This window comes from Adiantum capillus-veneris, chromosome 14 (assembly GCF_014529385.1).
Source record: "Adiantum capillus-veneris isolate H3 chromosome 14, ASM1452938v2, whole genome shotgun sequence".
Classification (NCBI taxonomy): domain Eukaryota; kingdom Viridiplantae; phylum Streptophyta; class Polypodiopsida; order Polypodiales; family Pteridaceae; genus Adiantum; species Adiantum capillus-veneris.
Window position 1 is genome coordinate 98,040,817 of NC_140944.1, and position 72,089 is coordinate 98,112,905.

Here is a 72,089-nt window from a genome sequence, read left to right on the forward strand (position 1 = left end):
AGTTTGATGCATTATGCACATTGCTGTTGCAAGAGTCACTTTCTAGAAAAAACAGGACTAGGCAGCGTGCAGTTGAACAGGCTTTTATTGCTTCTCAAAGAAAGGGTGGTAACAGTAATGCAGCCACTTCTTATGGTTCTGCTGCGAGTGGCAAAAATTCTGTTCCTAATGCTTCTACTGGCAGCACTTCGTCTGGAAATTCTGGTGATAAGGGCAAAAAGAAGATGCGTTGCCATTATTGTAAAGCCAATGATCACTTGATCAAGTCGTGTCCTAAGTTGAAGGCCAAAGAGGCTAAGAAGAAAGAGGGTGGTTCCACTGCAAATGCTGGTTCCACTACAAATGCAGCCATTGTTGAGTCTTCTGTGAAAGGAGATTTTGATGCTGATGTTGATGCAGAATGGGCTTTTAGCGCAGAGTGCACTTACAATCCTGCTGTCCATGATGCATGCTTGTCAGTTGCTGCAGATTCACATGTGTGGTATTTCGACAGTGGTGCTACAAAGCACATTACCTCACATCGTGAATTGTTTACCTCTCTCGAGTCTGTGCCTCATGGGAATTCAGTCACTTGTGCCAACAACGCCTCTTATCCAGTTCAGGGAGTTGGAAAGATTGTGCTCACTGCTGCTAATGGCAGTTCCTTCACACTTGTTGATGCACTTTATGTACCTGGGATCAAGAAGAATCTATTGTCTGTATCCGCACTTGCTAGACTTGGACTTGTAGTCAAATTTGTGGATGACAGATGTACAGTTCATGATCTCAGTTTTGGTGATGAAATTGTTGCATCTGGGCTTTTGTGCCGTGGGCTGTATAAGCTCACTTTGTATGACAAGTGTGGACAAAATTTTGCAAATGCTGTTGCAGATTCAAGGGCTATTTCAGATGCAAAACTTTGGCATGCACGTTTTGGTCATCTGAATTTTGCCAGTTTGCTGCGTTTGCAGAAATCTGATATGGTTGCTTCTTTGCCGCCTCTTGAAGCACCTATCAAACATGTTTGTGAAGGCTGTATTCTGGGTAAAATGCAGCGTTCTAAGTTTCCAAAGGATGGTTCAGTTAGGGCCACATGCAGGTTGCAGCTTGTGCATAGTGACGTTTGTGGGCCCATGCAAACTCCGTCCTTGGGCAATTACCTGTACTTCGTGACTTTCATTGATGATTACTCCAGGCATGCGTGGGTATTTCCGCTTAAAGCGAAGTCCGAAGTTTTTATGTGCTTCAAACAATTTTTGGCTATGGCTGAAAATGTCTCAAAATGTACTATGGGCACCCTCCGTTCCGATCGAGGGGGGGAGTATATGTCTCATGAATTTAATGCATTTCTGGCTAGTCGTGGGATAAAACACCAATGTACAGTGCCTTATACACCTCAGCAAAATGGTGTTGCTGAGAGGAAAAACAGGTCACTAACGGAAATGGCACGATGTATGGTCAAAAGTCAAGCTTTGCCGCATTCTTTTTGGCTTGAGGCCATCATGTGTGCCACTTATGTACTTAACAGGTGTCCTACGAAAGCTTTGCAGTCTATTACTCCATATGAAGCATGGCATGATAGAAAACCTTCTATTGAGCACATGCGTGTTTTTGGCTGTTTGGCATATGCTTTGGTGCCACAAGTGCAGCGCAGAAAATTGGATGATAAGGCTGTCAAATGTATTTTTGTTGGTTATAGTGCTGAAAGCAAAGGTTACAGGTTGTATCATCCGCAAACAAAACGTATTTTGGTTTCACGGGATGTAGTGTTTGTGGAAGATTCTGTTCAACCCTTGCTGTCATGTACTAGAGACAGTAATGTAAGCTCACAGGACATTTATGACACTTTGTTGCCTCTTTTCAGTGGTGGAAATACGAATGTAAGTTCCAATGAGGCAAATGTACAGCCTATGGGGGTTTCTGAAAATGTTTTAGAACAGCCTATTACTGATGCAGATGTACATGATGTACTTGATGAGGAAAGGGCTGAAAATGAGCAGGCTAGAGGTATGCCAAAATGGCTGGTGCACACTTTGCGTGACAGTAAATTGGATGCACCTTTATCTAGTCGTACTCGTTCAGGCTCTCGCCATGCATCTTATGCATCAGATTGTTATGCTTTGGCTGTGTCTAGTTTACATGATGTTGAGGAGCCTCTGTCTTTTGATGAAGCACAGAATTCAGAAAATTGGATTGCTGCCATGAAATCAGAATATGATGCACTTATAGAGAATGACACATGGACTTTATGTGATTTGCCTCCTGGCAAAAAGGCCATTGGTACGAAGTGGGTTTACAAGTTGAAACGCAAGCCGGATGGTGAGATCGATCGCCATAAGGCTCGACTTGTTGCAAAGGGTTATGCACAACAAAAAGGCATAGATTATGAAGAGACTTTTGCTCCCACTTGTCGTATGACTACTGTGCGTTTTCTATGTGCATTGGCAGCTCATTTTGGTTGGGATGTACATCAATCAGACATTGTTACTGCTTTCTTGAATGGTGACATATTTGAGGAAGTTTATGTAACGCAGCCTCGCGGTTTTGTCATAAAAGGACAAGAGGACAAAGTGTGCAAATGTAAGAAGGCTTTGTATGGGTTGAAGCAATCTCCTCGTGCTTGGTATGAGAAAGCTGACACTCATTTGGTTAAACGAGGCTTTCGTAACAGTCCAACAGAAAGCACATTGTATGTAAAGCGTGAGGATGATGTATTTCTCATTGTGGTTCTTTATGTTGATGATTTGCTGATCACTGGACCAAATGAGAGACATATTGCTGAATTTAAGGCTGATTTGAATGCTACTTTCAAGATGAAAGATTTGGGGCTGTTGCATCATTACTTGGGTATACAGTTTAAGCAGTGTGATGGTGGTATTGCCTTGTGTCAGAAAAGTTACATAGAGACATTGCTATGTAAGTTTGGACTTGAGGATTGCAAACCTATTGCCACTCCCATGGAAACAGGTTTGAAGTTGAGTCTACATGATGCTGGCGATCCTGCTGATGTCACTCTTTACCAAACTGCTGTTGGCTGCCTCATTTATGTATGCAACACGAGGCCAGATATTCAGTTTGCAGTCTCGCAGGTCAGCAGATTTATGCATAGCCCAGGGTCTAAGCATTGGCAGGCTGTCAAGAGGATTTTCCGCTACCTTAGTGGCACTTTACATCTTGGCTTGTTTTATCCCAAGGGGGGATCATTGCCGCCAGACTTACATGCTTTTTCGGACTCAGATTGGGCTGGTTGTTTTGACACGCGAGTGTCCACAAGTGGTTTTTGTTTCATGCTTGGCAGTTCATGTATATCATGGTTGAGCAAGAAGCAACCTACTGTGGCCACTTCGAGTTGTGAGGCTGAGTACAGGGCAGTCTTCACAGCTACGGTTGAGTGTGTATGGCTCAGACGCCTTATGGCTGACTTGGGTGTTGGACAGGACACTGCCAACACTATCTACACTGACAGTCAGAGCGCATTGGCAGTTGCGAGGAACCCAGTTTTTCATGCTCGCACAAAGCACATTGAGGTGCATTACCACTATGTCAGGGAGAGGCTCTCAGCAGGAGAGATCAGCTTGGCTTATGTGCCAACACAGGACAACCTTGCAGATCTTTTCACAAAGGCATTGTCTCGTGAGAAGCTTGAAGCTTTCCGCAAAGCTTTGGGCTTACTCCCCTTTGTGGACTGATCCTGTCCTCAGGGCATGGCACTTCCCTTTACTCATGTGCCAGCTCTCGTTCACCGCATCACTCCAGGGGGGATTTGTTACCATATACATGTGGTAGTGATGTGTGTGAACACACTAGGACGGCCGGGGCATTTTTTCCCTCTTTAGGAGGTTTTTTCCCCCGTGCATTGGATATACGCCCATCACTCTAGGGCTATCTATCTTTCCATTGCACACTAAGGAATACACTCTCTATTGTGTGCCTTGAGCTTCCTTCGTCTTCTCCAAGCTGTGTGTGTTTCTCTGCAACCCTAATTCCAACATCAAGCTCCATGTACTCATCACCTGTTTCTTTTGTTTGTTTTCTTTCCAAGTAATCTTTGTACATATTTTGTTCGTTAAAAATTACATCCCTACTCTTTAAGATTTTACCATCTTCAGGATTCCATAGGCGATACCCAAAGTCACCTTCTCCATAGCCAATGAAGAAACACTTTTTGGACTTTGCATCTAGCTTTGATCTTAGGCTTCTATCAATGTGCATGCAAGCCTCACACCCAAACACTTTGAGAAATGCATAATTCACTGGTTTACCTGTCCATGCCTCTTCTGGAACTCCCCCATCCAATGTTGTTGAGGGTGACCGATTGATTAAGTACATAGACGTACTTAAAGCTTCCGCCCAAAGCTCAAGCGGTAGGCCTGCATGTAGCCGCATGCTTCGTGCTCGCTCCATGATTGTCGTGTTCATCCTTTCCAAAATTCCATTTTGTTGAGGTGTCCTTGGGGTTGTCCTTTGCCTCCGAATGCCATTGCTAGCACAAAAGCTTTCAAAAGCTTGGCTGCAATATTCGCCTCCATTGTCGGATCTGAGGCATTTAACCTTGGTACCTGTTTCATTCTCCACAAAGGCTTTCCACCTTTGAAATATGGAAAGTACATCAGATTTATTCTTCATGACATAAACCCATGTTTTTCTAGTCGCATCATCTATGAATGTTACATAGTACAATGAGTCACCAAGTGATGGTGTACTTGCAGGACCCCAAACATCAGAATGAACCAACTCAAGTTTTTTATTTTTTCTTTCATTTCTTGATTTTTTAAATTTTACCCTCTTTTGTTTACCATAAACACAATCTTCACAAAACTCTAACTCCACTTCTTTCAAACCTGGTAGAAGCTTCTTTGTTTGAAGGATTTGCATTCCTTTGGCACTCATATGCCCAAGTCGGTAGTGCCACACTGCACTGTCAACTTCTATAGTTGCTGCACAAGCTGAAGGTTGCGTGCTAACAGTACACAAGTAAAGTGTACCGACCTTTTCTCCCTTGGCAACCACCAAAGATCCCTTTGAGATCTTCCACCGTTTGTTCCGAATGCAATATTGTGACCTTCATCGTCCAATTGTCCTGTAGAGATCAAATTTTTGCGAAGAGAAGGAACATGCCTAACATCTTTAAGCTTCCATTCATTTCCATTAGCAGTTTTGACAAAAATTGTACCTTTCTCGACAATCTCACAAGCTTCATCATCTCCCAAGTATACATACCCAAAATTACCTTTGGTGTAATCTTGGAAATGTTGTTTGTGTGGTGTCGCATGGAATGAATCCCCGGAATCTACTATCCAGGAATTAGACACATTGTCTAATGAGAGAATTAGAGCATCTTGCTTTACTTTACCTGCAACATTGGCCTCCGATGTTGGCTTGTTGTCTTGAGACTCTGACTCCTTCTTCTTCTTGGACCAACAATCCTTCTTGACGTGGCCCTTCTTGCCGCAGTTCCAACATTCAAGAACTGAATTTGTGCGTGACTTGCTTCGTCTTGAGCGATCACGACCCTTTTGGTTTTTGAACCTCTCCTTAGGCCTTCCTCTTGTTTCCACTGACAATGCAGCACTTGATGATTCTCCTGTTCTTCTCCTTTGTATTTCCTCACTTAGGAGAACACCCACAACATCATCAAACTTAAGAGTATTTGTGCCAGAAATAGAATTACTTACAGCCATCACAAGGCTGTCCCAACTATCCGGTAGAGATGATAGTATAAGGAGAGCTCGCACTTCATCATCGAAATTGATTTTCACCAATCGAAGTTGACTTATGTTTGTGTTAAAGTCATTTAGGTGTTCTGCAACTGAACCATTCTCTGCCATATTTAGATTGAACAAGCGCTTCATAAGAAATACCTTATTGGATGCCAATGGTTTCTCGTAGAAGTCGTCTAGTGACTTCATCAAGTCCTCCGTGGTCTTCATCTCTGAAACATTGAAGGCCACCGTTGATGCCAAGCTTAATCAGATTGTTCCCAGTGCCTTTCGATCAAGGACAATCCTTGCTTCATCTGCCATCGTTGCAGGCTTCTTTGCAAGACCGCCTAGTGGCAAATAGAGGTCCTTCTGGTAGAGATAGTCTTCAATGTGCATCTTTCAATGTTGGTAGTTTTTGCCGTTGAACTTCTCAATCTTGAGCTTCCCTTCCTCCGCCATAACTCCCACTCAATTTAAGGAATCCTTTCCTTGAGATAATTTAGCTACCAGTTGTTAGGAAATAAGACGTAGCTAAATAGATAATTGAGTAGATTACTTAATGGAGAGAGACAAATTTACATATATACGTGGTTCACCCAATGTGGGCTACATCCACGGGAAAGTAGCCACTCAATGGCTTTAGTACTTCAAAACAAGAAGTAGTTTACAAAGGGATTATACCCTTAATGGAGCTCCCGCCTTGCTTCACTCTCACCACTTCACACTCACCTTGTTGCATCAACTTCACACTCTCAAATGTGTGTAGAAATGGTCTCCTTTTATAGGCCAAAAGGGCTGCCCTCTCTCATGAGAGGCAGCCATGTGTAGCTGCCCTTGTGTTGATAAGTCCAAATCGGACCCTTCAATCCACCCATGTGTGGCCGCCCTTGAGAAGACAAGTTCGCTTTTAAATTCGGCCACCGGCCACCGGCCATTGACTACCGGCCATTGACTACCGGCCACCAGTCAACCGACGGTTGTTTTCCGACCACTTTCCGGCCGCCGTTCGGCCATAATATTTCTACGAAAAGGAATATTCCGGTGAAGAAAAAAAAATTCTCGGGGGCTTCCGCCCCTGAGGCCCCTAAAGTTGCCTGTGATTCTTGGTCGTGAAAATTTTGGTTTCTGTTGAGTGATTTTCCTTCACGCATGATGACTTCTCCTCATAATGGGGGCCTTACAAATGTGCGCTTTTACCACAGAAAAATACAAGGGTAAATCAGGCTCCATACTTAACACGAACATATTTAGGATGCACGGCATCCATCTCTCTCCCTGTCTCCTACGTGCGGCAAATGCCACTGCCCCTAGCCATCTATCGAGCTCGCTATGCATGGCCTTTTTACTTCAATTGTTCACATAGCATCTTCCAAGATTCACTTAAAACGAAATGGTAAAAAGATTGTAGCATATACTCGGTCCACATTTGAAAGAACACATTAAGATCCGAGACGTGCCCGGGCCAGTGGGAGGAGGAGTATTATGCACAGAGTCGCACCCAAGTGCGAGTTGACGTAGAGAAGAGCAAGTCAACAGCGACAACATGCATGTTTTGCTAGGATTGGCTCACGTACTCCTATGTTCAAGGACAAAGCAAATCCCCCTTAACCCTCGCTTAATCCCTCCCATTTTTGAAATGCTAGGGGGGTTACTCGCAACATTCGAATTTCCTGCCAGCCTTTTTTGAGTTTCTGTGTATAGGAAACATCCTCCCCTTCGGGTATGACCCGGCTCTAATTTGTGGCGAGGATTCACATGGAATCTTTGAATCCCAAAGCAAGACTGCGGAGCCGTTGCCATCACACCCTCTTGCCTGCAATTGCGCCTCCGATCTCGCACCATTCACCCCTCACTGTCTCCTCCCTCGCCGTCATGCATGCAATCCCGTTCTCTGTCTGAAAGCCGGAAACGGCAATGAAGACATTGCCATAGATGGCCACGCGTTCATTGCCTGCTATCTCTCTCTTCGAATCCTGTGAGGCGAGCCACACACGGGGGGCACTTCTTCAGCCTCCTCCATTCACTCCTTCCTCCCTCTCTCTGGTTGCCTCTACCCCTCTGTGCTCCACCCGCTGCATTGTCTTTCGCATCGTTGCAGACAAATGAGAGAGAGAGAGAGAGAGAGAGAGAGACAGAGGTTTTTTAGATGCATGCAAAATTTTACTTTGACTGATTTGGTGCTTTACCGACCCGCAGTCCTGCAGACCAGCGCAACAGAGAGAAAGAGGCAGCATAGAAAAATCAAGCTCTCTCTTGTAATGAGCACTCTGCCTATATTCTCCACATCACTATCCATCACTTCACGTGCCTTCCGAGCTCTGCACACAAAGGAAGGAAAAAAAGAGAGAGAGAGAGAGAGAGAGAGAGAGATTCCCTGCCCCTTTGTAGAGGAGTGCGCATGCAAATGTGCGCGCAACGTGCCCCCTCATCGACGACGCAATGAAGCCTCCAGCCCTCATCGAGACCTCGACACCCCAGGCTCTCTCTCTCTTTCTCTCTCGCTCTCGCTCTCGCTCTCGTGCCTATGCACTTTTCCTCTTCCAAATAGGTGGACCTACATAAATCTCTCAAAAATTTGACACTGGGCCACGTGCCTTGTCCCTTCTTTTTGGGGTGCTAAGCGAAGGCCTTAGTGTTGGGCTAGGCTAGGCGGACTTTGACGGGTGTCGCTGAAAAACCGTATATTTTCTACAGAACCAATCCACATTTTCTTGACTGGAGCCGCAGGCATAGGCAAAACTTTAATTTCATCCTTCTTTTGATTGTTTAAGGGCTTCTACGTTTCTATAATCACAGATCACATTCCAACCCAACAACTACAAAAGCTTTACTAATGGCATACACAGGCAAGGCTGCTTTTAACATTGTTGGAACCACTATCCACTCGGCCCTCCACTTGCCACTGCTCACATCATCTAACACTTATGGCTGCTTTATCGAGACCTACAGTTAGACGTTTTTTATGAAGTCTCCTTGATTGGAACCAACAACTTCGCTATGGCAAACTTTCGTCTGCGCACAATAAAAAACAACTACGACCTTCCATTAGGTGGTGTTGATGTTGTCTTGTGTGGCGATCTTTTCCAAGCTAGTCCAGTATGCGACTCTTAGATTTTTTCGACAAAACCTCAGTTGCTTGAAGCTATCTCACCCTCTTTCTAGCATGACCGCATAAAGTGCTATGAGTTAACAATCACCATGAGACAAACTAATAAGATATTCATCAGCATACTCAACAGAATACACATTTCAAAACACACCAATGAAGACATTTTGTTCCTCAATATGCATTACATGCGCACAATACCTCATCCAGCCATGGTGTCCCACCTTTACTATGGAAACAAAGATAAAGACCTGCACAAACAACATATTTTCAGCACTGCCATAGGGACACCACTACTTATTGAAGCACAAGACACAAGGGAAAAAACTTGTAGCAAAACTATTCAAATACCAATAGATCCAAAGTTGACAGCAGGTCTTCACAAAAAACTTCACTTAAAACCAGGTCTTATTGTGGAACTTTGTGCTGGAAATATTGACATTCTAGATGGCTTAGTCAATGGACACAACGGTATATTCAAAGCAGTAACACACAACTCCATGACACAAACCATCTGGATTCACTTTCAAACCACTAAAGTAGGCCAAAAACTAAATATGAAAACCAACAACTATACATTACATCAATAGATAGACAATGGATACCAATCCAAAAAATAGCACGTGAGTTTTAAATAGAAAAAAACTAGACACTATTACTAGAACAGAATTCCCAATTCAACCTACAGCCGCTAGGACCATACACCGTGCACAAGTCTTGACATTGGACACCTTGGCTTTCGATCCAACCAACATTCGAAGTCACGGCCTTGTGTACATTGCTCTCTCTTGCGTAAGAGATCCCAAAAAACCTTTATCTCCTGACAGAATTAACTTCCAACCATATTAAAGTAAAACAAATAGTTCTAGTTGAACTACACCGCCTCAAAACACATGCCACTTGGCAACCTTCACATCTTGACCTCCACTCTTTGCCCGACAGTCACTTAATAATACAATCTATTAACATTGCGTCCCTTAAGAAACACTACAACAACCTTATTCATGATAATAACTTAATGGCCTCCCACATCCTTTGTCTCCAAGAAACAAAGCTACAGCATGCTAACACAGTGGCCATACACGCTTACACACACGCACACACTCAAACAACTGGCCCTATGGGAGTATCCCTCTTCACATCAAAGAAAAACATACATCTACAAAACCACAACATCATTTCCATGAATGAAATAGAATGCATTACAACACTCCTCAATACACCACATGGTCCACCAATAACCCTGATAAGATTGTACCACAGACCCTCAAATCCACTTCCCTTGCTCCTGCAAACATTGACCACACTACTCACACCTCACCTCCAACACACCCCTCGGTGACTTCAACATCAATGCTAACTACCAAACCCCTAAATACCTTTCTGTTTCTAACCTTCTCTGCACACACAACATGACACAACATATAACCCACAGCACAATAATCTACGATTCAACTTTGGACCACATTTGGACTACAAATTCCTTCACTGACATAACAACAGGCACTAGCTTCTCATTTTGGTCAGACCACTCCATTATTTACTTACTGCTTCCACTAAAGTCCAAAAACACATTCCAATGCCCCCCTCTTCCTGCTTCCTAAAAGCACCTTCACAAATCCTTCCATTGGTGGCAGGCCCTCATGATGCCCTCACCTTGTTTCTCTCATGGCCAAAGATAGCATTTGAATAGATTCGCTTTAATCAAACCAAATTTTTTTTGACCCCACCAAATTACTCGAACGAGAAAAGGTAACACTTCATACTTTTCCATAAGCTAAAATTTGAAGCATTTGTTGATATTTGAACTAAAAGCCATGAAATTTTATTGCTTTTTTCAAGACAATCCTAATTACTGTGCAAGATTTTGCAATTTTAGCCAATAAAAAAATACACGAAACCGTACTTTTTTGCAAAGATTATGAGCCAAATAGGACTTTACATAAACATTTTAACATTCTAGAGGAGAAATGAAAGGGATACTTTAATACTCTATTGTAGGTTAAATATGATGCATTTTTTGGTATGTGGACACGGAGCTATAAATTTTTTATTGATTTCCTTCAAGGTCAAGTGAAAATCTAGCCAAGACTTTGCAATTCTAGCCATTTATGAAGACTATATCACTACTTTCTTTTCGCACGTAACATCAAGTGGTGTCCCAATATAGTAGAGCAGTTTGTGTGGGAAGGGATGGATCGGATAGGGTAGAAATGGAGGAGGGCAATAGAGAGGGGGATGGTGATATGCTTGAATTTACATCTTAGAACAATAGGTTAGTGCGGTCTATTTCAAAAAACCTGGGTTAGAAGCTTTTTCAAATTAAACCTCTTGCCACCTATGAATCAATATGGATCTCTATTTATTTTAATTGATAATATAAAATCATTTGAAACTTTGACAAAACCTTAGGAGTTTCTTGAGGAGTTCAAGACCTCAGGCTGATAACCTTAGTGTTGAATGTGAGGGTTAGCAATGAAGCTCTGTAGCAAGACCAAAGCTCTCCAACAACGAAGCTTTGTAGTGATGGCAAAGTTCGGCAGGGACTTTGTAAAATCTCATGTACAAAGGCTTGTTTTCTTTGGGATTTATTACTAGAATTTTGAGTTAGTCAAGTGTTTGAAAGGTGGTTTTCAATGAGTGTTTTCAGCCATGCTTTACAATTTGTGAATCGGACTCATACGTCGTGAGTTAGGTGTATTGGAAGTGGGTCGTCTCTACTTAGAAAGCGGTTCCAGACGCATGCAAAGAAGGGCAATTGAGCCAACATGATGATTTTAATAAGAAATGATGAATATGAAGATTTTTGGAAATAGTCGAAGTCGTGAGCTTTGAGCCGTGCTTTACGGCATCACATTTGATGGCCGGAGTCATTCATTACGCCCTCGAGAAGATTGCTCCAGTGAAGAGGTAAAGCTGGAAATTAACTTGGATGTATGGGAAGTTGGGAGAGAATGGGGAGGATGTGCCATGTGGCCAAGATATAATCCCACCTGGGGTGGAGAAAGTGCAAAGGGGAGGGTAGAAGGCCCAAGGGAGGACACCCTCCCTTTGTATCAAGTGGGGAACTTGGGCTTCTTGGGCTCCTTGGCTTGGCTTGGTGGCTCGTGGGCTCTCTCTCACATTGGCCACTCTTGTTCACACCTCATGAGGCACCTGGGCACTCAAATGGTCCAGCCCCCATCAATTTTGGACGCTCCCCCCTAGTGGATAAGTCAAAACATTAAAAAAAAGCCTTTTTGAGCACAAAAATGACCGACATCAACTCCTTCCTTTCCCAGAAACCTAGAAAAATCAGCCAATCATGAGAAGTGAGAGTAAAGGCTCCTAAATTGACCCAAATCCCCCTTTGTATTAAAAGAAGAAGCCCCCTTTTTAATAGTTGTAATTCCCTGCACACCCTTTTTTTTCTTACACAGACTTGTTTTTTTGGAGCTTTTTGAGAGACTCTCCCATCATTTCGGAAGCTTGTAACTCTCTCATTTGTTATCAGAATCAAGCATATGGATACTCTACGGAGGTCTACATGACACAAGATTTGTCTTTATGGTATTAATTTTTCAGCAATTTTAATCATGGTTCACGTTAGAGATGTTTCCCGCCCGACTTTACAGGTGTTTGGCATAGGTGTTTTTTGCAGCTTAGTGGTGTTTTTTTTCCAACAGTGTGGTGTGTGCAAGGCTATAGAGGTTCTCATTTTTTGTATTTTTGCATGCTATCGTTGTTTTGGTGCTGCCACGGAGGAGCAAGCGCTCTTATGCTCCCAAATCTATGAAATATGTTTATTCTGTAGGCAATGAATGTAAAAGGGATGTGGGTCCTTATGGACAATCGCCTATGTATATGAAAATTGTGGACAACACTTGAGGCGTTGTATAATTGGATTGAAGCCTTTGGAGGGTCGTGCCCAGCCATATGAAGCTCAGCCTAATGCTAATATGGGTCATGGACAAGGTGTCTTTGAGCCACAAAGGAGGTTCATCCCTACTTGTTTTATAATTGTGGTGAACTTGGTCATATTAGAACTCAATGTCCAAGGTTAATAAGGATGGGAGGTGATATGTTTCCACTTCCTCAGCAGATTCCTAACAGGGATAATGCTTATGCATTGGATATACGAGGAGATCAAAGTATTGAATAGAAAATCAGGCATCAACCTTTGGTGGTCATGTGGGTATTGTGCGAATTGAAAGGAAAGAAGCAGATATGATGCCTGTAGAGGCAAAAGAGAGAGGGAAGGCTATGCTGCCAGGTCCCAGTAAGAAGAAAGGGAAAGAGAAAGAGGGTGAAGATGTGAAAGTTAAGAGAAAGAGAAGACCTTGAGACGGTTTATAGTAGCAAATTTGCCTTTGGGAGAAGGCCAAACAACTTACAGTTTAAAGGAAGACCTGATTGGGAGGAAAGTAGATTGTACTTTTGGATAATTAATGAATATGGTGCCCAAATTTATGAGGCAGTGGAAGTCATTATGGAACCCAGAGAAAGAGTCAAAGCATGGATAAGTTAGAGTGTTGGCTGTGGGAGAGTTACTCGACATTAGTCCTGTGGTGAACATTGATGAAGGTGCTCAAGTTTGTGTGATTACACAGTCATGTGTTGAGAGATTGGGTCTCATTACATATGCGGAAGCTCTGGGCTAAAGATTCGACTAGCAAACCATGCCAAAGTCAAGTGTTTGGGGTTGATTTTGGAAGTTGAAGTCTTTAACGTGAAGGTTATAATGAAGTTTCATGTTATGCAAGTTGGTCTATGAACTTCTCCTCTCATTTTGGGAAGACCTTGGTTGAGAGTTGTTGGTGATGTACATGATTTGGGCAAGGGTACAATTTGTGTGTATGACAAGAAGGGAGAAAAGAGGGTGTTTGATATGACTACCGAGAAATCTTTGACACTAGAATATGTGAGTGAGAATGATGAATTCGAAGTTACCAGTGAAGATAGTTTTGAAGACTCAGAAAGTAGCACTACTTCTAGTTCCAGTGATGAGGGTGAAGTATCATTATTATTGTTGAACAAGGAGAAGAGAGAAATTGATGAAGTATTGCAAGTGTCACGAGATATAAATGCTTCCATGCGTTTAGAACAACTTGAGGAGTTGATGCAGCCTAGACAAGAATTGTCAGTGAAGAAGGAGTTGTTTCAAAACATGTTGAGTACTCATTTGACACAAGGAGAAAGAAGGGAATGATTAACAATGTTGGATAGGTTTCTAAATCTTTTCATCACTTCATATCAAGAAATAAGGGTTTTTTTTGGAGACCCTGTGAAGATTGAGCTAGTTGAAGGGGCAAAGCCAATAAGATAGAAATTAAGAAGGATGGGTAAGGAGTAAATGAATGCTTTAAATGAAGAAGTGGATAATCTTTTGGATGCAAGGGTCCTTCTGCCACTTGATAATGTTGATTGGGTGAGCCCTGTAGTGGTCACCCCAAAGAAAGATGGGCATTTGAGAATTTTTCATTGATTATAAGACATTAAATGCAGTGACCAAGAAAGAACCTTATGCTTTACCTTTTATTGATCAACTTTTGGATGCAGTTGGCTGTCTTTGAAAGATATAGTGTCTATGATGGTTATTAAGGGTATTTCCAACTTATCCTTGCTCCTGAAGATCAGAAAAAGACTACTTTTATCAGTCCATTGGGTTGTTTCTGCTTTTGCTACCTTCCTTTTGGGTTGAGAAATGGACCTGTAGCTTTTGAAAGAAACGTGGATTGGGTCCTTACCCCGTTCCTTGGGAAGTTTATCAAAGGGTTTATAGATGAACTCTGTGTCTACAGCTCAAGGAAAGAGCATGTTCAGAAGCTTGAAATGACTTTCGCGAGGTATGATGAATGCGGGGGTTAGCTGAACTTTAAGAAATGTTATTTGGGACAGCCAAGAGTGAAGCTTCTTGGACATGTAGTTTTAGAAAATGGGATTGAGGCAGATCCAAAGAACGGAGAAAACCTTGTTATTGCTGTCATCTCCAAAAGATACAAGACAGTTGGCCACTTTCATGCAGAAGGTTCAATATTTGTCTTGATTCATAACTTTGGCATCACAATTATTGTATCCATTGTAGCAAGCGGTTAAGAATGATCCATTGGAGTGGACACATGAGCATGAAGATTTTTTTTTACAGAGTCAAAGAAGTTTTGAGTACACTACCTATAATGCAAGCTACTGACTGGGAAAAGAAATTCTATGTTAACCCATTAGTGGGAGATGATTCCATTGGGGCTATGTTGCTGCAAAGAGGGAAGAAATCTCAGTATATGAAACGTATTTGTTATGCTAGCAGGGTGAAGACTCCTCATGAAAAAGATTACTTGGAAATTGAATTGGTAATGACCCAGTATGGTTTATGCTTGTAGATGATTCAGACATTACATGTTGCAAAATTCGTTCACTTTTATCGCCAGTTATTCATTGCTTCCTCATGTGTTTAATAACTCAAATATGTCAAAGACAGTGATGAAATGGGTTATTGAACTTAAAGAGTTTTAGTTCACTTTTTTAGTGGAACAGAGTACTCGGGCTTCCCTAGTAGATTTACTCACTTATAAAGAGACTCCTATTTTGGTTAAGGAAGAGGTGGTGCAAAGAAAAAAGGTCGAAAATCTTGCCATACCAATGCTTCACTGTTATATTTTGATGGCTCTTATAGAAGAAGTCATGATGCTGCTTTGGGAAGAATTGTCATTTATGATGCACGAGGAAAACCTGTATGAAAACAAGGGCTGAAACTGGATGCAAAAAGTAACAATGAAGCAGAGTACATGGTTCTTCAAGGTGGCTTGCACATCTATTTATAGTTGGGAATTAAAAGACCACAAATAAAAGGAGATTCCTTGTTGGTTGTGAAGCAAATATTGGGAGTATGGAAGAATAAGAATCCTAAATTGAAAAACTTATGCTTCAAGGTGAAATTATTACTCAATCAGTTTAAAGCATGGACTTTGCAACATATTAAAAGGCCTCAAAATGAAGAATCTCATGACGCTGCCCAAGAAATGATCACTTGTGTGTTTGTATTGAAGGCTAATACCCCTTTATATCATGAAAGAGAAGTGTTATCAAAGGAGGTGGATTTTCTATTGACAGGTATTCTACCTGAGGGTCTACCATCATCCAAAAGGTATGCTTTTATAAGAAAATCTAGAAAATACAAAATGCTCGATGATGTGCTTTACATGAAGGGAAGTGATTTAGTATTACGTCGTGTGCCCTAGAAAGAAGAAATCTACAAGATTATAGAAGAAAATCATGAGGGATCTTGTGCCTCGAGGTCATTTTAACATGAAGAATATGTTACATAAGATTCTGCGAAGGCTATGGGTGGCCAAGTATCCAGCGGGATGTTAACCATTGGTGCAAATCTTTTTTATCTTGTCAAAAAATGGGGAAGAGAATTTTGAAGCCTGAATTCCAAAAGAGAATTCTAGCTTTTGATGTGTTTGAAAAAAGGGGTCGATGCTATTGTACCATTACCCATGAATGTTAAAAGAAATGCTTACATTTTGATAGCAGTGGATTATATGTCACGTTGGGCAGAAGCTAAAGCTATCAAATAGATCACCAGTAAGGAAATGGGAAAGTTTGTATCTGAATATATATGCGGCATAGTTGGTGTGCCATTGGAACTACTTTCTAATAGAGGACTGGGATTTAGATGAGAGATGTTTGATTTCTTGTGCGAAAAGCTCAATATACACCACAAGTAGAATTCTCCTTATTATCCACAATGCAATGGTCTCAATGAAAGGTTCAATGGAGAGAGTTGGTGATAATCTTGACAAAGATGACCTAGACACATGGGAAAACTTGGGTTTCAAAGTTGCCTTGTGCATTATGGGCCTATAGAACTGCTATCAAAACGAGCACAAGATTTTCTCCTTACCACTTGGTTTAAGGCAAGAAAGCTTTATTGCCAATTGAAGTGGATATTCCTACACTTAAATTGTTGTCATTGGGAGATGAAGAGCAATGAGATATTTGGCAAAAAAGGTTATTGGATCTACAATGTTTGCAATTGGAGAGAGTTTTGGCTTTGAGCTACTATGAGAAAGAGTCAAAGAAAGTTCAAATAAAGGCTAATGAGTGTGTAAATGATAAGGGAATTGAAAAGGGTGATCTTGTGTTGTGATACAATAGTAAGTTGGATAATACCTTTTAAAAAAAGTTTCAAATTAAGTGAGAAGGTCCTTTTACTGTAGCGAACAAGTTTGACAATGGACATATCCGTTGGCAGATTTGGGTGGTGCACAACATAAATACCATGTTAATGGTTACATGTTGAAGAAGTACCTGGCACGTTTGATGACGATTGTGACATATGAGATGCTATCAATGGAGGAAGACAGTGTGAAGACAACTGAGCTTCACATGCCTGAGCCATTCCTCTACCATGTCCACGTCCATGACCACCTCCTCCAAGAACACTAAGTCACAATTCTTGCATCATGGTCATCATGTCTTGCATATTTGAGCAACTCTTTGAACAGGTTGGCCTCCAGCCTCTGCTTGATTCTCTTCCTTTTGGCCACCATTATTTTGCACACGGACCGCTTTTCCATATCGATTAAGTCTTTGAGCCTTCCATTCTTTCTCTCTAGCAATAGCAACTACCTCCTCGAAGGTGACAGGTCTTTTTAGCTCAACTTTGAACTTCAGGATTTCTTTTAGGTTTGCCACAAAACAGTACTTTTTAACATGGATGGAGGGATCTCATTTCCCAAAGCCCGAGCCCATTTATCCCATAAATAGGTGAACTGCATGACAAAATCATCAACACTTTGATTAACCCTCTGAGTGTGTTGCAGAACTTCATGCCAAACTTCATCGAGTACTTCAATGGATCTGTATTGTGCCAAGAAAGCCTGCTTCACACGATTGTAATTCAAAACTACCCTTGGATTTTGTGCCTGCATCAACCCCTCATAATTGTGTAACCAAATTTTTGCCTCATCCTCCAGTAAACTATATTGCAGTAGCCACAACAATATAGCTTGGTCTAGTATATTTCGCAGGAAACAATTGACTTCTAACTTTTCAATAAAAGTCTGTGCATTCTCATTAGGCAATCCATGAAACTGTGGGAACTTGTCTGCCATGTCTGATTGCCACAAAAACACTTACATGTGACGACAAAATCTCAAGGGATGTCAATGGATCGCTCCAGTACTTAATCCATCTCACACTAGGGAACCCGGCCCCCAATGCTTGGCTTCACAAAACCATTCTTCTATCACGACCACATCCAAGAACATTGAGCCGTAATTCTTGCATCATGGTCATCATGCCTTGCATATTTCATTGTAACTGTTTAGTGTTCGCAACCCTTTGAGCAGTTGGGCTTCATCCTCTGCAAGATTTCCCTCATTTTGTCCACCATTACCTTGCACATGGACCGCTCTCCCGTTCTCATTGAGTCTTTGAGCTTTCCATTCTTTCTCCATGGCGATGGTGACTCCTTCCTTCAAAGTAGCGGTTCTTTTCAGCTCAACTTTAAACTTCAAACTTTTCTTTAAGTTTGCCACAAAATAGTCCTTCTTTAACACTAGCTTGGTAATGGGACACTTTTATGTCCTGGGACATTTTTATGTCCTATTAAGTGACCATTTTCCTTGAATTATGTCAAGAGTTTCAAAATGGATTTTGAGGTGCTATCTATCTAGAAATTTGTCTCATGAGCTGAAAAAAACTCGAAATTTTTTTGGAATATCAATTCCATCTTTAACCTTGTCCTTGCACAACATTTCACAACCTAAACTATGTGAAAAAACGGGTCCTGTTTTTGGCTTTTTTCAACTTTTTGCAACTATACCACTCTAGAATTCATGTTTGTGAGGTCTATAATGCTAGAGAACTATCTTTAGTAGTCCTCAACATGTCCTGATGCTTCTAGGGAGAAATAAATTTTAAAGTTGTAGGTTATGTGACCAAATTACAAAAATTGTCAAATCCTGTTTTTTAGCCAATTTTAGCTCTTCTATGATTTTTTTGGTGGCTTTCATGATATCCAAATGTAGTTTTGATTTTCTATGTCGCATATTGTAACATAAAGCTAATATTCCTTGAGTTTTGGGGCACCTAATACCCTATTTTGCATAGTAGACATCGATGGTTGATTTTTTCAATTATAGAAGAAAACGAAACATTCTAGTATATCAAGTATAGCTTTTTCAATATTGTTGATTTCTTGTGACAACTATATGCATTTTGTAGGTAGTAACCATATCTAGTCATAAGGATCAAATTTGGCTAGATATTGAATAGTTTCTATGGGATTCTGCAACTCATAACGTTGAACCCAATTTTTTCATGTTTGCTGTATTTAGCACTTCATCTTTGTCCCCAAGATTCCCCTTGGTAAGAGATGTAATATTCTTTTGACATGCTACATGGCTCCTTATGAACCTAAAGAACAATAGGGAACTAAGAAAACATGCATATATTATTTGTATTGAGCATTGCTATAGAAACTTTGATGATAGGTTTGCAGAATGGTAAAAATTTAACTTTTTTGTACCTATTTCTTTTGGCAAAACAAAAAATAGTGAGTGAGAAGCAATCATATGTTCTTATCACCAACCCATTGAAGCTAACTAGGGAATTTATCTCAAGTCCTACAAAAATCCCTAATCTTATTTTTATGCAACAAAACGTAAGAAATGACTGTTTTGATGAAAATGTACTGGTCCATCAACTTTGGAGGCTTGGTGTGACCAAAAGATGAGAAATTTTACAAGTTTCTTATTTTTTACATGTGTAGTAGGCCTTGAACTATAACCTCATGAAAGGATTTTACAAAATGAGTTGATCTACTATGGTTTTGGAGGTTTTTTTCAAAACCCTGAAAGGACACTTTTATGTCTTGTTAGGTTACCAACCTAGTGTTAACATGCTTGGAAGGATTTCATTTCCTAAAGCTCGAGCCCATTTATTTCATAAATAGGTAAACTGCATGACAAAATCATCAACACTTTGATTAGCCTTCTGAGTGTGTCCCAAAATTTCATGCCAAACTTCATCAGGTGCTTCAATGGATTTGTATCATTAGAAAATTTCGGAGCTCATTTGGAGGGCCTTGTAAGAAATTGTATTTCTCTCTCTAGAAACTTTTTTTAAAATGCACTTGCACCTTGTGAGTACGTCCAAAAGGACAACCAGACACTTTAAAAAGTAGATTTATATTCCCAATCGTCCTTGAAAACGGTCACTTTTTTTATTTAATGTGAGCATCTTTTTCAGGAGGCAGGTGCGGCGCATTCAAGGCAGCTTACCTCATCACTGAAAGTTGAAAAGTCACAAACTATCAAATAGTGATAGATTTTGAGGCTTTTGACACCACCAATGCGTCCGGAACGCCAAAATACCCTAAAAACGAATGTCTACTTGTCTCATTCCGACATCCGGAGAGGCAAAAAATGTCAAAAAACCCCAAAAAATGGGCTTTTTACTTAAGGCGCGCAAGGAGGCATTCTAAAATGCTAGAATGCCCCTCTGCGCGCCATTAGTACAAAGCTCCTTTTAGTGATTTTTGGACAATTATCTTTCAAGAAAGCCTATCCATGTTTCTCTATTGCACTTTTGCACCATGCTCTCTCTCTCTCTCTCTCTCTCTCTCTCTCTCTCTCTCTCTCTCTCTCTCTCTCTCTCTTTTTCTCCCTCTCCCTCTCCCTCTCCTTTCTATAGCTTAGCATATTTAAAGAGAGAGAGAGTGAGAGACTCCCATTACTAACGGCGCGGGTGGAGCATGTTTTGACCTCAAAAAACACCTCCTCGCGCCGTTAGTATAAGGTCACAGAAAGACTCTCTCTCTCTTTTCCCCGCCTTACTTCCTCTCTCTATAACACTCACACATACATACATAAACACATACACTGGTGGATGCACAGTACTAAAGGCGCGCATAGAGACATGCACACCGGTTGTGCCTCTCTACGCGCGCCTATAGTATATATATATATATATATATATATATAGAGAGAGAGAGAGAGAGAGAGAGAGGCTCTTTTGTGTTTGTGTGTGTGTGTGTGTGTATGTTATATTTGTGTGTCTGTGTGTTTGTGAGTGTGTGTGTCTCTGTGTGGGTCTGTCTGTGTGTGTGTATGTTATATTTGCCTGTGTGTGTGTGTGTGTGTGTGTGTGTGTGTGTGTGTGTGTGATCAAAATGCACTTTATAGAATTGTAACAATGGGTGTGCGTGCTCACTCTTATAGACCCGAAATTATGATCTCTAAGGCTAAGATGATGAAGAAAAAACCTATGTGATAGATGGAGGCCTTTTTAGAGATTTTTTGACATTTTCCTCTCAAAAAGCTCTCTAAAAGAGGAAAAAAGGGGCTTTTTACTAACGGCGCGCGATGAGGCATTCCAAAATCTTGGAATGCCCCCTCACGCGCCGTTAGTAAAATGTTCTTTTAGGGGTTTTTGACATTCTTTGCCTCTTTGGATGTCGGAGCTAGGCAATTGGACATTCATTTCTAGGATATTTGGGCGTTCCGGACGCATTGACAGTATCAAAAGTTTCAAAATCTTCCACCACTTGATAGTTTTGTAACTTTTTGAATTCTAGTGATGACGTAAGCCGTATCAAATGCACCGCATCTACCTTCTGAAAAAGGTGCTCACATTAAATGAAAGAGAGTGATTGTCTTCAAGGACCACTAGATTATTAAATGAGGAGAGGGACACCTTTTATATTTTTGTTAATATCAATCTATTTTTCTACGTAACGTAGGCTCTTCTCTCATTGGAGGAGCTTATTTTCCTCTCTCTTCCAAAAGGCCCTCCAAAAGACCTCCGAAATCTCCTAATGTGTGCCAAAAAAATCTTGCTTCACACGATTGTAGTCCAAAACCACCCTAGGAGCTTGTGCATGTACCACCTCTTCATAATTTTGTAACCAAACTTTTGCCTCGTCCTGCAACCTGTATTGTAGCAGCCGCAATAATATAGCTTGATCTAGTATATTTTGCAGTAAGCTATTAACTTCCAATCCCTCAATAATAGTCTATGCATTATCATAGGGCAATCCATGAAGCTGTGGAAACTCGTCCGCCATTTTTGATTGCCACAAAAACACTTACATGTGATGTTGTAAGTTCAAGGGATGTTGATGGATCGCTCCAGTACCTAATCCACCTCGCAATAGGTAACCCGTCTCCTAGTGTTTGGCTTCACAAAACCTCACGACCCTCTAAAGGCTGTAATCCAATTACACAACCGCCTCAAGTGATGCCCACAATTTGCACATACATAGGCGGTTTTCCATAAGGATCCACATCCCCTTTACATTCTCTGCCTACAGAATAGACATATTTCACAAGAGTTGGAGCACATGAGCACCTTCTCCTCCGATGGGGGCACCAAAACAATGTTAGCGTGCAATTAACAAGGAAAATGAGTGACTTTTTAGCCTTGCAGGAGTCACACTATCGAAAAGAAGAACTATTGCACCGCAAAAACCACCTGTGTGATAAGCACCTGTAAAGATTTATGAAGAAACCTTCTAGAATGAATCACACTTGGAATTAGAAGAGACCAAGGACATAAAGATGTAGCTTTTCTTGAGTAGATGTCCATAGAGCATCCATAGGCTAAAAACAAATAAAAGATGAGAGAGATATGGCCATTCGAAGTTGGGGGTCCCCTCTCTCATGCTGAAAAATGACCTCTCTAGAAAGTTTACGAGTGTTGCAGCTATAAAATGGGGCCTCTTTTTAACTTTATCCGAAGAGATATTTTCTCTCTCCTCAGTCAACAAGGCTCTCTTTGAAGGCTCCATTTAATTTGTCCATGTTTAGCCTCATTTGGGTAGGAAATGGGAAGTCCATGACTTTTGGCCCAAGGGAAGGGGTGGGGCTTGTGTCCAGGGGACCAAAAAAGGAGGCCAGGTGCGTGGGCCGGCAGGTGGTAACTTAAGAAGGCACCCTTCTCCCCCAAATGTCCACGAGCCCCCATAGCCAAGGCTTGAGAGAGCTCCTCTCTCCTTTGATACACCCCAAATGAGTACCCATTTCCCCTGTTATACCCCTTGCTTTGAGCCCAAGATCCCCTATGTGGGATTATCCCATTGCCACATGACACATTCTCTACAATATTCCCAACTTCCTCCTCCCCCCACAAAAAATTCTCAGCTCAACCTTCTTCTGGGCCAACTTTCTAGAAGCATAGTGCACCGCTCCGGCCACCAAATGCGACATGGTAAAGCACACCTTGAAGCCCATTACTTTGGCTACTTCCAAAAATTTAAAATCTTAGCATTTTTAATTTAAATCATCAAGTTGGCCTAGGTGCCTTTGTCGCATGCATTTGCAACCACTTTCTAAGTCGAGACCGCCCACTTCAAATGCACATATCTCATGATGTACAAGTCCTATTCACAAGCTATAAAGAACGACTAGAAATACTTATTGAGAACCATCTTTTGGGGACTCAAACAACCCAAATCTCCAATAAACAAGCCCGGAAAAAGCAAACCTTTGTCCATGAACTTTTACATGGTCACTCCCAAGACTCGAAACACTATACACACCTATATACAGGAGGCTAATTAGCAAGATTTTTGGCATGATCTACTGGATTTATGCTCATCCAAAAAATGTTTGACAACATTGGTGCTCATTTTAATGATGATAGTTGTGATGATGTGCCCTAGTTCCTGCCACTCTATTTGTCTTGTTTATCATTCCACTTATATTAGCCACTTCATTTATCTCACTTCTTGTACACTTCATTCAAAAATTTAGTATGGTATTTTTTCATGTTTCTACCTTGTCTCATTGGTTTGTATTTTATACCTTTTCCTTGGTATTAAATAAAGTTTTAGACATTGTCTTGCTGGTCCAGTGCTATACAACCACAATATTTTGGACATATGGTCCCTATGGCCAAAATATGGCAATCGTGAAGCGCGAGATCAACGAAGTGTAATCTGATGTCAATGTAACTTTGCAAGGGTAGAGGATGTGGTGCATTACACACCCATGTAAAGTTTCATGTCCATTTGAAACTATTCCATTGGTCTAGTATCAATCATCATATAATTGCCATAGGGCCCTTCTCCCAACATATGACAATTGTGTAGATTGGTACTAGTGATGTCCTTGAAACTTTTCAAGGGCATGGGGATATGGTGCATTACCCATCCCTATGAGTTTTTATGGCCATTTAAAACTATGTGGTTGATCTAGAGTTGCACAGTCACCATATCTTTGTCATGGAGCCCGAGCTGAGCCCTCTAGAAAAACTTGAATATGGCAATTATACAACTCAAGAACGATGAGATGTGAGTTGATGCAAATGAGACTTTGTTCATTAACTACACCTACAAATTTCATGGCCATCTCAAACCATTTCATCATTTTGAAGTTACACAATTTCCTTATTTTGGCCATACAATTCTAAATGAACTATATGGAAATTGTGCAATTCAGGATAAACTAGACGTGATACAATGCCTATGAAACTTTTCAAGGGTAGGAGACACGGTGTATTACCCAACCCTAGAAAGTTTCATGGCCATTTGAGACCATCCTGTCGATCGTGGGTTGCACAATTGCCATACTTTTTCCACAGGGCCTCAAATAAGCCTTATGGCAAAATGTGGCAATTAATCATGCAAAGTTTCATGACTATTTTGTTAGTTCAAAGTTTAACAATTGCCATGTTTTGTTGTAGAGTCCCAAACAAGCCCTATGGCACAAATACGGTAATTGGGCAATCCAAGATCGCAACCAACTAGATGTGATTTGATGCTAATGAAACTTTGCAAGGGTGGGATATATGGTGCATTACTTTCCCCTACAAAGTTTCATGGCCATCTAAGAAAATATCATCAATTTTGGATTGCACCATTGCAATATTTTTTTCATAAGGCCCCAACAAGTGCCCTATAGAAAAAATATGGTAATTATCTCGCAATTGTGTAGCTCAAGACCGATGAGACATGGCCCGAGGCCAATGAAACTTTGTAGGGGTGGGAGATATTGTGCATTATCTACATGTGCAAAGTTTCACGGGGGCCAACTAAAATCATATCGTCGATCTCGAGTTGCACAATCATCATATCTTTGACATATGGCCCCAAATGAGCCCTATGGCAAAAATATGGCAATCGTAACCCAAGATAGATTGAATGTAGTTGGATGCCAATGAGACTTTTTTAAGGCATGCAATATGGTGCATTATCTATATCTCCAAAGTTCATGACCATCTAAAACCCTCTTGTCGATTCTAGGTCGCACAATTACTACATTTTGGTCATGTCACAAATTGGAGTAGCACGGGCCCGATTTGGGGAAGGAGTGTTGCACACGATAGCATCTAGGAATGGCGGGCTTGATCATAAAATTGAGGCATAGAGGAGGAAAAATGGTTCCTCCCCTGGAGTGTCCTACGTTCAGATAAGAAGGCACAAATGACTCAAAGTGGCAACAACATCTACACAAAACCAAAGCAAGTTAGCAAAGGGGCAGTGGCTAGATGCATTGCAACAAAGAGTGCTAAACCGGTGTCACACCCACGATCGACAAACCTAACAGACCTAAAGGCCTCTATTTAAGCAAACAAGGACCAATTACTGGTATATGAAGGTAAAGAGGGCATGGAGAAAATTTTGATGGAGGACATCAATACCCTGGCAGCGTGCATTGTTTTGCTACGGAAGCAAATCCTTAAGCCAGCGCTTGTTACGATGATAAAGGGTTTCCAAAAATATCAAGAAGCTCCAAGATGAGGTTCAATAGCAAGAGGTATTGCATTTCTTGCTTATTGCATTGTATGACTATTGAAAGTGTTTCTTTTGCACATGGTTTGGTGATTTGGCATAATTGACTAGTTTATTTTGTTGACATTTTTAGGGTTTTTGGTACTTTCTTGAACTATTTTTGTTCTTTCTCTAACTATTTTTGTACTCTTGTTAACACTAGATGTTGTTCAGGTACTTTCCTTGGTACTTTATGGTGCTTCTTTATTTAATTTGGTACTTGCTTGAACTACTTTGGTACTTTCTTGTTACTAAATTTTGTGTCTTAGAAGGAACTTTCAGTTTTGTCTTGGGTGCTATGTTGGCACAATCCCGGGTACTTTTTGCTGCACTTTTTTTCATTTGGTAATCTTAAAGACTATTCTGAAACTGTTTTGGTACTTTTTTGAAATATTTTTATAGTGCTTTGGTAATTTTTTGAATTGTATTGCTACTTTATATAGCTGCTCGGGTACTTTTTTAAAAACTAGGTGCTATGTTGGTACTTTCCTTGACAAATTTTAGGGCTTCTTTATTACATTTGGTACTCCATTGAATTATTTTGGTACTTCTGGGTACTCATATACTGTACATTTTGTTTTGTATTGAGTGGTATATGTTGGCACAATCCTCGGTACTCTGCGTGCCATTTAGTGCCATTTGGTGTCGTTTTCACCTCTTTTGGTATTGCTTTGGTACTTTCTAGTTACAAACTTTTAGTCTTATAGAGTACTGTTGGGTTTGACTTGGGTACTATGTTGTTAATGTCTTTGGTACTTTTGGTGATTTCTTCTTTCTTTTGGTGCTATTTGGAAATATTTTGTTACTGCATTGATACTATTGGGCATCGTTGAATATGTCTCAGGTGTTATATTGGTTCTATCTTTGATTTTTTTGGTGTTTACTATGCTTCATTTGGTACTATTCTTAGCTATTTTGGTGAATTGGTACTGGTTTGGAATAAATTTGTGTTACAAGTTATTTGGTACTGTTTTGGTGGTATTTTGGTATTTTTTTTGGTTCTATTTTGGTATTGCTTGTGTTCTTCCTTGCTAATTGTTTTTTTGATAGATAAGTTGATAGAGTATGTCTGTTTTGCTGATGAATTATGCCAAGCTCTACAATGAGTGCATGGAAAACCAAGACCATCACTATTTTGTAAGCAAGTTGTGTGTTGATGTGAAGAGGCGGATGGCATGCACAATGTGTAAGCTATGAGCTTTGTCCTAGAGTACTAGAATATGAGTCAAGGAGAGAAAAGGTGGAATTATACCACATGTATTGGTGTAAGGCTGTAGAGCTACTTAAAGCTCATTTCATGAATGCATAAACTAAGTGTATTTTGCATTACATCTCTCTTGTTTATGGTGAGCTTGTGATGGATTAGCAAAAACTCAAGATCGTGTTTATGAGTCCAAGTTAATTGGTCTTAGAACCTAATTCGCTTGAGTAATAATCTAGCCAACACTCACTCACTTGTGTGCAGTATGTTTCTCTTTCATCCACCCTAGCTAACATGATCCCATTCCCATCAAGTGGTATCAGAGTTATGGTGTGCTAGCTAGGTTATTACCATGCTTTTGTGTCAGTATGATTATCAATCCTTAATTATCATTAGCATTTTCATTAGATTTCTCTACCCTCTAACCAATCCACGACTAAGCTATGTGTGGGCAAGTTCATGGTGAAAGTCCACTAAGCCACCACCCTCCATAGCTAGGTCTAGTTTGATTAAGAGCTCCTTGCACTTAATTATGGTCGATTTTTGCACTTATTGCATCTTTGATTAATTTCACTGAGGTCTTTTTCTTTTTTCATTGGCTACATACTCTTAAATCCACAATCACAAGCTACCCAAAGAGCTCTCAAGCACCTCAATCCAAGCTTGGGAGCTCCCTCATACCCATGCCCAATTTTATTACTAAAAATAGGTGTGTGTGTGTGTGTGTGTGTGTGTGTGTGTGTGTGTGTTTGTTGGTGAAGCCCTACAGAGCCGAGGATAAATATCTTTGTTTTGGACATTTTCTCACGTGGAGCCCGTTGGGCCCCTTGGTCTAGCTCAACACACTATTATTAGTGTGGACATGGTGGGTTGTGAGTTCAAGATTCTTTTTTAACAAGGGGGGACATGGGTGGAACTCAAACCTGGCAATGAACTGCAGCAAAGTGCCTGGTCGGGTCCATAAGCAGCTGATCATACGCACAATTTTTTTTTGTATTTCTTGAGCCCAAAGGGTGCCTTGCCCGCTGCCTGGCATTCGACCCTGCTTGCTCGGAGGCTACCCATCGTGACCTAGCCTGCTCGACTGCCTGGCTTGCTGGCCTTGACCTCGCTACACAATTTACTAAGAAGGCCTTTCCCACAACATGGCTTGAACTCCCACTTCTCCAAAAATATCCAAGCCCCTAAGCACCCTCTAAGGGCACTGTCCCACTGCAAATAACCGTCAACAACATCAAGGATTTTCAAGGGGCTTCTCCCATCGAGTTTCAACAAGGTGAAAGGATCAAGGGTTTCAACAAGCATTCAATTTTTTTTTTCAATTCAAGCATCCAAAGCAGAGGACACTTTGTGAAGAGGAGATTCACTCCAAGTGAAGAGGAGCTTCACAAAATCACAAGAATTTCTCTCTCTCTCTCTCTCTCTCTCTCTCTCTCTCTCTCTCTCTCTCTCTCTCTCTCTCTCTCTCTCTCTCTCTCTCTCTCTCTCTCTCTCTCTCTCTTGCAATAAAGCCTAAAATCTTGGAGCCAAGCACAATAACTTGCAAATAAATTTTCTACCATTCCTAAGGGGAGGTAGACACTGGCTAGGACAGTCTCCGAAGCTAAGACCCCTCAATTAGTGCAATGGAAGAGAAGGGGCTTGGGAAATTCAACGAGGTGGGTTTTCATACTTGGCAAACGAGGTTGAAAGGCTACTGAATGAAAAATCAATTGTGGGGAATAGTCAAGCCAATGCTCATTGATCCGACATCCACTGCTAGTGCACAAGTATTGCCATGAGCTATGAGTGCAAAAAATCAAGCCAAGGACGAGCAAGCATTAGAAATCATAATCACTGCACTACATGACAATTATGTACACTTTGTTGATGATTGTGATACCTCATCAGCTGCATAGGAAGCACTAGAAAAAAACTTTGGAGCTAGGAAAAAGAAGAGCAAAGTGAGCTTAAATAAAGATCTATACAAATTACAAATGGAACATAACAAAGATATTGCAAGCTTAGTCAATCACATCAAAAGCATGACCACACAACTAGCACATGTAATACTGCAGTACCAAAGGAGGACAAATTCGTAGTTCTTCTAGCAGCTCTACCACCTAGCTTTGACTAGATCATGACCATCATTGAGGAGAAGGATCCAACACCAAATTTTCAAGATGTCATTAAATCTTTAATGTCCGAGGAGAAGAAGCAAGGGAGGAATGCTACTTCAGGGGGAGGATATTTTGCAGTTAGCTCTAGTAACAAGATTTGTTACAAGTGTGGCAAAGAAGGGCACATACCAAAGGACTATCTAGCATCAAAGACTTGTAACATTTGTGGGAAGAAGGGTCACCTTCCTTCCAAGTGTTTCAAAAAGGAAAGAGGTGGCACCAACAAAAATTCAAGGCCCAAAGTGTATTTGGCACAGGAAGACAAAGATGAAGATGAAGAAGAAGGCGACAATAGCCTTCTAGTCTACAACGACAGTCTCTAGCTTTTTTGTTTTGCCCTTCCCCTTCAGCTGTATTTGTTTGGAGATAGCTTGGACTAACTTGGTCTCAGTTTTATACATATGTTTGAGGGGAGGTGTTGAGTGTCTCTTGGATTAGAGATAGTTCGTCTCCTGGATTGGGGATGGTCCCTAGTTTGGGGATGATCTCTTGGATTGGAGATGTTCTTTTTTTGCTCGTGGATTGGAGTGTGCTAGAGATTTCAGTTTCTTCGTTTTCTTCCTAGTCCAAACCTCAAGGGGAGGATTGTAAGGTGTGAGCTTTGTCCTAGAGTACTAAAGTATGAGTCAAGGAGAGAAAAGGAGGAACTATCCCACTTGTAATGGTTCAAGGTTGTAGAGCTACTTAAAGCTCACCATAAACAAGAGAGATGTAATGAAAAATAGAATTAGTTTATCCCACATGTACTGGTGCAAGGTTGTAGAGCTACTAATACATGTGGGATAAACTAAGTCTATTTTTCATTACATCTCTATTGTTTATGGTGAGCTTTAAGTAGCTCTACAGCCTTGCACCAATATGTGTAGGATAATTCCACCTTTTCTCTCCTTGACTCATACTCTAGTAGTCTAAGAGAAAAAAGGTGGAATTATCCCACATTGTATTGGTGCAAGGTTGTAGAGCTACTTAAATCTCATTTCATGAATGAATAAGTAAGTCTATTTTGCATGTGACATCTCTCTTGTTTATGGTGAGATTGTGATGGCTTAGCAAAAACTCAAGATCGTGTTTATGAGTCCAAGTTAATTGATCTTGAAAGCTAATTTTCTTGAGTGATAATCTAGCCAACACACACTCACTTGTGTGCACTATGTTTCTCTTTCATCCACCCTAGCTAGCACGATCCCATTCCCATCACATTGTTTCCAAGGCCTCATGTTGTGGACACTAAAAACACAATACATGTGTATGGTACTTGTGTTTCCTATGGGGAGGCTTTGGAGGCTTCTTACGTGGTTGGTACCTTCATGCTCCCTGTCACAGTTGTGTTGAGAACAAAATATATTGTTGTGAAAGGACGTTGCAACCCCGCAATCCCTTCGGAGGCAAACACCTGGGTGTCAGCAGGTCATTATTGAAGAGTAAATGGGGTGTTGTGTTGGACACCATGCTTATATTCATTTGAATTGTTGATTTAATCTTGTATGTCATCTTCGTGTATATGTAGACAGAGGAACTTTTGGTGCGGACACCCATGACAACACCCCAGTCGATCGAAAGGATCTCCGTGGTCATAGCAAGTCAAATGCAACTCACATGTTCCAGGAAGATCCTCACAAGTCAGTGCAAGAAATACTCCAAGACCTTAATGCCAGCATAGTGGAAGGGAAAGGGGATGAGCTTGTTGTAGAGTCAATCTTGGGAGAAGATCAATTGAAATTTTAAGTGCAAGAAATAGTGCAAGACCTTGATGCTATCACAGTGAAAGGGAAAGAGGCTAAGCCTACTGTAGATTCAAGTAGAAGAGACGATTAGCTGAAAGCTAAAGTGTAGGATATACTACAAGACATTGATGCCAGCTAAGCGAAAGGGAAAGGGGATGAGGGTGCTGTGGACTCAACCTTGGGAGAAGAGCAACTGAAAGCCAAAGTGCAAGAGAGGGTTAAACAGGGTAAAGAGGGAAGGGGACAGTAGGAGAAACAACACGGGGGAAGTGATCCGATTGAGGAAGCTACTAAAATGGAGATTGACCAAGGTGAGAAAATAAATGAAGAAATTTGAGCTGAAGAGGTGGCAATTGAAGTCCTCTCGGCGTCAGACTTTTTGTATGCGACATCAAAATTTGCAAAGGATAAGGTGGGTAGAAAGAGGAGGAAGAAGGAAAAGTGGACGGAAAAACCTGCTAAAAGTGCACAAGAGGCTATAGGCGTTGAGGAGCCTAAAGGCTCGAAGAAGGCTTTTGGCAAGCAGGAGGTCAAAGGGGCTAAAGCTGCAAAGGCATCTGAAGGCCAAAGGTTTGGGAGAGGGAAAAGGTGCAGAAGAGAAACCTGATGTGATGCCCTTAGAAAGAGGTCATAACATTGACTTAGCCACTCTCTCCCAACTCTTCAATGTGAAATCTAGAAAGCGTCCCATTGGTCATTGCCTCAAGCTACAAACTTGTAAGAATTAGCTATTGTGACAGCATTTTGTACTTGCTTCTGGCTTAATATGAATATCAACTCATTTTGCTTATGTCAATGTGTTTGGTGTCATGTCACTCTACTCTTGAAAGATATCGATGTGTTTGTAAACTGTCATGTCCTAGTGTCAAAATTGGTAAACTTTTATGGTGCCTAATGTCCAATTTTGCTATTGCAAAAAGGATGTGTTCTTCTACTCATATAGTTTAGTGGTACTACAGCCAAGGACAATTGGTGGCTAAATGAAGAACGAGCAAATACATCAATGCTAGTAGATGTAATGGTGAGCAATATGCACCTTGCTATTTTGGATGTCAATAGAGTGTCACTAAAGGATTGTGTTTGTGGAATATCCCATTCCCAACGAGATGTGGCTTTGAGGTGTGTAAGTCTCTTGATACAAATATTGTGTGGTCAGACCTGATGTGGAGGACTTCATCATCAACTTCAGGAAGAGATTCCACATGATGCTCTAGTCATGTAGCCAAAGGAATAATTTGATGACCATGATGAATGCATGCTTTCCTAAAATGATGAAGATAAAATACCTCTTTTTAGGTATTTATCCTTTATCTTTCAAACTAGTTTTATTGATTTTGGTACTATTTTACACTTTGTTATTGATTTGTACACATTCTGGTACTATATGGTACTTTGGTACTATTTACTATTGTGTACAGAATTTGGTATTGTTTGTGTCTTTGGTTTTCTGGTTCTATGGTACTTTGGTACTGTGTACACAATTTTCTATTGTTTTGTACTTTGGTTCTTTGCTACTTTGGTACTTTGTACTTGTTGCTTTGGTACTCTTAATTGTATAGCTATTCTAACTGCTTGGTTTCTCTGTCATAGATATTTTTGACCAGTCTCAATGTGAGATGTGGGCTCCCACACTCAGAGATGTGCCAACAATTTCAGAGGAGTTTGACGACAAGCCTATTTTTCTAAAGCTCCTAAGAAGAGTGTGGCACAAGCATCTGCAGTCAATGAACGCCCTCCTTGTGGACAACACAAGATACAAGTCCTTGACACATTAGGAAAAGTTTGGACTCAAAAAGGGCCTTGTAAGAATTGTTGATGTGGCATAGCTTTCAAAAAGTGGGGATCGGTAAATTTTTTGCAAATAAGATCCAAACTTGTCGAAGGTTGGATATTTGGAATCTACTCTTCAAATGCTATCTATTGATATATAGCATGCATGTATCGGACATTGCCTTCATGTAGATTTAGAAAAAGGTGATTTTAGATTACCGTAACGGTAACAAAACCTGGCTGATTGAAAAAAAAATGGCATAACTTTCATAGAAGTCATCCAAACTTTTCGGACCTTGGCTCTTTAGAATCCATTTTTCAAGAACTTTCCAATGATAGGTCATATCATGGGGTTCTAAGCAATATTTAAAGGGGTCTACCAGGTTGCTTTCTTTTGTACAACTTTGATGATGTGGCACTCTTAAAAGGCCCAAAAATGAGTTCAAAATTTTCCTAATGAAATGATTGCGACTCGTGCTGTTGCATTCGGTCATAAAAGCCAAAATATTATGACCCAAAAAGCTGAAGTATCTTGTGGAGGTCATTTTTCCATGGATCTGTAGGTGGCTAGATGAGAAGTTTTCCATTGCTTACAGCCACCACACACCCTTTTTTGATGTCAAGGATGACATTTCCTTGTATGTTGCCAACTACTTTGTATCTTTGGAGGGGTATTTGTACCGCTTTGACCCCCCATGATGTGTAAAGGATTTTGTAAGCTTGAACATTGCCTCTGGCATTTTCATGAAAATTATCATTGGGCGTGTATCTTGGTCCCCTAAAACTTTTTACTAGTGCACTTTATCGTTTTGTACGCATACTTTTTGTTGGTACCTTTTTGCTACTACTTGGTGACAAGCGTGAATTTGAAGTTGGTGACAAGTGAGATTTTCCAGGTTAGTAGTTCCTCTTCAAGGCTGGATGAGAGGAAGGAAGAGGACAACAGGAAGCTAGGGGAGAGAGATGATGAGAGAAAGGGAGGGGAGGATGAGAAAGAAGAGGAAGGGGATAGTTCTTATGCAGGCAGAGTACTAGAAAGGGTTCTTATTACACAATAAGAATGGGCTTTATAACTCTGCCTGCATAAGAACTGTACACAATAGTCAGCTACAACCATTAAGCACAATACCAAGATTTGATACTACAATACCAAATTGGTGGCATATTATCACCAAAGATTGGTATCATATAACACAATAGTAACTGAATGTTTGTAAAGGTAGCAGATAGTACCAAAGGTGGGTAGTATAGAGTATCAAATTAGGTATTGCATTACTATAGAGTATCAAATTTGGTATGGTAACATAGAGTATCAAATTTGGTACTACACCAGCCGACTGAACACGATAAAACACAATACCAAAATTTAGTGCTACAGTAACACAACATTCAACTAAATAAATATAAAGCACACTACCAAAGTTTTGTATTGTAGAGTACCAGCCTTTGTACTGTGAAGTACCAAAGTTTGGTAATGTAGAGTACCAGATTGATAACACAGCAATGGCATTAGACAATTCTCTCAAGAGAATTACAACTATTGGCTATGGTTCAAGAGAATTACAACTGTTGGATATGGTTAGAATTTTAGTTGGGGTAAACATTGTATGGCTCCCCTCCTACCCACTTCCTTCTTCATATGAAATACTATTGTAGATATTTTCATATATCTCCGAGGATAGGTTGAAGTGGTTATGCAGGCCAAGGATAGCCTCCATGGGGAACCCTATGGCTCTAACTAAATGGGAGTAGATCATCATCGGTGGTTTCTGATTCAATAGGGTATAGGTATCAACTTTTCCCTCAACCTGGTCATAGTACAAACCCTCAACCTAGAGTTCCACCTTTTATGATCTTGTTATGCCAAAGGTCCTTCAGTACTCTTGGTGCCTAGTACATGGTTTTTGTGCACTTTAGAAGGTAGAAGTCTTCTTTCTCCTCAGCTTCCTTCACTACAAATTTCTCCCCAATGGACAATAATTGGCTTAACACCTCAGGGTCCCCTTCATACATAGGCATGATTAAATCTTGACTTGTTTGGGAGGAAAAAAAATAATTGTAGTTTTGCTCATCATCCTCATCATCATCACTATCTGCTTGTACCAACTCTGTCAATGGCTCGGTGGAGACATATTTCCATTCTTCAATGTGTTGCTTATTATTTCATCTCCTCCACTACCCATTCACACATGGATCACAAAAGCATGACAGCGTTTACAAATGCACATCTCATGGATTATGTGTTGTGAGTAGCCGTCAACACAATGGAATGAGTGAGAGCCTACAATTGGTTTACAGTCCCATAGTGGAGAACGCAACACCTCATTGGGTGGAACCAACCAAAACACCCTCTTTGTGCTGACACTCCCACCTTCCCTTGTTTGTTAAAACCTCATGTTCAAAAATTTGACCACATCAGCCACACACTTCATAGGCCAGCCATCGGGTTTTAGCTCATGCGTAAGAGTTCTCTTGATAACAACACCTACACCATCATGCTCTCCTTTTCCATGTCTTCAACTAGAGAAGTTATGCACCATATGAAATCCTATCAAATGATAATACCTGGCTACAAAATAGTGTGATCATCGTGCCTTGAATTGTGAAGTGGAACCATCTGACCATACCCAATGATAATGCAAAATGTTCCTTGTTGTTTCATCCAGTTGTTATGCAGCATAAAACAATGTTGAATAAAGAGCATGTGGATAATAGTAGATTGATCGTGGGTTTGATTTTTGACCTCACAGAAAGGATACTTTTATCCTTAGTGGAGAGAAGTAATCCCATAATCCCACATTCAAAATAAATAAGTACATTATTTGTTGAGAGTTTTGCTTTAACCGGTCATCAATGACCACAATGGTCGATTGTGTTTGCACCAGTAGTAGAGATAGTTGGGCCCCCTAACAACACTTAGCACTCCCTGCCAGCTTTGGACAAAGATGTCGGTGCCAGGTAGCAATTCATCACAACCCTATCTTCAGTGATGACACTCATGCAGTTCGACTCCATCCTGATCCATTGATAGTGGCACCTGGAATTCAATGGGCAATGCCATGCACCCGCATGCCCTATTTCCAGATGTCCACTAGTAGTGCCAGCCACTGCAGCCACTTGCACCCTTGCTTTGGCGGCCACTCATTGTCCAGCTATATCTCCACCTGTCTCTCTCTCTTTCTCTCTCTCTCTCTCTCTCTCTCTCTCTCTCTCTCTCTCTGTCTCTCTCTCTCTCTCCACTCACACATTGGAGAAGAGGGGTTTGTATTGCACAAGAGTTTGCATCCGTGTAGACCATCTAGCCTATCATACTTGCTATAGCCAGGTGATTGTGAAGCTACAAGGTTGTATAATCAAGGGCTAGTTTTCTTTAGTGTATGCTAAAGCTACTTTTAATCAAGCTTTTTGTATTTGATAAACAAGCTTGAATGAGCGAGGCTCTAACAATCTTGTTATGGTCTTAAGATCATACTCATCGTGCTACATTATCTAGGTCAAATCGGAGAGAATGATATTTAAACTCACTATTTTTTGTTGTACTGTTATGAGACTAGGCACCCTCCTATTGTATGTGGTTAACTAAAATTGGGATAGCTAGAGCATAATGGGTAAATACTGTGTTGTCTTTCTATTTTTTGTTACTAATGGTGAGTTGATGACTTGTAGATTGGAGTCCTAGGAGTTGAGGAGAAGGCGTTGGCAATGAAAAAATTCATCGACTTTTTTATATTTTCACAGTATTTTTAGATATTTTATCAATAAGCCACTATGGCTGCTTTGTAAATAGGATAGAGAGAACTCACCCAAGAGGGCATGCAATAAGTGATATGCTCCACTAATAACTAAAGTGTAAAAGAGGGGCCTCCAATTTTTGGCATCGACTAGAAATATCAAATATTAAATACCAAATTCCACAAGAGGTGCCGTGGAGTTTGGGGCTATAATCTTTAGGCATTTCTTGTGTAGATGCTCTCAATTTTCCCTTCCCTCTCTCTTATGCTATGTTGTGTTATGTTGTGTACTCCTTATTCAAGTTTAGATCTCCTCTCTTACTCTGTTACACTCTTTCATTATCAATCTTGTGTGTGTGTGTGTGTGTGTGTACTTGGAAATTGGAAGAGATGGTAAGAGGTTGACAGTGAAGTGTGCAAGCAAGATTGAAATTGGAAGCATTTGTTCTCCCTGTCTCCTCTCCAACATGAATTTTGACTTGCAAAAGTGTTGAGCATTGCTAGAAGTCTTCCTTTAGCTCATTGTAATAAGAATATTGCTTACTATCATATCCAAGCATATGCATTACTCACAGGCACACACTCCCTCTCTCTTGCTAATCTCTCTATATCTCTCTGTGCGAGATCATTAGGAAGGGAATGGGGTCTAAGGGGGCCTCTTTATTTGTCATGGGATTAAAAAGGAGATTATGGAAGGGGAAAATGGTGGATTCCATATGGACTGAAATGGTGGGTATGGCAGGGCCTAAAAGTAAGTGGTGAAACTTGTTCTCTTTTATAAAATACAAAGAGAAAATCTCTTATAAATTCAAAAAAATGAACTTTTCTCTAAATAGTTGAGTAAAAATCAATCCTTTCTCTCTCTACTGGCTGCCAGTTTCTCCCCCCCTCTCTCCTAAAAGGGGTCCCCTCCAAAAACGTGCTGATCTGACCCTCCCTCACTGTCTACTGTACCATCTCTCACTTCTCTTCACTTCACCTTGTTTCTCTTTCGTTCCTTTCAGTTTTCCCTCCCAAAAGCTCTGCAGTAGAAGTTTGAACCTCCTTTCCCTCCTCAAGCTTACTGCATTATTGAGGGCTGCATTCTCCTCAGACTGAAGTTTTCCATTACTCCATGAGCTTCACTAAACACCTCTAGCTAAAGTTGAAGTCTACAGCATATCCTTCTGCCACATCATCCCTCTTTCTTTCCTCAACAGGTTTCTTGCATTAAGCTCTCTAGAGAGGATCTACTTCCCTCTCAAGCTTTGCAACATTTCTTCCACATTAAGACAACAAGCAGGTGGAGCAGTATAGAAGTAAGTGGAATCCTTCACCTTTGTGTACCATCAAGATTCTTGCTCTTTATACAGCTAAGAACATGGATGTGCAATGTCTAATCATAAGTGTTTGTGTGCAGGTTGTGCCACTATTTCCCATGGCATCATCAGGTACTCGACGACCTAGGAGTGTCGTTGACTCCATTTCATGCAGCAATGTACAAGACGACAATGTATATTGGGTGATAATGGAGTTAAAACGAATGATGTGGGTGACAATGCAGCCCAACTCAAGAGGTGCACACAAGGTCTCAAGGAGACACATGGATTCTCGAGCACACCATTGGAAGGGAAGAATCATGGAGTTCAAGCAAACACAAGACGGCAAGAGGCTTGCGAAGGTGCAGCATGTGCATGTTGCTTCACAACTGAAGCTAGAGACAGTAGTGGCTCCATCGAGGTTTCCTGCAAATTGTAATTTTTACTCCTCTTGCAAGTTTTTTGGTTATCTATTTAGTATTTCTGCCTTGTGTGTTTCTTTTGATGACTGTAAGATTTCCATTGGTTTTTGTTCATGTTTACATATGTTTTTCCATCCGATTTTGTAGAGTGGGAGCCAATAGAGTCCTATACTGGAACTTTTGAGGCCATCCACTCTGAGCTTGGAAAATTGCTCTATGTTGGTTGTCAGTCCTCTGAGCTTGCCTCACGTGACATTTTTTTTATGATCATACTTATGTCACACCTAGGCGAAATGGATATGGTACTCTATCTCTGGTTCACTCGCCAACCTTGGAGAGTTTGGAATGGCCTAATCCAGCAACCAAAAGGAAAATCGAGGTGGATGTGCAAGCAGCAATGAAGTGCACCTATGGTTCCCATAAAGCCACAGTGCCTTGATCGCAGCAACCAAAAGGAAAATCGAGGTGGATGTGCAAGCAGCAATGAAGTGCACCTATGGTTCCCATAAAGCCACAGTAACATGGTTTATGTCTCTTCATGTGTTTGTGTTTATATTTCAACTTCAGAGTGTTCACAGGACACCAACAATGTGGACTTGCAAAGGGGGCAGTGCAATCAACAGGTTTCTTGGAGCTGGATGGGAAACTAAGGTGGTCAAACACCAAGGAGATAGAATCAAGTGCTCTGTAGTTGCTGACAAGGTGGTGTTTAGATACCATATTGCAAAGCAAAGCTTGTCGATGGTCTTTCCCTATAGAAGATGGAAGCTGACGATGGGAGAATGGGAGGCACTAGACTCTGAGGTTGCTGCTAGAGAATCAATTGACCTGCAAATACATCTCCACGATGATGTAGTGCACCACATTACAATGAACAATGACTGGCATCTTAGTCACCTTCGCGAGTATCTTAATCTCAGATATACCTTGCCCAAACAATATCTCTTTGTAATCAATGAAAATATTGTTCGCTCCAGGAAAGAGAAGAGCGTTCTGTGTGAGAACATTCCTTTTTCGTGATGTATTTTTGTAAAAGCTTGTAACTGACATGGATTTTTGCCACATTATACATACGGTGTTTTGAATCTCGTTTCTGCGCATACTTGTTTATTCTCAGCTTGTTCAAGTTTTTGATTGAAACGTGCAATTTATTTGTTGTGGAGCACAAATGTTTGCAATGTTGGTGTCTTTCAATGCTTTGTCGCGTGATTTTGTTTAAAATTAAAGTTTTAAGTTATTTTGACATTAATTGAAGTGCTTTTAAAAAAGTGACTTTGGGTATATAAGTGACTTTCTAGTTTTTAAACTTCATTTCTCACATTCACAAAACTCTAGCTCTAACCTCTCTTCGCATCTTCTTCGCAAACGAACCCATGGCAACGTCTACTGATGCACTTCTCACACAATTAGAAAGGGTAGGACTTGCAGATCGAGCACATGAACTACTTAGTGTGTTCGAGGGGACAATTGACATGCAGGCCACTACCAACCTTCATGCACATGCATTCAATAGATTTCTTGACTACATGGTGCAGCACATGGAGGAATATGCCATAATCTTTGAGGGATCCGACACGGCGTGGTTGCCAGGGGATTTCTTGAAGCATCTCTATGTGGCTGACAAAAACTTCAAGTTTCAAGCCACTGCAAACCTTCATGCAGAGGCATTCAGTAGATTTCTTGACTACATGGCGCAGCACATGGAGGAATATGCCATAATCTTTGAGGGATCCGACACGGCGTGGTTGCCAGTGGATTTCTTGAAGCCTCTCTATGCGGCTGACAAAAACTTCTGGTTTCACTTGTTGAGTTTATTAAAGGCCTCATGGAATGGGACTTGAAGACAGACAATGAGGATGATCTCATGGATTTGGGCATGGGGTGCATAAGGACCCAATTTATTTCATGGGACATGGTTCTACCATTACTTGTGCTTGAGGGCATGGACAAGGGAAAATCAAAGGAAAAGGTCAACGAAAGACCTCCTATGACCATTGTGGAGGAATCAAATGAAGTTATCGAAGAGATAGATGAGCAGGCCGAAGCATCTATGGCACTCGTACTCATGCGAGATCCCAGCACCACTGAGGAGGAAGATCGAATGATAGAGGGAGATGAGGTGTTGGAAGAGATCCCGGACCTCCAAATTCTCACTTTTCATCCAGTGGTGGTGGATGATCGTCAGTTTCTGTTCCTTGACGACATTGCCAAAACGTTAGGACTCAGAGAAGATGAGTCACTTGCAGTGCTTGCTATCTATGCGGGCATGAAGGATCCTAGTGGGAAGGAAGAGAAAGTCAATTTTCAAATTGATTTCGAAGACTAAGGTCTCTCAGCAAGCCTCTCCTTCCTCCCTAGTGAAAACGAACAACAGTTGGTGCAAGCAGTAGCAAGTACACTAGTAGAAATAAAATCACGTGCCTCTTTCTATGAAAGCGTACCAGAGAGCGCATTTCATCCACACAAACCACTAATTGCAATTGGTAGAGATGATCGATCTAGCATCGATCATCTCGCATCGATCTAGCATCGATCTTACAAAGAAAAATCCTGAAGAGAGGGATGAAGAAACTGAGGTAAATAAATCTAAACCTGATAGAATTTCTATTAAAATGCTTTGCAGACGGCTTATCATGTCGATAAGTTCACAATGCATATTGGAGGCTCGCGCAACGTCTCCACGGGTAGAGATAGTTCTCTTTGGCACTACCTGAGCCATCTGGGGCCATTGATTCTTAGATTTTCTCACACAGAGTTCTTCAAGAATGGTTCTGCAGAGATGCTAAAGTGTAAAGCATTAAGTGGCATACTCGCTGAAGATTCTCTCACCTTAAACGCTCATAAATGTATATTGGTGGATCGAGAGGCAGCATTGTATGCCTTTACAGGCAAACACCCAGGCTCGGTCCTCTCCCACTGTGCCTTGAGCCTAGGTCAAGGGTTGAAAAACCCAGAGGAAATTGTAAAGTCCCTTGGTGTCAAGTCAACCATTCGCCCATTACTGAAAGATGTAATTCGTAGAAACACCAATCGATCATGATGTAATATTCGAATCAATAAAGAATAAATGTTTTTGTCAATGATTTTTGTCACCATTCAGTACTTGTTTTTTTATTCATATTGTCCAATAATTTCCATTTTCGCCTGCCGAAGTGCATAGAACCTCAAACATGCAGGCACCGGGCGGCCGGGAGGAGCGTCTCGGAGATAATTTTGTGAAACGGGGCGACGGGGGGGGGGGTGTACGGGCGCACAGGGGCTTTTTGGCACCCTCCGACCCCGCCCGACGCCATCGATGCGTCACATGCCCTTCTTGAGCCCGTACGCCCCCCCCCGTTGCCTCGTTTTGTAAAATTATCTTCGAGACGCTCCTCTCGGCCGCCCGGTGCCTGCATGTTCGAGGTTCTGTGCACGTGTGTGCCTCGATGGGCGAAAATGGAGCCATGGTGGTTAACTTTAATTAAACATATCCAACAATTCAAATACATATAAAAAACAATGTACAAATCAAAATTGAACAATTGCCCGGAATGGTAGAAATTCGCCAGTTGATATTATAGAGAAAGATTACAAATCTCATGAAGAGAGAGTACATGGGATAAACTACATCTTATGAAGGCATCCTTCATTTCTTAAATTTAGTGCTAAGGCTAAATCCGTATTTTTTAAAGTTACACTCTTTGCATGCGCCATACAGGAGACGCTATCTTGAAAAATCTGCACCAAAATGTCTTCAGCGGCATCCTGTAAGGCCAGTGAAGATGCGCGTTGTATTCTTGTAACAGAATCACTATATTCATCTATCATCTCTCTCACCACCCGAGAGAAGGCCACTTTGGGTATGATTGGCTCAGTGCTCTTTTGGTATTTCCCGATCTCACGCAGAGCCACTGTGCCTGGCCTCCATCTTCGCTTTTTCTGTGTTTTTGGTGGTGGTGGAGGAGCCGCCTGCCTAGCCCATTGAGGAGGATCATCTTTGTATTTTTTCCTCCTCTCCTCTTGGGTTTGCTGCTCTTCTGGTGTCACCTTGTCCCTTTTTCTTTTTGCACATTGCTTGGCTCTCTGAGGGATTTTTTGAAGGCTTTGAGCTCCTAGCCTTTGCTTGTTGGGTGGCTTGAGCTCTATCTTCTCCCGCCTTCTTGTCTGCCTCTGCTCGTGCTTGTAAGTTGGCCAAATGATCTCTCTCGACCTCAGCTCTCTGCCTTTCCTCCTGCTCTCTCTGTCTTCTTTGCTCTTCTTGTGCTGCCAGGGCTTTCTTTTCAGCTGCCTCTTTCTTTTCCCTCTCCCTTTTTCTTTTCCTCCTCTTGGCCTCTTTTTCTTTAGATACCGGATCACTTGGTATTACCTTGATTACTCTCTCTTTGATTCGCGGTGGAAACTTTCGCGGCGTAGTATGTGGGGTGGCCTGAGCATCAATGGTTTTGGCAGGAGGCAATGTCGGTGGATTTTGAAGCGGACGTAGATATACCTGTTTTGTTTCTTGTGTTGCTCTGCGAATAGGTGAAATCGGTGGGGGATCTGGAAGAGGTGTGCAAGTGGCATGGGTTAAATCATCAAGACCTCCAAATATGTGTTGCATGTTGCTTTGATCATCTGGATTTGATGGTTGGGGAGGCTCTTGGGTGTTTGGAGCAGGCTGGGACACTGGGTTATCCACTTGTGGTCGAGGATGTGGATTTGAAGCCGTGGATTTTGCATGGATTTTTGGCTGCGGATTTTCTGCGGTGTGAGTGGTTGTGGTGGTATTGTGCGTAGTGCCAACCTGCTCGTGTGAATCGTCCATGTGGTGCAAGATGTGAGTGCGTGTGCATTTGTGCTCGAGTGGATCTTCTAGAATGTGCAAACAAGAAATGAACTTCAAGTTGTGAGTTTTGACTTATATAGTACTATTTTTTTTAAAAATAATTAAAAAACTCAATAATACCATTAAAAATCCAAAATAACTCCAAAATTGTCGAAATTGGTTACATGAAACCACTGATTGGGCATCAATAAATCACGTGGCATTACAATGTAAGCTTAATATGGGAATGGTTAGTGTCAGAAATTTATTGATTTTCCACCCAACGTCTGCCATTTCATCGCCTTGTCGCCAACCACCGTCGAAATCGATCTTTTGCACTAGAAGCATGATATGATTGCGATCGCCTCACGCTAACCACTTTCTCTATTCTACATTTCAAGCTTCTTTGCACTCTGGTCTTCTTCCTTTCTCTTCTCGCTAAAACTCTGTAGAACCAATTGAGCATTTCGTGTAGGGCATTGCTCTTTTTCCTCCCACCTCCATGCCTTGTATTTTTAAAATACATTGCTTTTGCTTGATAGTGTGAGCGCTCCATTCCTTGGCTACTCCAGATGCCCAATGAGCCGAATGTGTCGAGAAAAAATGAGATATGAGCAAAAAGAATATGCTGCAAAAATATAAACCTTTAGTTCAAACACTGATGTTTTTTTTAATCCAAAGACAAATTGTTCAACCCACCATGTAATGTGTTATGTGTGTCTCCCCCCAGGCATCCACCATTTGCGCTATGAAACTATTGATTACAAACTTTAAAGTGGATATCCCAGCAGAAGCTAGATTTGCCTTTTCAAGAAAACGAAAAATATCATCTATAGACTGCTACACATGAGCACGCTTAATTCTTAGGGCTGCTTCGTTACCTCTGTAGGTGGTAATGTCACACACCTTTTTCCACAATTGAAACTCATTGGGACTTTGAGAGTTAGAATAGTCTGAAAGCATATGCCTAGCTTTACTACCACCCATACATATTTTATTAGGACAATCTTGTGTACTTCCAGATGCCTTCCTATCCTTTGATAGCTCTACTGCACCACCATGAAGTCCAATGCTTGATAGAATAGATTCAAGTTCTCTGATACACTCTTCCCTTCTTTCTGCAGGCTCCATATTCCAAGTTTAATTGATATGGAGCATCAGCAACTTGTCAAGAATTTGTAGACGGGCATGAAGAGTGCACACATGCACATTTATCAGAGGAATCGATAGAATAGGATCGGACATCGGTAGAATCGGATCGGACATACTCAATAGGATCCTCTACAGTCATGATCAACAATTGACAAGTTCCTACATATTGAAATAATATTACAGCAACCTACAAAAAATGCACGAAATTAGAAGCTTGCATTTGTATTTCTACCGAGTTTGACGGATACGTTTCTTTCGAGCTCCACCGCTTGAAGATAGCATAGAAATCGCATGTCTCTTGCGCTTGCGAATGTGATAGCCCAATAGAATGTGTGTGAGATGATCGATTCACAGGCGCATATTACGTGCAGTGTGTTGTAGCTGAACATAATTGTCTAGAAGACGCTCTTGCTCCATTTTTTGATGCTCTGCCTTTGTAATAAGCTTTGACATCTCGTCTCATTAAGCTGCTTCATCTTCTCATTGGATTCCTCTCTGACTTGCTGAAAGTCTTTCACATACTTCTCTTGCAATGAAGAATAGGCAGCACAGAGATGTTTTTTTGCTTCTCTTTCATTGAAAAAAGCTGAATGTAATCTTCAACAGTAGCCAAACAGTCCGTCTCTCCCATCTCCAATAAATTGCAGTAGCTGAGTGACATTACGGAAAGGCGGTGATGCATTGGTCATTGGATCACAAGGGTAAATATGGCCATCAACCCATAAGTTGATTGCCTTGCATCCATGGTTCCGTAGCTGGTCTCCAGCATTGGGATTAGATGTGCCAAGTCGCATAGTTGCATACTCCTACTCTAATTCAGCGTTTAATCGATATCGTTTTGATTTGTTAGTAATGTTTTACATTGGTGGGGGATTGAAGGACATTGTGTTAGTTAATCAAGGAAATTAGTGAGAATGTGTAATGGTGACTGCTACAAGCAGGTGAAGGTGGCTATGGAGGAAAGAAGTGGAGAGTACTCAGAGTTAAGAGAAAAAGATTATGTTGTGGAGGGAAGAAAGAGAGGGAGTGTAGCTCAATCTCTTTTGAATTCGAATTGTTGATCATGACTGTAGAGAGAGAAATGCTGCATCACACAGAGGTAATGGAGTTTTCCATTGCATTCAGCTGGAGCTGGAGTGGGAGAAGCATGAGAGAGAGAGAGAGAGAGAGAGAGAGAGAGAGAGAGAGACAATAAAGGAAGAGAGAGTGGGAGAGAGGAAAGATCTGCAACCTTGGAGGATCTGCACTTTTTCAGAAAGAGACAGCCAAGAATGTTCCTTAATGATTGGAAGAGGAAGTGACATGAGAGAAAAGGGGAGAGAGAGAGAGAGCGAGAGAGAGAGAGAGAGAGAGAGAGAGAGAGAGAGAGAGAGAGAGAGAAAGAGAGAGAGAGAGAGAGAGAGAGAGAGAGAGAGAGAGAGAGAGAGAGAGAGAGAGAGAGAGAGAGAGAGAGAGTTGGCTCACGTTTTAGAGAGAGAATGTGAAAAATCTTCTTTTTTTGGTAGGGGGGGCTAAAAAGTGCTTCCTTTAATGAGTTCTAAGTGAGAGAGAGTGTTTTATATATTAGAGAGAGAAGAGGGGTGGAAAAAAGACATTTGGAAATTCATTTACTCCCCTCTCTTTTGGGTTACTAAATAAACTATTTTCAAATTCAAAATATGAAAATGGCTTTTTTAAAAATCTCAGCATAGGCCTTTTTGCCCTCTCTTTTAGGCTTGGTCCAAACTTGGCTTAAGCTTTAAGCATTCTCTTAAACTACCAAATAAAGAGGCCGTCCTATACCCCATTCACTTCCTAATTTCTCCATCATTGAAGGGATTTGTCATTTCAAAACTTGACCCCTCTTTAAATTTCCTTTGTCAAACCGCGACAGATTTGTAGGCTTTTCTACCTTGTGGCACTATGAGATAGATTGGAAATTTTGGATCTTCTTTCGGCTATTGATAGACATTGACTTATTTAGCCATTTCCATTACACGTATGTGATTGAGGTTTGCAAAATTGGCAAGATTGCTAAGGGATTGGGGTCTTGTGGATACCCTAGGATATAGAGAGGGAACTATTTGTGATGGGTGTGTTCCATCTATTCCCCTTTTCCAATGTATCTGAGGCAAAGCCTCCACCTCATGCCATTAGAGGATTATATTACGTTTAGCACAGTGAGTGACTACCCACTCCTAGAAGGTGAGTGGATCCTACATGGAGGTGAAAGTAGTCGTGATATCCTCCAAGGCCTCTACCATTAACATGTTCTTTAAGCACAAAGAAAGACTACGAAGATGCTTCGCACCAAGAAATTTCTCCTATGCCAAAGTGGGTATCTGCGCTAGAGAAAGTGTAGGAACTAGAGGTGGCTCCTATTATTGTGAGGGTTGTGGTTGATGTCGGGGTACTTTTTACCTATGCTCATATGTAGTGTTTGCTCTATGCTTACTATATCAATAGCATCTTCTCTATGGCCATCAAGATTATGGTACCATTAAATACATCTATATATGATCATCCATAGCGTTAGGTCTATGTCTAATATGTATATATAGTAATGTCAAATATATCTACATATGGCTGGCTATGACATTAGGACTATCTATACTATAGATAACGGAGGGAGGGATTCTGGGCCCCCTCCCTGCCACATGTCAGTAGCAGCTCACTCTGATAGGTGTGACCTGGCCCCCGGCAGTGGAGAGACTAGTCACTCCGTGAAAAGAGAGAGAGAGAGAGAGAGAGAGAGAGAGAGAGAGAGAGAGAGAGAGAGAGAGAGAGAGAGAGAGAGAGAGAGAGAGAGAGAGAGAGAGAGAGAGAGAGAGTTCTATTACCATCCTGGGAAGTCAAATATGACCTATGGGGCCAAATGAACATGTCACGTGGTGTGAGTGGAGGTCATAAGTGACTCTGGATGCTAAAAAATGGCTGAAATGAGCGTCGCAATAGAGAGTCCACATCGTGGTTGGGAGAGGAAGGTATGTAGGCAGAGCTCATGGATGAATATATGGGGAAAAGAGGACCTAATGTGGTCAAAATCTGAGCACTCAAGTAGTGTGTGGTGCTCACTCTCTCGCACGTGACGAGGGCATAAGGTGCAAATTCGATGAGACTCCTCGCCAGTGCCCCAACGTCCTGTCTCACAGCGTAGAGAATGGGAGCTAAGACGAATGGAGGCAAGGTGCGGATCGCACTCAACGATGTAGGGATGGGTTCAGTTACCTCGTTCGGAGAAGAAGAGAGATTTGTAGTTTAGGGCAACGTGTGTGGTGTAATGGCTAAGCGAGAACCTCCGGATTTCTACCAAGCCGTGATACATTGGCGTTGTAAGAAGGCCTCATTAACTTGGGAGTCAATCACGTATCCTTAACCAAGTGACATGCATCCCATCTTCCAAACCATTTCTTGATGTCAAGCATCCACCATGAACTTAGTATTTTGCTCTTGCATGCCTTTTAGACCTTTTGACTTGCTTCATATGCAATTCTAGGAAGTCGATGCAAAGGGCTATGTTTTGTCTTAAGCATGTACTCCACGACCCTTTGCATACCCAAGACCTCAATGGGAAGCGATCCGGACTCAAGAATTAAGAGCATGTAGTGTGTTTGTGTCTTGACTTGGAGAAAGTTGGTGAGAGAACGCTTTTGGACATTTGCAAACTCTTTCCAAGTAGACTTGCCGATGCATCCACCCCACACCTCCACTCCATAAAGAAGTACCGGTGTCACCAATGTGTCAAAGAGGTACATTTTGAGAGCCCAACACTTGATCTCTCCAGCATTGCACATGTTCTCAAATGCGTAATAAGACTTCTTTCCGGCTTCCAAGCGACACATTGCACAATCCTTCCATTTATGATTGGATGGAACCTCAAGGCCAAGGTACTTGAAGTGATCTACCACTTCAAGTTTCTCATTGTTGTATACAATGCATGGATTTTCATCATTGAGGGTCTTTACAAGCATAACCTTGGTTTTGGATCCATTCACGATCAGCTCGCTATGTAGGCAAAAGCGTTCCAAGACACTCATAAGCTTTTGTGCATCTTCTAAGGTATGTGCCAAGAGCACTACATCATCGGCATAAAGCAAAAGCATGATCACCGCATTTCCAATCTTAACCTCATCTATGCCTTCTTGCTGCATAAAATCAAGAACCATGCATTCCAATTCATCAATGAGTAGCCCAAACAGGGTTGGGGAAAGTGGGCATCCTTGTTTGACACCAATGGTGCTTGCAAAAAATTCTGAAATTCCATCTCCCATACGTAATTGACATATCACTTTTTGGAAGATGTGAAAGACTGCATGAATAAATTCTCTCAGCACTTGAAGGCTTTGCATATGTCTCCAAAGATTTCTTCGTGGTACCATGTCAAAAGCTTTCTTGAAATCCACAAAGCAACAATACAACTTTTTTCCTTTCAATCGAGACGCTTCCGTAAGAACTCGAAGAGTGACAAGGTGATCAATAGTGCTATGATGCTTTCCAAAACCTGCTTGGCCAAGCGCACATTTGCCATTCTTTTCAGCCCATTCACTTATCGTCATCTCCATGATACATCCAAATAACTTTTCCATCAACGAACCAACCATTATAGTGCGATAGTTGTTCATATTGTTTACATCTCCTCCTTTGTGCAAAGGTTTGATCCAATTTGCACTCCAATCATGAGGCATGCCATGCTGAAGTGCAAGGTTAAACATATCACATATTCAATATCATGTTTTCTTGCTTGTCCATTTAATCATTTCAGCCTTGACACCTTGAAGGTCCCCTGCCTTGCGAGTAGCAAGTTTCTCAAGCGCGCAACATACATCTTCAATGGTAAAGAAGGGAGTCATAAACGGAAGGGAGCTACAACAATCCATCTTATCAACATTGGGTTGCTCATAGAGGTTCTTGCAATGCGTATACATATCCTCAAGAGTCAAGTCACCAAAGCTCTAACACGCTTGACTTTTATATTTTGCCAAAACTTTCCACATGCATGTGCTTTTTCTTGCGCTAAAAGAAGTTGTTTTTTGACTTCCCACCTTCTCCTCTTTTTTTGAACAAGTGTTTTGTATGTGTGTGAATGTTCCAAGTAACCTTCCTTATCTTTGTTTGCATCCAACCTTAGCAAGTGTTTTCGAGCTTGACTACATTCCATGTCGAACCATTTCTTCTTGGTGGCTACCTTTCTTAGATCTTTTGCAAGACCTGTGTTTCACCGAAAACCATTCCCTCCACAAGATTACTTCTTTGAAAACTTTCCACTTGCATTCTAATGTTGGGCTCTCTTGATGCTCTGTCATGCTTAACATTTGGTCCACCATATCAACATATATAAGTGCTCGTTTGAAGTCTAGACGTAGGTACGAATGATTCACATCATGATTGGAGGCTATATTCTCGGGTCTTTTACCACACTTGAAGTCAATACATAGCATCCTATGATCCGATTCCGGATTCCATTCACCAAGTGTAAAGCTTTGTATGCATTTTATAGTGGCTTCCAAAAACAACATATAGTCGATCACACTATGACCATTGTGCTTTCTACATGTAAAGTCATCGGTGCCTTGCCATAAAGATACACCATTTGCAATGAGCATTCCAGTACTCTTGCACATATCTAGAAGTGACTTTCCATAGTGATCCAATTCTTTTGTATCATTAGAACTTCGATTATACATGTATGAGTCATCCATTCTTCTTGAGACAAGTGGCATGCCAACTTGTTGTGTGTTATTTGTGCGAGCATTCATGTCTCCAAAGACAAGGACTTCACCTTGGTCCTTGTAATGAGAAATTTCTTCCTCTAGTTCAACAAAGGGCTGATCTCTATCCATATCTAAGCAAGCATAAAAGTTGGAGTCATAGTGAGGAATGTAGCAACCAACCACAAACATGACTTGACCATTGGGTGGGCTGATTTTCAGCCATAAGTAGCGTTTATACTTATCTTCTTTGACAATGAAAACATCTTTCAAACCCTTTTTGATCATACATGCTACACCTCCTTGGCCTCTACGTTGCTTTGCATTTTTGGTCCACATCAAAGAATGCACATCATATTTGTCAAATCCAAGAATTCGTTGTGCATCATGCTCCCATGTTTCGACAAGAAGTATCACATCGGAGTCATTGGTAAGCTCATCAATGCCAATTCCCGCATTCCATAAATAGCCGTTAAAATTCCAAAAGCTTATTCGCAAGCGTGATTTGGTCTCATAGATCACATAAGAGTCTCCACAGGTCTACCTCATACGTGGCATCCGTGTAGTAATTAAAGCATGCTAAGCCAGAGAGAGAGAGAGAGAGAGAGAGAGAGAGAGAGAGAGAGAGAGAGATCACATACACTACTTCTGTTGGAGACAAGGAGGTGATGAAGATTGTGTTTTCATGCACAAGAATTTAGGAGGACCATTGCTATCGTGGAAACTAGGTGAGACTACTTGCATTGAGCACCAAAGGGGGAGACGTGACTCCAGGGGAGCAAACTCAAGACTCAAGAAGGACCACAAATATCAACATTGTGTCTTGCAGTACGAAAGCTACTCTTATCAGACTATTATTTCTCTCTCTCTCTCTCTCTCTCTCTCTCTCTCTCTCTCTCTCTCTCTCTCTCTCTCTCTCTCTCTCTCTCTCTCTCTCTCTCTCGGGCTTCACATGCTTTAATTACTACACAGATGCCACATATGAGGTAGACCTGTGGAGACTCTTATGCATTAAAGGAGAGGGAGGACAACGTCGTTTTCAAACCTTGCGTTCAAACAAAAGAGGAAGCAACAAAAAGACTCCCTTCCTAAGTACTTTCACATAACAAATACACAAATTTCCCCAGCATCATATCACCTTCAATCATCATTTGCTCATCCGAACTTGGTCAAAATTTCTTTTTCATTCCTCCATTAAAAAAACCAAGCCTTAGTGTATTAAAATTGCAAAATCTTGAACATATTCTTGGAAGGCAAGCTGCCAAATTTCCTTACATGTGACGTTTGCAACTATATATAAAGGGGGAAGGGATCCCCCCCCCTTCGGGCATGTGTTGCAAGTTCTTACTACAGGTGAGTGTTCCCTGTAGCCCAATGACACACATGACACATACACAAAGAGAGAGAGAGAGAGAGAGAGAGAGAGAGAGAGAGAGAGAGAGAGAGAGAGAGGTGCCGCTGCCGAAGTGTGAACACTGTGATAATGAGAGAGATTCAACCATGGCCATGCCATCTATGCCATGCGTCAGTAGTAGCTCACTCTGACACGTTTGCCCTCGCTCCCCGTAGAGGACAAAAACTTGTCACTGCAAGAGAGAGAGAGAGAGAGAGAGAGAGAGAGAGAGAGAGAGAGAGAGAGAGAGAGAGAGAGAGAGAGAGAGAGAGAGAGAGAGAGAGAGAGAGAGAGAGAGAGAGAGAGAGAGAGAGAGAGATTGAATTATCATCCACGGAGGTCATATATGACCTATGGGACCAGGAGCAAAACAGTACAAAGGATTCCGTCTGATACATATCAGTTAAGGACTGTGGGTCCATCGAGGGGTGGAAAAACAAAAAAGGGTGAAAGGGTGAAAAAGATAAGGTGGGACGAACAAAACCTAAGATGAGGTAGGTGAGGAGGAGGGAGCCGGTTTGGGAGTTCGAAACTCCTAGATGATGGCTTTACCTCGTTGATACAGTGCCCATTTCCCTGTTGTGTGCGCTTCTCGCATATTTTGGAGTTCAGCCTTCTTTTGTTTGAGTTGAGTGGGTGTAAGATCTTCAACAAAATTTTTGTGTCCTTGAGAAGCTTCGATTTCTCAAGCAGCTTGACTCGATCTGCTTTGGTCTTGAAGGTAAGAATTGCATGGTTAGTGTGATGCTCGTGAGCAAGAGTGGTGATTGTTGTTGGATCCCATTGTATCATGGAGGTTGTTGTTTGGATGCAATCAAAGGACTCGTGGAACTTGTGGTCCTCCTTTCCTTGCCAATCACTAGGGAGCCCGCCGATGCAAACATTGAGAGCAAGATCATCTTGACGCTATCATTTGCATAGTGTGGATGCCACACAAACTGCAACTTTTGCGGAAGATGGCATCTTGCACTTGAGTCTTGACCTTGTCTATGAGGGTGATGTCTACCTCCGTTTTGGGCTTGATTTCCTTCTCTTCCATTTCTCCCTTGTTGGAGTTCTCTATTGTGGTGAGTCGAGATTCGATGCCTACGAGCCTTTCCTTCAAAGCTTTGTTTTCCTCGCAAAGTTTGTCGACTTCATTTTGCAGCCGGGCCATGCTGTCCACCTTTGGGGGTGTTGCCACGATGCAGACAAACATGGGCTTCCCTCGAGATGAGGCCCGAGTGGCCATGGTAGGCACTCATGCAAGAAAACAGGGTTATCTTGGTTTAAGGTAGGGGCTTAGGCATAAATTCAATTAAGAAAATGGGCCCTAGCATCTCTGTGTATTGGGTCGGGAGGTAGGGGGCTGTGTGTAGTTGGGTCGGTAGCAAGGACCTCGTGCAGAGTGGGAGGAGGTTATGTGGATGCATGCAGGAGCGTCAGTAGTGAGAGCGAGAGCGGTAGCAGAGCACTGAGCAGCAGGTCAGCTTGGTTCTTGGGCGGTGCAGGGCAGTGACGCACCCCCACAGGGCCGCCCTCGCCCACGGGGAGACGTGCGTCCAACAAAGAGAGAGCTTCCTTAGGATTTTGATGAGACACACACACACACACACACACACAGAGAGATCACATACACTGCTTGAGTTGGAGAGAAGGAGGTGATGGAGATTGTGTTTTCATGCACAAGAATTTAGGAGGACCATTGCTATCGTGGCAACTAGGTTAGATTACTTGCATTGAGCACCAAAGGGGGAGACGCGACTCCAAGGGAGCAAACTCAAGACTCAAGAAGGACAACAAATATCAACATCGTGTCTTGCAATGCAAAAGCTACTCTTATCAGACTATTATTTATCTCTCTTTCTCTCTCTCTCTCTCTCTCTCTCTCTCTCTCTCTCTCTCGGGCTTACCATGCTTAAATTACTACATGGATGCCACGTATGAGGTAGACGTGTGGAGACTCTTATGTGTTAAAGGAGAGGTAAGACAACGTCGTTTTCAAACCTTGCATTCGGACAGCCTCAAAGTTCAATCAAAAGAGGAAGCAGCAAAAAGACTCCATTCCGAAGTACTTTCACATAACAAATGCACAAATTGCACCAGCATCATATCACCTTCAATCATCATTTGCCCATCCAAACTTGGTCACAATTTCTTTTTCATTCCTCCATTAAAAAAACCAAGCCGTAGGGTATTACCTGCAATTGACTACCGGCAATTGGCTAACCGACTGACCATTTTTTCTCTCACTTTCCAACTGCCATCCGGCCACAATATTTTGATGAAAAGGAATATTCTGAGACGTGTCTTTTTGGTTTTTTGGCGATTGATTTTTTCAATTATGATGGATTCTCCTCATAACGGGGGCCTTATAAATGTGTGTTTTTTAGAATAAAAAATTACAAGGGGTAAATCGGTCTCCATACTTAACAATTTCAAACTTGGAGACTGATTTCCACACCTAACTTGTGACTGCTCTTCATCCTAGCTTCATGTCTTCACGATTCTTGCTTGTGTGCTCCTTTCCAAGCTTTAGTTGTTTCTCTTCCAAAAGAATACATATGAAGTGATATCTCACCTCTATATGCTTTGTCCTTGAGTGACAGGCTGAATTCTTCACAAGATGAATGACCTTTGACTGTCATTATGCATGACACAATTGTCTTGCTTGTATCCAAGCTCTTTCAAGAATCTGTGAAGCCACAGAATCTCTTTGTTGGCTTCCTTAAGAGCTACCAATTCTGCTTCTGTAGTAGAAAGTGAGACCACTTTTTGCAACTTTGAAGCCCAATTTATTTTTGTGCCTCCAACCATGAAGACGTAGCCAATAGTTCTCCTTTGAGTTTCTTTATCACCTGCCATATATGCATGAGCATACCCTGGAAAGAAAATGTTAGTGCCCCCAAAACACAAATCATTTGTCATTGTCCCTTTTAGATATCACAGTATCCACTTTACAACTTACCAATGCTAGTTACCTCGATTGTCCATGAATCTAATCACAACTCCCACTACATGTGCAATATCTAGCCTTGTCCAGACCATAGCATACATTAGAGAACCTTCTGTTGTGGCATATGAGACTTTAGACATGTAGGCTATCTCCTCTTGTGTCTTTGGACACATATCCTTGGTTAGTTTAAAGTGACAAGTCAAAGGTTTAGAAACTGGTTTTTCATCTTGCATTGCAAACCTTTGTAGTACCTTCTTGATGTAATCCCGTTGAGACAACTTTAGTTTCTTCTTCTCCCTATCCCTTGATATATTCATACCAAGTATCTTCTTTGCAAAACTTGAATCTGTTATTGAAAAATATTTAGACAACTCTTCTTTTAGGTATTTGATAACCTACATGTTAGCACTTGCAATCAGCATTTCATCAACATACAACATTAGGATAATGAACTTTCCATCTCCCAAATTATTTGTGTACAAACATTTATCTGAGTTGAATCTTCTAAATCCATGATCCAACATCCATCGGTCCTTACATGCTTGAGCCTATCCCCTTGTTGGCAATATGCACTATCGTAGCCATTTGGCTTAGCTCCTATTTCCTTCGATGCGAGATAGGGTGTTGGGGCAATGGAGAAGAGTCAAATTGATTGTGCACATTATGCTCACTATAAGTTCGAGAGTCTGAGAACCACACACTACTAGAGTGCTCAAATTTTGGTCACATCCGAAGTTGCTTCTCTCACATTTTTAGCCATAACTTATACCTACACACTTTCCTCTCCCACACAGTGTGGGCTCTCAATTGTGACTCTCATCACGAGAATTTTGGAGCATCGACAGTCACTCATCAGCCATACATGTACTACATCACATGTAACTTTGGTCCCATAGGACAATAATAAAATCTCACTCTCTCTCTCTCTCTCTCTCAAAAAAAAAAAAAGGACAGGCATCACTTGTTGCAATGAGAACCTATGTGCCAAACACGAATGCACACGCGATATGCATGGGCCTTACTGCCACCTGCGAGCATCGCATCACATTAACCCCAATGGCGTCTGTAGCATTGGATTCAGTGAATTACATTTTCTCCAAAGTCCGTTCCAAGCATTCAATTGGTGGTGCAATAACACACTCTCTCTCTCTCTCTCTCTCTCTCTACTAGTCTAGGCAATGGACAGTGTACGGGTATCTCTCAATGTGATCATGGTAGGTACCAATCTCATAGTGGTAGCTACATTATTTACCAAAGGTAGCTACCACCCTATCACTAGTAGCCACCACTATGTGACATCAATTGATCTACCTATGGTCATTATCAATACCTATCATACAAGGAGCTACAATTAGTAGGGTAACATATAGATAGAAAAGAGGTTTAACTCAATGCTACAAAAATAAGTTAGGGTGAATACCATAGTCCATGCTTTTGGATGCATCAAAATGCTTAAGGGCATCAATGATGGTTTGTCTTGTGATTGAACTCTTTGGAAATTGGCATCCGTAATTTCAAGCATCACTATAGCCCACATGGTTCTTAAAATAGGTTGCATGCATCCCATCTCCATGCATGTATCTTTGTTGCAACAATGTGAAAAAAATAGTACATATGAAAGACATGATTACACGGTAGCATAAACATTCCAAGTGCACCATTGTCATATATCATCAACCCACAAGCACTAAAGACTTTATGAAAAGCAAAGGTACCCATATCCAGAAGTGGAACTTTCAATGGAGGCACAAACAAAAAAATTGTAATTCTGTTGACATGTATGCTTCTCAAAAAATCCATGTGTGCATGTGCATACTCCTCCATTTCTTGTGCTAAATCCTTTTTCTCTTGAGCCCTAGCCATAGCCTCAGCTAATGCCTTGTCCAAGACAAATTCCTTGCAATTTTTGATTTTTAGTGACAACTTTCCGACATTATTTCTAAGTTTCTCCACATGCACTACATCTGCATCCCATGTTGTCTTTTGCCTTTTGTAATGTAGCCTTTTCATCCTTCAATTTCCCTCGAAGCATGTCCAAAAGGAGATTTTCACCTTCATCCTGATGCACATCTGCTTTATAGGTAGCTTCATTATACTCTAACAATGCCACCTGCTTGCTTTCAACCATGTTGTTAACACTAGTTTGGTACCAAAATAAGACACTTAAGTGTCTTTTTTTGCAAATTTAGATTAAATGCTACTTGCATCAGACGGTGTATTTAAGAAAACCCTCTTGATATGCTTAAACATGTTAGCTATAGGGTCTTTGAAAAATATACCCTTGCGTTTTGAAAGCTATCATGATCAAGAAATATACTCATCAAGTGGACCCCCATAAGACTAAGATTGATAGCTTTGAAGAAATCAACTTTATAAGCGCAAGGAAAAATGAAGCAACCTTGTAGAAAATTGTACACAACTTTTCTACAATTGTGCTACATATGCAAAAAACTTACGTGAGAGTATATAAAATAATGGGAGTTTCTACGTGTTTGATATGGTCATTTCAAGCATATCGTTGTATGCATATAAAAAATATATGTTTTTGATGTGTTTTTGAGTTTTAGAAAATGATACATTGCTTAGCCTCTCCAATGAGGACTCAAGGTGGCAAGTAGAAGTGATTTGGTAAGACACAATTGGTAGAAGTGCTTTGCATGGGAAGAGATTGCACGCAATGCTATGTGTCATTCTCGTCTTCTCTCACCTCTCTTCAGCATGTGCCTGTGAAGCACTCTATTCTAAGAGGTGCACTTGCATGTTCTATTCTTCTCTCTCTATCTCCCTCTCCATCTCTTTGAAGAAGTGGAGACCTTGTATGAAGGAGTAGTGAACACCTTCTCTGTCCTCTTCCTGGCACGGGATGCCGATGGTGTGGACAATGGGGATTCTGAAGGTGGAGGAGAGGGAGATGGAAAATGGTTTTTCCTCCTCCTCCTTCTTGAATTTCTTTCCTTTGCTTCAGTTGGAGGAGTTGCTTGGTCACCAACGGTGCCTGCCCTCTGCAACCATCAATGAGCAGGCTTCATGATTGTGCGGTAAAGTGCTGGCCCCCACTACTTTCACACACATAGTGAAGTTATAAAATTTCAAAAGAGTGAAGCTTTTGATTCAATTCTTATAAAATATTCAAGTAATGTTCACTCACCTAGCTACCAAACATACCACCCCCTTGCTACCAACCCCGAAAATAGGAAGCTAGTGTACCACCTATTCATGCAGAGACCCTGGAATGGGGAGACATGGACATATATTTTAATAACTTCATAACACATTGGTCCCCGTGGCTATCAAAAGTGGGAAGTGAATTCGTAACTTTATTCTAGATAGAGAATGGTAGGAAGATCAATAATAAAGGGTTGAGACATCTAGCTCAATTTTGGGATGGCACCACCACAAGGTGGAAAAAAGAAAATCAATTGATGACTCAGTTTCTCCTCAACAAAAATGAAAGCCTTTTAGTCAAAAGATCCATTGAAGATCTGAATCAAGTTCAGATGCCTACTTGCATGTCTGAATTTGAGTGGAAAGCCTCCTAGAAATTTCTCTAAGCCGCAAACCAATGATATTTACTTCAGCTTGATGTATAGAAAAATATTGGTTCTAAATATTGGCGTAAGAAATTCCTTGAATCGAGATGTGGAACAATAGTCAGTAACATTTGGGGCCACCAATGGCCCTAGGCGATGAAGATATTTCTATGGAAGGTGCTTTGAGGGGCTATTCCGACCGACAATAAGATTCTAGCCCTGGGAATTGAATCAGATAGATGCTCAAGATGCAAAGTGGCAAGTGAAAGTCTCCAACACCTGTCCAAAGAATGCACGATTATAAGTGGCTTGGATGGCAAGGTCTGCAAATGGATACTGAAGACATGGAGGATTATCTTCTCCAAGAATGATATGGTCAGAGGAGGGAAGTTCATAATAAGGAACTAAGCTCTTCTTACCTGCAGACAAGTTGTCCGCTTTTGCTACTTTGAACAAGTCTGGAGATCTAGGAGCAAATGCGTTTTTGACTTCAACAATATTATCCAAGAGAGTACGGAAGTGATAGTATCTATAGGAAAAAGGAGGAGCTCTGGTGAGTGGGTCCAAGTGTTACAAACCATCCCACTCCCTTCTAGTTGACACCATGAAAAATGACATAGGTACAAGTGCGCTCAAGGGTGCTACCCTTCATTATATCTCTCTCAAGAACTCTCTCTTGCGTCTATAACCAAACAACTTCTCTGTAGTTGTGTTGATCCCTCAAGGCACGAGTTGTTCTTCAGGTTCTTTTGTACATTTTTTTGATGAGTTAGTATAACATCTCCACTCGTAATTGTGAGTATGGCCAAAAACCAACAAAAAAAAAAAGATTTTGAGAAACATAAGTGTGATGAACATGTATACTCTCTCTCTCTCTCTCTCTCTCTCTCTCTCTCTCTCTCTCTCATTCTCTCATTTTTTGGAACGTAGGCTGCAAAGCCCTATGCTAACTTAGTACAGTCCTTTTATAAAGAATCCTCGCATCTATTTTGAAAACACCTCACCGAGATTGTAGAAAAAGACCCATGCATCTTCCTTGGGCTAAGTATTTATACATTTTCGAACATGTTAACTGGTTAATTAAAGTGGTTCCACGGACAAGAAGAATACTTTTATTTCGTACAGATTCCCAAAACATGCATATCTAATTATAATCCCAATTGTATTGTAAGATTCAAATCGCAAGCTTTTAGAAGCTATAAGTTCAATTCCATTTCAATTTTGTTTGGTACTTCTACAAAGGTGGGCACTTCTATAAAGCGGTATGGACCTTGCTTCTAGTTGTCAACCTAAAAAGAGCTTGATCTACATGAAAACGGACTCCAAGTGGGCTTTGGGTGGGGTTATTTCTTTGAAAAAGTGTTGAAGAAGTTTTAAAAAGTGTTGAAAAAATTGCTTGTCAATTGATTCACCGTGGAAACTCTTTTGTCAAAAGAGTTAAAAATCCCACCGTTTGAAGTTGTAAAACCAAAGATGCTATCAATGTAATTTCTACTCCCATTTTGGTAGCCCCTTCACAGTAGATAGATAGTGTCTATGTGAAAGGTTATTAAAAGGAATCTAAAAAGGTGCTTTGTGGAAAGTGGGGAGCACTTAGGAGAAGTGTGTTTTAAAGTACATTATTGAAAGGAATCTAGAAAGATGCTTTGTGGAAAAGGAGGAGCACTTAGGAGAGTACTTCAAAGTGTATTTCAAAGTGGCTTTGACAGAATGAGGGGCATTGACATTGAGGAGAATGAGGGGCATTGACATTGAGGACCTTGAAGATTTCTATATACAATGTAACATGTTGAAAAAAGCTTCAACTTTCAATGGAATCGAGCTTGGCTCTAGCACATTCACATAGTATAAAAACCATTGGCTAAGATGAAAACCATTGGGAAGGCCCTTCATGTTAGGAAATAAGACGTAGCTAAATAGATAATTGAGTAGATTACTAATGGAGACAGACATATTTATATACATGAGATTATAGAGAGAGAGAGAGAGAGAGAGAGAGAGAGAGAGAGAGTACACATGATATATATGGTTCACCCAATGTGGGCTACGTCCACGGGAAAGCAGCCACTCAATGGCTTTAGTACTTCAAAACAAGAAGTAGTTTACAAAGGGATTATACCCTTAATGGAGCTCCCGCCTTGTTTCACTCTCACCACCTCACACTCACCTTGTTGCATCAACTTCACACTATGAAATGTGTGTAGAAATGGCCTCCTTTTATAGGCCAAAAGGGCTTCCCTCTCTTATGAGAGACAGCCATGTGTAACCACCCTTGTGCGAATAAGTCCAAATCGGACCCTCCAATCCGCCCATGTGTGGCCGTCCTTGAGAAGACAAATCCGCTTTTGAATTCGGCCACCGGCCACCGGCCATTGAATTCCGACCACCGGCCACCGGCCATTGACTTCCGACCACCGGCCATCGGCCATTGACTACCGGCCACTGGCCAACCGACCGGTTGTTTTTCGACCACTTTCCGGCCGCCGTCCGGCCATAATATTCCGACAAAAAAGAATATTTCGGTGAGTGATTTTCCTTCACGCACGATGGCTTCTCCTCATAATGGGGGCCTTACAAATGTGCGCTTTTACCACAGAAAATTACAAGGGTAAATCAGGCTCCATACTTAACAATCTCCCACTTGGAAACTGATCTCCAAACCAAACCTATGACTGCTTTCCATTCTGGCTTCTTATCCTTGAATGTCGATTGAAGATGAGCAAAAGCTCAACTTCTCCTTGTTGACCACCTTTGTAAACATGTCTGGAGGATTTTCACTTGTATGCATCTTTCCTAGCTTTAGTTGTCCCTCTTCCAAAAGAGTGCGTATGAAGTGATATCTCACCTCAATGTGCTTTGTCCTTGAATGAAAAGCTGAGTTCTTCGCAAGATGGATAGCGCTTTGGCTATCACTGTACAAGACACAATTGTCTTGTTTGAATCCAAGCTCTTCTAAGAATTTGTGAAGCCACAGAATTTCTTTGCTTGCCTCCGTCATTGCTACATACTCTGCTTCCGTGGTAGAAAGTGAAACCACTTTCTGCAGCTTTGAAGCTCAGCTTACTGCTGTGCCTCCAACCGTAAACACATAGCCAGTAGTGCTCCTTCGAGTATCTTTGTCACCTGCCATATCTGCATCAGCATACCCTTCTAGAAAAATATCATTTCCTCCAAAATACAAAGCATTTGTTGTTGTCCCTTTTAGATACCTAAGTATCCACTTCACAGCTTGCCAATGCTCTTTACTTGGGTTGTCCATGAACCTACTCACAACTCCCACTGCATGTGCAATTTCTGGCCTTGTCCAGACCATAGCATACATTAGAGAACCTACGGCTACAGCATATGGAACTTTAGACATATAGGCTATCTCCTCTTGTGTCTTTGGACACATATCCTCCGTTAGTTTAAAATGACCAGCCAAAGGTGTAGAAACTGGTTTTGCATTTTGCATTGCAAACCTTTCTAGTACCTTCTTGATGTAATCTTCTTGAGATAGCTTTATTGTCTTCTTCGTCCTGTCCCTTGATATTTTCATACCAAGTATCCTCTTTGCAGCACCTAAATCTTTCATTGAAAAAGATTTGGACAGCTCCTCTTTTAGGTCTTTGATGTCCTGCATGTTAGCACTTGCAATCAACATGTCATCAACATACAACATTAGGAATAGCTTTATGTAGGCCATATAGAATTTTCACCTTGCTAATTTTTCTTTTTAGGCCCTTGCTAGAAGGTGTTGACATTTGTGTACCTCTCTCTTTAAAGAGGCATTGAGTATTATGTCAAAAACATTATTTTTATGCGTTTGAAATATATTCTAATCGAAATAGTTCATTGTTACATTTTTTTTCAAAATATATAATATTTAATTGTAATACCACATGTTTTAAAATACTAATATCACTTTCTATTTTTCTCTCTCACAAAAATGCCTCTTATTAAAAAATTCTTCTCAATAGCTTTATGTAGGCCATAGTGAATTCTCAGTCATGATTGAGGCTTACCTTAAATGTTATTTCGGTTTCAAAACATTAAATAGATCTTTTCATTTCACCTTTTATTTCAGGTCATTACATGTCTTGACTTTTCTTGCATTGTATTGTTTCAGAATGCTAAAGTGAAGCCTTATTTCAAAACCAATAATGAAAAATGTTTATATTTCTATTTCTTTAAAGAGATTTAAAAAAAGGAAAAAGATCGCCTATCCATGCATCGATTGGGCGGCTATCTTGCTTTGAGGACATGCATGCAAATGAAGGGGTTGTTATTTGTGTTAGAGAGAGAGAGAGAGAGAGAGAGAGAGAGAGAGAGAGAGAGAGAGAGATTTTACCATCAAGCTCATAGAGACTCCGTCTCACTAGGGACACTTTTGTCCTTCAAATTTCCAAGATATTATAATTTTCTTGTTATTATAGTGTATTAAAAGGATAGCTAATATTTTTCACTCCTTGAAAACGTGAAAAATACCATGAAATAGATAAAATGTCCAACAAAAATCAACTCTAGCATTGACACCCCAAATGGAGAGAGAGTTGCCTAATGGACATGCCTTTTACCAATTATGGGGTACTTTTGCCTTTTTATTTTTTTAAAGTTAAATGTGGACCATGCTTAAAAAATCTATAAATTCCATGAACTTTAACAAGCACATGTGCCAATAAAAATGAGTGAGAGAGAGAGAGAGAGAGAGAGAGAGAGAGAGAGAGAGAGAGAGAGAAGACAGATTTTTAGTGCCCAACTAATGATGTGGCAATGACAAGGGCAAAGAGAGGAAGATAGAGCAAGTGTTTGAGGTTGTAGAACAATCTTAAAAGACAATAAAGCTCTACACAACAAGTCTTAAACAATTGAATACGAGAGATAGATAAATAGATTTTATTATCATCCTCGGAGGTCAAATATGACCAATGGGACCAAAGTTACATGTGATGTAGTATGTGTATGACTGATGAGTGACTCTCGATGCTCAAAAATTGTGGTGATGAGAGTGACAATGGAGAGCTCACACTGTGGCTGGGAGAGGAAAGTGTGTAGGTCTAAGTCATGGTTGAAAATGTGAGAGAAGCAAGTTCGAATGTGAACAAAAGCTGAGCCCTCTAGTAGTGTGTGGTACTTAGACTCTTGAACTTGCAATCAGCATAATGTGCACAGTTGATTTGACTCTTCTGCATTCCCCAAACGCCCTGTCTCACATCGAAGGGAATGGGAGCTAAGCCGAATGGCTGTGATAGTGCATATCGCCGACAAGGGGATTGGCTCAAGCATGTAAGTGTGAGTACGGTTTCCTCTTTCAGTGAAGAACATGGTTAATTTGTAGTTGGGGGCAATATGGGGGGTGTAATGTATGAAGTGTGACCCACAGGATTTCTCCCAAGCCGTAATACATTGGCGTTGTAGAAAAGCTTCATTCACTTGGGAGTCAATTGAAGCATCACGTAGCAAGTGTAATGCATCCCATCTCCCAAACCACTTCTTTATGTCTTGCATCCATCCCCTGCTCAAGATCTTGCTTTTAGCGTCTCTTGAAATTTTTTGCTTGTTTCCCACGCAATTGTAGGAAGTCGATATGAGGGGTTTTGACGCATCTATATCATGTACTCCAAAACCATTTCCATGCCCATAACCTCAATTGGAAGAGATCGCGACTCAAGAAGTAGGGGCATATATGGTGTTTGTGTCTTAACTTGGAGAAAGTTTGTAAGAAACGCTTTTGGACATCCTCAAACTTCCGCCCCACAATTCAACTCCATAAAGAAGAACCGGTGTCACCAATGCATCAAAATTAAGGTACTTCTTGAGAACCCAAGACTTGATGTTTTCACATTACACATGTTCTGAAATGCATAGTATGCTCTCTTTCCCGCTTCTAAACGATGCATAGCAAATTCATGCCACTTGTGATTGGACGGAACCTCAAGTCCAAGGTACTTAAAGATCTCAACAACTTCAAGTGTCTCATTGTCATACACAATGCATGGCTTCTCCTTATGGTTGGTCTTCACAAGCATAACCTTTGTTTTGGATTCATTCACAATCAGCCCACTATGCAAGCAAAAGTTCTCAAGGACAACCATAAGATTTTCTGCATCTTCCTAAGTGTGTGCTAGAAGCACTACATCATACCGCATTGCAAATAGTGACCTCGTCAATGCCTTCTTCTTGCATAAAGTCAAGTACCATTTGTTCCAATTGATTTATGCATAGACCAAAGAGAGTTGGTGACAATGGATATCCTTGTTTAACCCCAATAGTGCTTACAATTTATTTTGAAATTCCTCTTCGCATGCGCAATTGACACATCACCTTCTCATAGATTCAAGAAACTGCAAACATAAACTCACTTTGCACTTGGAGTTCTTTCATCCTTCTCCACAAATTGTTAAGTGGAATCATATGAAAGGCTTTCTTAATTCCACAAAACAACAATACAATCACTTGCCTTTCAAGTGACCTTCCTCCATGAGAACACGAAGAGTGACAAGATGATCAATGGTGCTATGGCATCGATGAAAACCCGCTTGTCCTTTTGCACGCTTGTCAATCTCTTCACCCCAATCACTTAATTTCATCTCCATTATGCACTTAAATAACTTTTCCATAAGAGACCCAATAATTATAGTCTGGTAATTGTTTACATTCTTTATATCCCCTCTTTTATGTAAAGGCTTAACCCAATTAGTACTCCAATCATAAGGCATACCATGTTGAAGTGCAAGGTTGAACATATCACACATCCACTCATGGGTAAAATCTCCCATCCATTTGATCATCTCTGGCTTGATACCTTGAAGATCTCCCGCTTTGCGAGTGGCCAACTTTTCAAGCCCATCGTATATATCCTCAATAATCTAAAAAAGAGGGCATACATGGGAGTGAACCATAAAATGTTATTTTTTCAGCATTTGGTTACTCGTGTAATTGCCTACAATGTGTGTACATATCCACAAGATTCAAGTTACCAAAATTCTCAACCCGCTTGTCCCTCAAATTTCTCCAAAATCTTCCACACATACACGTGCCTTATCTTGGACTTGAAAAAGTTGTTGATTTACTTCCCATCTTATTCTCTTCTTTTGAATCAATGCCTTGTATGTATGCAAATGACTTTGATAGTTGTTTTTGTCCATAGTTGCATCAAGCTTTATCAAGGACTTTTGAGCATCTTGACATTCTTTATCAATCCACCTTTTGCATGATCTATCTTTGTTAATACCATGAAGATGCTTTATGGCAAAGCATTCTTCGGCACAAGAACAAATAACTTTCTTGAATTCTTCCCATTTAGTTTCCAATGGTGCGTCATATTGAAGCTATGCGATCTATAACATTTTCTCAACCATTTCAATGTACATTGATGCCCGTTTGAAATCCATACATAGTGATAATTTCTCTTCCCTTTGGCTGAGATTATCATGCTTAGTTACTTCTCCACATGAAAGGTCAATACATAAGGTCCGATGGTTTGATTTTGGGGTCCATTGGCCAAACATAAAACTCTTTATGCGATACACGATGGCAGCTTCAGAGAGAAGCATATAGTCAGTCACACTATCCCCATTATGTTTTCTACATGTAAATCCATTGGTTTCACTCCACAAAGATACACCATTGGCAATAAGTATACCCGTACTATTACACATGTGTAAACGTTGGAGAGGGAGAATGGGGAACAAGCCCATCACACACAAGAAATGCCTCCTATAGCTCAGGGCATACACAACACCCCTGCCCACTTGAAAACCACCTCCAAACAACACAATCACCAAGACCTCATGCGCACACGCACTCACACAGACTCACCCGAGCCCACACAAAGCATAATGCTATCCACATCCATAGAAATGCACCAACGGCCATAGCCCCTCACACAACACCACATACTTTCTCTCCATTTTTGTACACACACTGTCGAGGAGAAAACACTCCCGACACACACCCGAATCCACTTTCAACATAATAGAGAAGGAGGGGGAAGGAAGAAATCAATCCAAAACTGCACCACAATGATGGCTTAATCTCAAAAAAAGCACCATTTACAATCTATCTTTAAGCCGACACATGCTCGGCGAGCTCAAAACAACCATTCGGTAGCCCTCCGGCTCCGTTCCATCACCATAGCCGCACCTCGACAAGCTAAGACCTCGACTCGATAGTCTGTCCTATGGCTTCCTCGTCCACGAGCACACACCTCCGTGGTGGCCAAGAAAACTCTTCTCCTCCGCTTCTCACTTCCAAAGGAAAACCCTCCTCCTTCTCTCTTTCTCTTCAGCCCAAGAAAAAGCCAAGCCGAAAAAAACCCTCGAAACCGCTGCCTTTCTTTTTTCTTCCTCTTCTTTTTTGAAGACAAAGAAAATAAGCTTCTTTTTTTGGCGCTACTTCCTCTTGGGCTTTTCTTTGTGAATTTTAGTTCTTTTGCTTTTGAGCAAATTTCACCAAAGTTAAGGGGTCAACCTTTTCCCTTTTGAACTTATAGCCAAGGGCGTTTTTACGCATTGTTTCCCCACACCATCGGTGCTCGTGCATGGTTGTACCTGTTGTATAGTTTCTCCGATCGCATCACATAGGAGCGCTACCTATAGGCCCCGAAATCTTTGCACTTCTCTACAACTCTGACCACGGTTTCAGAAAACCCGTTTCGAGAAACGAAAAAAAGACATCTGACCCCTTTTCATCGTAATCGCTTTGCCAACTTAGATTCGGCCCATCTCGATGCCCATGACTTTGATCAGCAAGCCGCAAGTTTTGACTGACCCCCCACGTTACATGCAATTTTCGAGGACCCGAGCGAGCTCAAAAATATCTTTGTCAGCATGCCTATTGACGTGGCCCGGTGAGCACGTACCTGACCCCCGGCAAATATTCCACAGGCCATAACTTGCCCGTTTGAGCTCCGAATGGCAAACCGAAAAGACCCGCATGTTCCACAGCTTGAGCTTTATGCGCGTATCCAATGATCCGAGTTTTGGCCACATGTCTGTACCTGCCCTGTCCGTCGGGACCAGCGAAGCCTTCTAACTTCGGGCTGGCATATCTTTCACACCGAAGCCCCGTTTGACGAGCCGTCTGGACGAGCTTCTAGAGCATCTTGAGCACCACATTTCCAGACACATTTTCCGCATTTTGAACACCTTGACTTGCCGTCATCATTATCTCACTTCGGAGACTCCCCCTGGCCTAAAAAACCCCCTTAAGCACGCATTTTTGTTGCCACAGTCCTGCTGAGGTCTCCCACACTGGCTTTAGCCCTCCACCATGCACCTATGCACCACCTGTGGGGTTTAGCCCTCCAAACTCAACGCATTGTTTCAAACCTAGATGGAGAGCAAGATATTCTGCTTCATTGTTGGTATGAACATCCTCCAAATCATAGGCTTTTGAGAAGATTACCTTGCCGTGTGGATCGTGTATCGCCACACCTCCACCACCTTTCTTTATTACCCTTTTATATGCACCCTCAAACCACAGGGGCTGTGTCTTCGCCTGTCGAATCTCACTCCAAGCTGAGCAGGTGACTCTGGCTACCTGCAAATGCTGCCCCGAGCCTCGATCTGAGCTTTGATACCAGTTGAAGGAGTACGAGCGGAAGTGCGACACAAGAGAGAGAGTGCGAGAAGAAAAGCACGACGATATGGTGAACTCGCTCTACTATAATGTGTAGAGCATAGTGAGTTCTTATTAGGTTTTTACAAAAGAATATGTGCACATACCTGGCGGCCCGCCCACTTACCTGGGCGACCACATTGGGCTTTATACCCCAACAACCTGCATCTAACAATTGGTTAATCTCCTGCCAAAGAGCCTCCTTTTGAATCTCCCCTAACCTCCTTAGCTTCTACACCTTTGGTTTGCACCCTTCTTTAAGAACTATCTTCTGCTCTGCACCCTTCGCTCCTTGTAAATCCTCGTACTTCGTCGCAAATAAATTCGGAAAAGAGGCACACAACTCAACATAGCCTTCTCTCTCTTTTTTGGACAAATATTCGCTTAGCATAGTAGTTACCTCCTCCACACCTATGCCATGAACCTGTGGTGGCTGCACCTCCCCCTTTGCATGGGAGCCTTCAATAGTGACCCCAAACAAGTCGGCATCTATCTTTAGCATATCATCCTCGCTTTTCTCTTCCTCAGTATCTGTGTAGCCCTCATCATAGGCTGTCTCGGACTCATACTCATAGCTTGTCGTATCACCTTGGTCTTTTTCTGCCACAGGGTGAAAACGGCTCTCTTTGGTCTTCAAATCAAGCACTACGTGTCTCCCTCTCTCCTTGTCAGGCAAGGTGAACACCCTGCTCTCCCAATCCTGCTTAGCCCCTATTGCAAGTAGACATGGCCTACCCAAGATGATTGGATAAGCATTGTCACCCGCTTTCATCACAAAGAAATCGATCAGGCACTCAATGCCCATCACTTTCACTCTTACATCTTGAGCCACACCCAAACACCTCGCTTTGGTATGGTAAGCCATCCTCATGCGTACATTTGATTTAGCTACTGCTTTGATCCCTGTTTCCTTCATAGCAGCTTCCGTCACGACGCAAACCTGTGCTCCACCGTCTATATAGTCATGAACCTGCATCCTCTTTTCAATGACCGCATCCACTAGAGGAAGGACATCCGTCAGGCTACCCACTCTTAATGCCATGTTTTGTACTGCATGCACATTTCCCTTAGCTTTTGGCAGCCTCGCGCTGACACTTGTAGACCACTGTCTTCGTAGCTTGGGATTTAAAGCCAACAATTGACCAAAGGTTATGTTAGCCTTTTGATTTTGAACATCGCTTACCAAGTCATATTCCGGGTAGCCGCGCCATAGCTGAAAGTCTGCTTGCTTGATTTTGCGACGCCTCCTCTTCTTGCTAGTTTCCGGCTGCTCCTTGCCTTCGTACACTTTCTCCTTACCTTTACGGGCCCTCGTCTCCCGCTCGGTTTCTGTCTCTCTTTCCATCCTTGCTGTTTTGTTGGCCAAAACTTCAACATCCTGCTTGCCCATCCGGAGGAGCTGGCTGCACTTGATTCTTAACTACCAGCTCCCTTGGGCCATTGAGCTGTGCTTGGCCTCTACCTCTGCCAAATAGTGGATAAATACCGCCCCTTTCTCTTAGCGGATGAGGGCAATCTGGCGCATAGTGTCCTTCTTCACCGCAATTGTAACACCGGCCAGGCAGTGGCCTTGCCCTACCCCTTGCTCCTCTGGGTTGACCTCTATCCATCACGCTTAGCCGCAATTCTTGCATTTGCTTAGACAAATCCTGCACGGTTCGCACCCAATTTTGTGGCACAATGGCTACACCTCGGTTTGCACGGTTCTCATCATGAACAACATCCCTCGGACCCTGAGGTTGGACCACCGCTTCATAACCCGACACTCCCTGTTCAATCTTCTTTTTTATTTTCCTGGTTTTTGCCTTTGCGATGGCCACTGCACCATTATAGTTTTCTGGGCTCTCAAAATCCACTTTCTCCCTCACTTTAGGATGCAAGCATGCCATGAATTTATCGATCTTGAAGTAGTCGCCATTGGCCAACTGCATGGCACTCGCTAACTCTGCCCAGCACACTTCAAAACGATCCAAAACAAACTGAACTCTTCACTTACATCCTGTTTGAGTGCCTTCAGTTTGGCATCCATCTCCACTGGGGACGCCTCTTTGCGGAAATCATGTAGGAAACGCACCCGCAGAGCTGGCCAAGCATGCCTCAGCCCACCTTCCGAAGCTTCGTACCATACCTTTTCCTTCTCGCGCATCACCAAAGGAAATGCCTACATCTTGCTGTCCTCGTTCGGCATACACAACGACAGCATATACAGCTCAAAGTCTGCAACCCACTCATCAGGATTCTCTTCACCTCTAAAAATCGGCCCATAGCTTCGAGACACCATGTCGACCAACACCAAAAACTGCATCTCTTCACTTAACTGGGAGCAATCAGTGTACTCCTCCGTGGGGGCACCAGAAGATGGAGAGGGGGAATGGGGAACAAGCCCAACACACACACACACACAGAAATGCCTCCTACAGCTCAGGGCATACACAACACCCCTGCCCACTTGAAAACCACCTCCAAACAACACAATCACCAAGACCTCATGCGCACACGCGCTCACACAGACTCACCAGAGCCCACATAGAGCATAACGGTATCCACATCCATAGAAATGCACCAACGGCCATAGCCCCTTACACAACACCACATACTGTCTCTCCCTTTTTGTACACACACTGTCGAGGAGAAAACACTCCCGACACACACCCGAATCCACTTTCAACATAATAGAGAAGGAGGGGGAAGGAAGAAATCAATCCAAAACTGCACCACAATGATGGCTTAATCTCAAAAAAAGCACCATTTACAATCTATCTTTAAGCCGACACATGCTCGGCGAGCTCAAAACAACCATTCGGTAGCCCTCCGGCTCCGTTCCATCACCATAGCCGCACCTCGACAAGCTAAGACCTTCGACTCGATAGTCTGTCCTATGGCTTCCTCGCGCACGAGCACACACCTCCATGGTGGCCAAGAAAACTCTTCTCCTCCGCGTCACTTCCAAAGGAAAACCCTCCTCCTTCTCTCTTTCTCTTCAGCCCAAGAAAAAGCCAAGCCGAAAAAAAACCTCGAAACCGCTGCCTTTCTTTTTTCTTCCTCTTCTTTTTTAAAGGCAAAGAAAAAAAAGCTTCTTCTTTTGGGCGGCTGCCTCTTGGGCTTTTCTTTGTGAATTTTAGTTGTTTTGCTTTTGAGCAAATTCCACCAAAGTTAAGGGGTCAACCTTTTCCCTTTTGAACTTATAGCCAAGGGGGTTTTTAGGCATTGTTTTCCCACACCATCGGTGATGTAAAGTTTCTCCGATCGCACCACATAGGAGCGCTACCTACTGGCCCCAAAATCTTTGCACTTCTCCATAACTCTGCACCATGGTTTCAGAAAACCCGTTCCAAGAAACAAAAAAAAGACATCTGACCCCTTTTCGCCGTAATTGCTTGCCAACTTAGATTCGGCCCATCTCAATGCCCATGACTTCGATCAGCAAGCCGCAAATTTTGACTGACCCCCCACGTTACATGCAATTTTCCAGGACCCGAGCAAGCTCCAAAATATCTTTGTCAGCATGCCTATCGACGTGGCCCGGTGAGCACGTACCCGACCCCCGACAAATATTCCACAGGTGATAACATGCCCGTTTGAGCTCCGAATGGCGAACCGAAAAGACCGGCATGCTCCATAGCTTGAGCTTTACACGCGTATCCAATGATCCCAATTTTTGCCACATGTATGTCCCTGCCCTGTCTGTCGGGACCTGCGAAGCCTTCTAACTTCAGACTGACATATCTTTCACACCGAAGCCCCGTTTGATGAGCCGTTTGGACGAGCTTCTAGAGCATCTTGAACACCACATTCTCAGACACATTTTTTGCATTTTGAACACCTTGACTTCCGTCGTCATTATCTCACTTCGGAGGCCCCCCCTGGCCTAAAAAAACCCTTTAAGCACGCATTTCCGTTGCCACTATCTTGTTGAGGTCTCCCACACTGGCTTTAGCCCTCTACCATGCACTTGTTAGCACCCTTTGCACTGCACAACACACTTTATAGCGCGGACCAACTTTGGCTGCACCAACGTAACTTTCCATAGTGATCCGAATCTTTCTTATCCATTGAAGTACGATCATACAAGTGAACTTCCTCCAACTCCCTTGAAATGAATGACATATGAAATTGTTGAGTATCATGTTGCAATGTTTTTGTGAGAGTGTCAGGACACGGGTCCGGGCCAAGGGTCAAGGGCCAGGACGGACATGCAGTCAAGCGGGTCCCTATATTTAGAAGGCCAGGGGTCTATATAGGGCATGGCTGGGTGGAGATTAGCATGTCAGTTCCCCTGTCCTCACACTGGTATCAGAGCAAGGTGGAGAGGAAGGAGAGGGGTGCAGCTATGGAGGAGGAGATGCATGGTAATCTAATTCTCTCTCTCTCTCTCTCTCTCTCTCTCTCTCTCTCTCTCTCTCTCTCTCTCTCTCTCTCTCTCTCTCTCTCTCTCTCTCTCTCTCTCTCTCTCTCTCTCTCTCTCTCTCTCTCTCTCTCTCTCCCTCGAACTGGCAAAGAGGAAGGAGACGAAGACGCCCGGCTATGGCGGCTTGTAGAAGCCAAGCACTGCATGGGGCGTGCAGGATCTTGGTCTATCTCCCGTCAAGATGTTCAGGGCAAGCTTGAAGTAGAGGGCATGGACCCTTCCCTAAGGCGGTGCATCGTGGGCATGGCCCCTTGGACACACGGGGTCGCAGGAGGAAGGCGAGGCAGGAGACGGGCGGGAAAGACCGCTTGCATGGAGGATGAGGAAGAAGAGGGCCGTGCGGGCACCCTCCCCTGCATACAGGTCGGCCTTCGGAAACGGCAGAGAATCGAATGGCGCTGCTTCCAAACAGGAGCGCCATACCATTGTCCTGTTTTTTCGACACGCTCGCAAGCCCCGGGGATGACCTCCTTGCCCCCTGCGTTCAAGCTTTCCTCTGCACTATAGCGACAGCAAGCCATGGGAGCTTACAATTTCTTTATTTAATTATTTTTTAATGTAAATTTACCCTCAATTTAACCACCCCCAATTAGGGGTGTTGGCCCACGGGCTATGAAAGCTTCGGCCCAGTTCGGGAGAGGAACCATGGCGGCCAAATGCGCACGCAAGAGTTAACTCAACCGGGTATAGCACATCTATGGCGAATGATCATCGCGAACTCCAAAGCATGCATGGAAGCCAACAAGGATCCGG